This window comes from Chenopodium quinoa, unplaced genomic scaffold (genome assembly GCF_001683475.1).
Source record: "Chenopodium quinoa cultivar QQ74 unplaced genomic scaffold, ASM168347v1, whole genome shotgun sequence".
In the NCBI taxonomy this organism is placed as follows: Eukaryota; Viridiplantae; Streptophyta; class Magnoliopsida; order Caryophyllales; family Amaranthaceae; genus Chenopodium; species Chenopodium quinoa.
Genome location: NW_018745063.1, coordinates 2,626,823 through 2,687,770, shown reverse-complemented (window position 1 = coordinate 2,687,770; position 60,948 = coordinate 2,626,823). Strand labels below are relative to the sequence as shown.

General features: G+C 36.1%; 1 protein-coding gene and 3 long non-coding RNA genes across 4 annotated transcripts; 3 read left to right on the top strand and 1 right to left on the bottom strand.

The window, feature by feature from the left end:
• Positions 1 to 798: 798 nt before the first annotated feature.
• LOC110709283 (probable glycosyltransferase At5g03795) lies at positions 799 to 5,653 on the top strand. Its single transcript, XM_021887499.1, has 4 exons — positions 799 to 1,360; positions 2,746 to 3,008; positions 4,337 to 4,685; positions 4,800 to 5,653. The coding sequence occupies exons 1-4, from the start codon at positions 1,046 to 1,048 to the stop codon at positions 5,475 to 5,477; spliced, it is 1,605 nt and encodes a 534-aa protein (XP_021743191.1). The 5' UTR covers positions 799 to 1,045; the 3' UTR covers positions 5,478 to 5,653.
• Positions 5,654 to 17,166: 11,513 nt separating this feature from the next.
• On the top strand, positions 17,167 to 18,038 carry LOC110709266. The gene is made up of 2 exons (XR_002508895.1): positions 17,167 to 17,485; positions 17,855 to 18,038. It is a non-coding gene; the product is annotated as an uncharacterized LOC110709266 (long non-coding RNA).
• A 132-nt stretch (positions 18,039 to 18,170) lies between these two features.
• On the top strand, positions 18,171 to 19,600 carry LOC110709282. Its single transcript, XR_002508898.1, has 2 exons — positions 18,171 to 18,673; positions 18,749 to 19,600. It is a non-coding gene; the product is annotated as an uncharacterized LOC110709282 (long non-coding RNA).
• A 3,366-nt stretch (positions 19,601 to 22,966) lies between these two features.
• Positions 22,967 to 24,360, bottom strand: LOC110709265. Its single transcript, XR_002508894.1, has 2 exons — positions 24,047 to 24,360; positions 22,967 to 23,151 (listed from the first exon to the last, which is right to left on the bottom strand). It is a non-coding gene; the product is annotated as an uncharacterized LOC110709265 (long non-coding RNA).
• Between the last annotated feature and the right edge of the window lie 36,588 nt (positions 24,361 to 60,948).

Genomic DNA, 60,948 nt, shown 5'->3' with positions numbered 1-60,948 from the left:
TGGGCACGAGAAATTGTGTCAAGGCCCGACCCGACCCGATTTTTTATCACCTCTAGATTAGATGTGGGCTAGACACGATATGCAACACCAGATATCCGATCACCTCTAATTGTAAGTATAAAGCTTATTTAAAGAACTTATAAAAATTGAAATTTATTGACCCTTATTGTAAGTAGAATTGATGAAACTGGGTATAGCACAATTTTGGGCGGGCTATGGGCATAACTTATCGTCCCAGAGTCGAACCCGATCATGGACAAGTACTTTTTAACATGTTTAATTAGGTATTTAAAGATCCGTCGAATATGGCCCAAAAAGCCCGATTATCATTATAATTGCATGACATCGACACATTATATTAAAAACACTACCATACCTAACAACAAAGTCTACCAAAAACTAGAGATGTCAAACCGAACGTCATAGTGGCTCAAGTTATATATATATATATTGCATCGAATGGAAAAAAATGCTGCAATTAATTTGAAATGAAGGGAATACTCCACATAGTTCTCCTTCAATCACTTCCAATTTGATCAGGGTATTCTCAGCTCGAATCAATTTGAACTCTATCAATAACTCCAAAAAACAGATTTGTCACGTAGCAAGGAATAACAGTCAAACAAAAAGGTTCACACTCACATTGACCCCCACCCTTACATTTGGCTTTAAACTTGTTTTTGGTTTCATTCTCCTTTATATTGCATGTACTTGATTCCAAAACAAGGTCTGTTCAATTAGACGCCTGGCTGGTTGAATTGAAGGTGCAACTATTTATCACCAGATGTTCACTTTCTCTTGATTTCTGACCCACTTTTTTTAATTATAAAACCATTAAACTTTTCACTTCTTTTGTCTTCCTACTACCAAATACTAAACCACCTTCTTTTTACAATAACCCCTTTTTTCAGTGTAAAGATATAACAACTAAACATGTTGCACCATACCAAAAAAAACTTTGAGGTTGATATAATCATATAATTTTAAGTGATCAAATTTAGAACAATTACAAGAGATTAAATTAGAAGAAAATAACAAAAATAAAATGGGGTATTTGTATTTATCATCACCATTAGTGAAAGTAATAGTTTGCTTTACTTTACCATTGATTTTGTTATTTGGGTTTGTTTCGTTCAATGGTGGTCTAAATCCAAACCCTTTGTTTTCGTCATCGAAAACTTCATCAGGTGTAAATTCAAGGGAGAAACACCAAGTTTCAGCTGAAGATTTGAGGTTGAAAATTGAAGAAGGAATAATAGCAGAGAAAGCTAGTGTTGTAACAGAGGAATCTGTTTTATCAACACCTTCTGATCATGTTGCAACAATTCAAGCTGCTAATAACTCATCTGTTTTTGCACTTGTGAGAATTTTTATCACTTTTTCTCTCTTTTTTTCCGTTTATTTTTTGTACTCATTCTTAGTCTTTCGTTTTTCGTGACATGTTTTTGCATTAGTGACATGGTGTTGTATACGAAAACTTTCACTTTGATGCTCGGAGATTTGACATAATTTCACTTTGGTGTCCTATCCTTTTTTATCTCATGAAAACAAAATTTAGTAAGAGTTTTGTTTTAATTACGGGTCACACACATTTATATTGTTCAATGATTACTAAGAAGTGTGTTAAAGAAAGTTTTCATCCTTCCCAAATGTCCAGAAGACACTTACAAAAACAAGAAAATCATTTACTTTCCCTTGTATTTCTCTCCCGTGTTTTTGTCCTAAAAAATCTAGAAAAGTAGTTTTTTTTTTTTTTTTTTTTTTTTTTTTTGGGGGGGTTGGAACTAATGAATGTGTTGAGTGTAGTATTGACGAGTGCATGTATTTTACTTCGGGTTGGAACGAAATTAATACGTCAATTAAGAACAAAGGAGAATGGATTACTTGAAACAAATTTTTTATTCGTAGGGCATAATTGAATAATGCACATATTCAAGTTCTTCATAATTATACTTTCAATCTATTTATACTCCTTACTTCCGTAGAATTAATCAATTGATAGTTTGATACTATGTTTTCTTTGTAGTTAGGTCTATGCACTAAAATTATTTTGCACTAAAATTATTTTGCACTATATATAGCTTGAAACCTTATCTATGTAGGTACAATAAGATGGACCAAAATTTGGGTTAATCACTAATGGTAATTTGAGAGTATATATCTTTCACAACTTAAAATAATGTAGTACTTATATTTAAAACTATTGTTCTTAATAGAGATTTCTTCTCAATAGATTAATCGTTTACCACAATATTTAATGTAGCATCGTAATACGGAGTATAATGTAAATGTATTTACTACTGTACCTCCGTTGTTCTTTTTAAGGATTATATAGTGTGAACATCTTTTAAGAAGGGAAGTAGTACTACTGTACTAGAACACGTTACAAAATCAAAGCGATTACTATCTTTGTTACATATTATTTGCAACAATTTGATATAAAGTAGAGAGGAAAAATGTTTATTCGTTGTAAAAAATATGTAATGGAGGTAATATTAGTATTGAGTGGATACGTTTTTTATTTTATTTTATTTTATTTTTTTTCAAATGTGAAAATTTAGTAGAGAAGTGTGAATTGATTTTTTTTTAGAATTTTTTATTTTATTTATTTGACTACCGGAATAACTTTACTAAATGTGGTTAAGTGATTTCTTCACCAAAAAAAAAAAAAAAAAAAAAAAAAAAAAAAAAAAAAGGTTAAGTGATGTTGTTACACAAAAAGACTAATTTAGCTGAGTTCAACAGGCGACGAATGGGAGTTCAATGACATTAAAGGACATGACTCCAAATTCAACCGATATCATCGTCACTACCTTAAATGAAACACATACCCCTCCCATGAGGAAAGTTGAACTAGAGAAGGTGGTTACTGATTTGGATAAGCTTGAAATCGGCCTTCAAAAGGCTCGGGCCGGAATCAAGGAAGCTAAGTTTACAAATCGTACGTATGATGACCCCGATTTTAAGCCCGTCGGTCCAATGTATTGGAACTCCAATGCTTTCCACAGGTATGTAAGATTAATAAAGCATTATAGGATATTCGGAAAATATTGTTACGACTTGATTAACTAAAATACCAGGCTATTAGTTATGTTATACTCAAATTATCTATATAGACGTATTGGATATAATTATTTTAATTATAAAAACGCGTCACATGATTCATGTGACAGGCTTAGTATTTAGAGTTACAATTTCTGAAAATGATACTTTAGAAAAGTGTATGTCCTAGACTCCTAGTACTAGTGCCGATTTTAGTGCATGTTCAATTTGGCTTGAAGATTGAGACGTAAATGCTACTCTTGCTGAGTTGTTGGTTATATTTCATTAAATACATTTGGCAGGATATGTATGATTAGTGTTAATTTAAGGTACATGCATAATAAGCAAACTTTAATAATACATACTACTTTTACTTAAAAAGTTACTCCATTTGGAAATTGAGGGACAAAAAGTTATTATGAGTTTCTTCTTTTGGAAAGTCTAAGTGTTTGTTTTACCTAGCTAATTTGTTTTAGTGGTCACTGATTCTTTCAAGATTTGAACTTTATTAACATGTATGGAAATCAAAGGTCTTTTTTTCTTGCTTAATCAGATTTCTATATTTTGCACTAAATGAGTGTGTTAACATTTACCTTATATGAGATGCAATGCTAATTAAGATGAACTCGAGTACTTGAAAAAAGAGGGCGAAAAGGATTAGTTTATTTGATAATTAACACAATTGAACTTGTTATTTACGTGCCAAAGTTTTTTTTGGCACGCACGATCATTGGTTATTCGTGATTCTTTATAGAAAATGATTTAATTACATGATTTGGCCTGTTAATTTAGAATTGATTGTATTTTAAGTTGCATAATTCCTTTGATCAACATATTCATTCACAATTTCCCCTTTTAAGCATATAATGAAATGGTCAAATTGCACATAGGCCCCGTTCACTTCACCTTATTTTTAATGAAATGAAATTATTTTTACTAAAATAAAATTATTTTTGTGGAACTTAAATTATTTTTACTAAACTTAAATTAATTTTACTGAATTGAAATTATTTTTGTTGAACTGAAATTATTTTTATTGATTTTCTATTATAATTCTTTTTTAAGAAGACTGAATTTTATAACTGAACTTATTTTTACTGAAGTGAACTTATTTAGTAGTAATATTATTTTTTTAAGGTGAAGTGAATAGGGTCTTACATAGAAAACAACATTTGTTCATAGCGGAAAGAGAGATGTATTAAAATAATAGCGGAGTAGTATGTAGTATGTACGTGAAAAGTTATGTGATAGGAAGTGTTAAAGCTTGGTGCTTGCATATGATCGATAATTGCAGGAGCTACTTGGAAATGGAGAAACGATTCAAGGTTTTTGTTTACGAGGAAGGTGAAACCCCATTGTTCCACAACGGCCCTTGTAAAAGTATATACTCAACCGAAGGGAACTTCATACACCTAATGGAGATCAATAACCAATTCCGAACTAAGAACCAAGATAAGGCTCATGTGTTCTTCCTTCCCTTTAGTGTCACTATGATGGTTCATTATGTTTATCTACGTGACTCTCGTGACTTTGGTCCCATTAAACACACCGTGAGAGATTACATTAGTGTCGTTTCTAGCAAGTATCCTTATTGGAATCGTAGCCTTGGAGCTGATCATTTTATGCTCTCTTGCCATGACTGGGTACGTATCAAATTGATGATCTACATAATGTTACAACATAGCAGTGTTAATCAATTTTTGATGCCTTTTTATGAAGTTAGCTAAAAATGCCGCCTTTTTTTGTTCTTCATAAAGGGGCCAGAAGCATCACATTCAGTTCCTTACCTAAGCAAGAACTCAATTCGAGTCCTATGCAATGCTAATACCTCCGAAGGGTTCAAGCCTCGGAAAGATATATCCCTTCCTGAGATCAATCTTCGAACAGGGGATATCCAAGGGTTCGTTGGAGGACCATCCCCTTCACGGCGCTCCATCTTAGGATTTTTCGCGGGTGGACTTCATGGACCAATTAGGCCTATCCTCCTAGAGCATTGGGGAAACAACAACGACGAAGACTTAAAAATATACAACTACCTACCAAAAGGAATTTCCTACTATGACATGCTAAAAAATAGCAAGTTTTGTATTTGTCCTAGTGGTTATGAGGTCGCGAGCCCTAGGATCGTGGAGGCAATATACACCGGGTGTGTGCCTGTTCTTATATCGGATCACTACGTACCACCATTTAGTGATGTGTTGAATTGGAAGTCCTTCTCAATTGAAGTCTCGGTGAAGGACATTCCGAACTTGAAGATAATCTTATCAAGCATTTCTACAAAGAAATATTTGAAGATGTACCGAAGAGTGCTTCAAGTAAGGAGGCATTTTGAAGTTCATTCTCCTCCTAAACGCTATGATTTCTTTCATATGATACTTCATTCGGTTTGGCTTCGGAGATTGAACGTGCATGTTCATGATCATCAAGAGTTATAGACCCTGTAAATCTTTCCAAAAAAAAAAATACATATAATTTGAAAATGAGTTCATTTGTGGTAGTGGTGAGTAGGGGAAACCAAAACTACTTACTAGTACGTCATGATTTGATATCATTGTTCATAAAGTATATTGTACAATGGTATAAGTTTAGAATAAATGATTAAATTTGTATGAAATTTTTTGCAAATTGCAGTCATTTAAAATTACTATTTTGCAAATTGCAATCATTTATAAAAAATTGCAAATTACAGGCCAAAAGTTCGTATAAATTATAAATTGCAGTCCGATTCAACTTTTTCATCGGTTTACATGTCGAAAATCTTCGGTTAAGGTTTTAGGGGTCATTATAGACCTTAAGGATCCGAATTGAGCTAAGAATTAGAAAAAAAAAAAAAATAATGTAAGTGCCTCGATTTAGATGTCGAAAAATCTTCGGTCTATCAACACAACCGCGAATCTATACAACGATAATTGTATGTTCTTTGCTAATGTCGACTAATTTTTGTTAATTGGAAGTTTGGAACAGTTTATTGAGTGATTTTTATTTTTTTTTATTTTGTGTAACTCTATAAAAAAAAATTGAGAATTGTTGCAAAAATTATTATGTTGAATGTTATTTTCCAAATTAACGGATTTTTAAAGTATGGCATTAAAACTTTCCAAATAAAAAAGGCAAAATAATAAATAAAAACAAACAAAAAATAAGAAAAAAACATAATTAAAAACCATCCAAAACATAAGGAATGTGGGCAGACCGGAATACTATGTACAATATTACTGGCCTTTAAATTTTCCAACTTAAAAAAAAAAGTAAAAATTGAAATAAACCCAAAAACAAAAACACCCAAAAAAGTGAATCTTTCAGGAACAAAAGAAAATAAGAAATAAATCATTTCCTTTCAAGTCAATTAGTTAGCTAGTTTTGAAATTATAATTAGCTGTTTTGAAAAAATCTTTTGATAAATTAGCCATTTTGGTAAAAGATTTTTCAATCCTCTATGGATGTTTTTTCCATTTTTATTTGAATATGTAAATTGAGAATTTTTATTTTAAAGAAAATTTTTTGTTTAAAGTATAAAACATAAGTAAAATTTTGTATTTGAATTTATAGACATAAAATCATTGACTACACTATATAAAATTTTAGGTGCCAGAGTCTCATATCCTTAAAAAAAAAAAAAAAAAAAGGTACAAGCTTAAGAGTCTCATTGGTACTCAGTACCATTAATCTAATACTCCCTTCATTTTGGAATAATCACAACAATAAAGAGTGCTTATAGTTTAAGAAATATATAGGGTAGGCTTTAATAATAATAATAATAATAATAATAATAATAATAATAATAATAATAATAATAATAATAATAATAATAATAATAATAATAATAAAAGTAGTGTATTGTAAGTGGGGTTGATAAGAGAGAAAAATACTTGTAAAAATAGGGTTATTAGGAGAGATAATTAATAAAATAATAGAGAGTTTTTACCAAATAAAGAAGTGTTGCATTTAGAGGTGTTACAAAATTAATTCGGTCCAAAAAAATGGACGGTACCTAACCGGACCGGACCGATTAAAGTATAAAGCATACGTAAAATTTTGAATTTGAATTTATAGAATACATAAAATCATTGACTACACTATATACAATTTTCGGTGCCAGAGTCTCATTTCAACCAAAAAAAAAGGTACAAGCTTAAGAGTCTCATCGATACTCAATACTCCCTCCGTCCCTTAATACAAAGTCTCACTTCTTTTTTGGGTAAACCAAAATATAATGCCTGTTTCTATTTCAAGGTTGTATATTTTTGACATTATTACCCTCTTTTTATGAGTTGTCATCTTTTTTTCCTTTATTTTTTTGTACTTTTAACATCAATTCCCAACACTTTTCCACTCTATCTCTTTAATTATTTACAACTACTTTTTCTTTATGTTGAAACCCATTGTACCCCACTTGTGAGTAGGGGTGTTCAAAAATACCCGACCCGCTTGACCCGACCCCAAAACCCGATACTCTGCAAATTACCCGACGGGTAATTTTTGAATTTTTCATCTTTTTGCGGGTCGGGTACCCGACCCGTTAAAAAGTTTGAGTTTTGGGTCGGGTAATGGGCTGCACTTTGACTTCCACGGGTACCCGATAAATACCTGTTTGATTTTTTTTTTCGAGATTTTTCACTTTTGCTGGGAATAGTTTGGACTTTAGGAGTTTAGGGTTGCTCATTCACTCTACTAAGTTCTATCTAGCCGCATACACACTGATTTCCCCCCCCCCCCCCCCTCTCTCTCTCTCTCCTATCCACTCCTCTAGATCTAAGGATATTCACTCCACCGCAAAGGTTCAAACCACTACTCGATCTCAGACCACACCACAGCCCACCCATGTGCTGCTGCTCTGTGCGACCACACCGGAGCCTACCTTTGTCGATGCTGCTCCGCGTGACCACATATCGTACTCATCTGCTGCGCATCGTACCCATCAATTTTTTCATAACAAGTTGCAAATTCAATTCGTATGTTATTTTAGCTGTCTGCATTTTGCAATTGTAACTAAATGTGATAATATAAATCCTAAAAGTTTGCTCAATAGATGTGGGGCTTCATTAAATTGCCAAATTGAATTTCTTTGGTGTTAGTGTCGATGAATTTGACAGATTTTTTTTTGGAATTTTGTTGATATATGAGCATGTTCTAACTTCTAAGCTTATTAGTATTATGGCAGATTTATATTGATTATAGATTAAATTTGAGTTGGTATTAGTTAGATTATTTTTTTTTAAAAAAAAAAAACCAACATAATTACCGGGTCACCCGACCCGTTAAAATCGGGTACCCACTAACCGGGTACCCGGTCTTACCGGGTCGGGTAATGGGCCGAGTGCCAGGTACCCGAAAATCCGGGTATCTGGTTATGAGCACCCCTACTTGTGAGTGTCCCACGTTGGAGAAAGAGGAGAGGTGGTTTCACCCTATAAGGTAGAGGAGTTACTCCTACTATTGCCAATTGGTTTTAGTGTGGAATCTCTAAAGCCTAGTTTGTGGACTAAATTCTCTTCCTCCTCTTTGTTGAAGTTGCCTAGACATATTTTATATTGTTTTAAAATTTAACATGGTATCAGAGCCTATGTTTTTTGGGTCGTTCAAAAAATGGGTATTTGTCAAGCCCCTGATTAAAGGGTCTTTATTGGATGTTCATTCCCAATGAGGATTATATTGTACTTCTGGTGTGCTCTAAGTTCTAAGGACACTCACAAGTGAGGGAGAGTGTTGAAACCCATTGTAGCCCATTTGTGAGTGTTCCACATTGGAGAAAGAGCAGAGCTGGTTCCATTTTATAAGGTAGATGATTTACTCCTACTATTGTCAATTGGTTTCAGTGTGGAAGCTCCAAAGCCTAGTTTGTGGACCAAATTCTCCTCATCCTTTTTCTGGTTGCCCAGACCCATTTCATATTGTTTCGAAATTTAATATATTTCAATAAGATATTATGGGATATTATTTGATTTACTAGAATATTATCTCATGTTTATTTTAGTTAACTTTATATTTTCGTAGAATTATCTTTTATTCTAGAGTTAGTGGTTGTAACTCTATATATTTTCATGAACGATGAATGAGAAGGCAAGCCACATTTATCTCTCTTTCTCTCTAATTTAGCATGGTATCAAAAGTAGGTTAATTTTTTTTTTTTTACTTAGCCATGAACACCACCGGGGCATGATATTTCACGATATTAGTTTCGATCTTTGTACCCTTTGTGCAACAAGCAGGGGCACGTTTTTCCTATGTCTGGTCAAGGCTGAGGAGGGGAGCGAGTGAACGTAGCCACGAAAGGGGGGGTTCAGTCCCTTGTGGCGCAACTCCTATCATAGGTTCGGTTTCCACCACCGAACAATGGAAGGTGTTTCCGGGTTTTGTGGGTAATGATAGGTTTGATGATTCTTGTTGGATTATTGATACCTGAGTAGCCCATCATGTTACCGGTAATAATTCTTGGTTGTTAGACACTCACATTATTGAATGTTCGGTTGGTTTACCAAATGTGAACGTGTACTTGCTACTCTGGAAGGTTCCGTTCGTTGGTCCGATAAAATCACAATCATTGGAGTTCTCTTTGTGCCTCATCTTCATTGCAATTTAATATCTATTACTCAACTTAGTGATCAATTAAATATTTTTATTCAATTTAACTTATATATGTGTGCTATATAGGACCGACTAAAGCAGCTGATTGGAACGGGACTTAGGCGAGACGCACTATATTATAATAGCAAACTGGATGAGGTGCAACGTGTGTCTATGGTTGAAGCTACATTAGAATTGGAGCTCTGGCACAGAAGAATGGGGCATCCTACAAAGAAAGTAGTTTAGGTGCTTCCTCATATTAGCAATAATAAAAGTGGTTTATCTAAGGGGTGTGAAGTATGTTTTCGTGATCAACAACCTAGAGAAAAATTTTCTCTTAGTGAAAATAAATTCCACTAGTTTTTTTTTGAAAAAATTTGTGGGGTCCATATCGACATGTTTCATCATGTGATGCTCGTTATTTTTTTACTATAGTTGATGATTATTCCTGAGCTGTTTGGATTTATTTGATGCTTAATAAAATAGAAGTTTTCGAATGTTTATGGCTTTTGTTGCTATGGTTGAACGACAATTTCATCAAACAATTAAAATTATGCAAAGTGATAATGAAACCTAATTTAATTGGAGTAATTAAAATTGTTGCCATGATTACTTTGTTGCCACTGGAATTCTTTTTCAAACCTCCTGTGTTGGATTCCTCAACAAAATGGGAGAGTGGAGAGAAAACACAAACACATTCTTAATGTTGGAAGAGATTTGAAATTTCAAGCACAACTACTAATTTATTTTTTAGGGGAGTGTGTTTTAGCTACATCTCTTTTGATTAACCGAACTCCTACTCCTCTTCTTCAAAATAAAACACAGTTTGAAATTCTCTTCAATAAGCCTCCCTCTTTTGGTGCTATACGTATTTTGGTTGTTTGTGTTTTGCACACAATCAAAAGACGAGAGGAGATAAGTTTGCTAGTCGGAGTCGTAATTGTGTTTTTATGGGATATCCCTTTGCTAGAAAGGGGTGGGAGCTATTTGATCTTGAAACAAAGGAATTTTTTATCTCTCGTGATGTGAAATTTATGGAAGATTTGTTCCCTTTTGGTAGCCCGAAAGCCGTTAATATTGATATAAATTTGTGTGATACGAGTGATGACATTCATGTTGATTTTGCTGCATTTGATTGGAGTAATGATGGGGACGGTGACCTGGGAAACAGAGGGGAAACAGTCCACTCCGCACCCACCTTGCGGCATGATGATGCTGGCCAAAGGGGGGCTGCGGAGTTCCCTGCCCAGCAGTATACAGAGCATCAGCAAGTTGCCACTACCCAACACACAGAGCAGCAGCACGCTGCCACTGTCCAGCAGCACATAGAGGAGCAGGTCGAGGCTGAGGCTGCCAATGCTGGGCAGTCCGAGCAGCTTTCCCCCATGGTACATAAAGTTTTACAGGGCATCGGTCGTGGTTTCAGAGTGAAATTTCCCTAAGTTTTACTTCGAGATTATGTAACTCACACTGTGTTTGCTAAAAGTCCGTCTCTATCATCCAATCAGTCTTCAGGTATGTACTCCGTATCCCCTAGTACACTATATACATTGTTATAATTTTTCTGTGAATTATCGGAAATTTATTTCAGCAGTTGTTCAAAGTAAAGATCCAAAAATTTTCAGAGAGGCGATGAAATGTGATGGATGGGGCAAGTTTATGTAGGAAGAAATTCGGGCTTTGGAAGACAATGGTACTTGGACATTGGAACATCTTCCGCCTGGAAAAAGAGCTCTAGGCAGTCAATGGGTCTACAAGACCAAGTTTTTTTCACAAATGGAGATGTAGAGCGTCTCAAATCTCATTTGGTAGTGTTTGTAAATCATCAGAAAGCAGGGGTAGATTATGAAGACACCTTTTCTCCGGTTGCAAAAATGACGTCGGTGCGCACTGTCATAGCTATTGCGGCTGCAATAAATTGGGAGCTACATCAAATGGATGTGCACAATGTAAAACCCTAGGAATTCCTTCCTTTTAAAATACCTGTGTTTGCCCTGGTTTTATAGGAATATCTAAGACATTACCGCCACCGTGATAATGGTTAAGGCAACTATCAAAGACACACAGCGGAAGACTAATTTCAAAACATTTCAAGCCAAGTCAACATTGAAAATCAAATAACGAAAGTAAAGTCAAACGAAGTAAAATAAAGTCAACCTACAACTTGAAACCATTGTAGGCCCTGATTAAAACAAAATTGAAATTCAAAACCCCTTTTCGTTAGTCACATATGATAAATAAAGTCATAAATAAATAAAGCAATAACACAGTTGTATACTTATAGAAATTAGCATGATTCGCTCTTCACTCATGCCCATTCATGAATATGCTTCATCACCTGAAAAGCTTATCTATACTTGTTTCCACTACTCTTCATTAAAAATGGGTCATCATAGGGCCAAGATAAAGACAAGGCCAACAAATACACAAAACACACAATCAGCAAAGCTAAGTACATAAGCGTAATTAACACACTAACATACGATTTCCTATCAACACAAAACTTTCCTCATTGCACCTGTTTTTCAAGCATACAACATTCAATAAAAGTTCTTACTAGACACTACATAATTTATTTAATGTTGACTACTCATTGAATGGGTTTCCCACTCAACCTCCCCCAAATAAATTTGAGGTTACTGACACGGGAGCTAACCGTGCCAGCATCAATAACCACTCGTAAGTGGCGGAATTCCTGCGCATAATAATAATAAAAGGAATGTACAACGTCCGGTACTCCAGTAGAAGTTATGATCAAATATAAAGTCATATAACTCCCCCCATATGTTCATACTCAAGGTGTATACGTTCCAAGAGTTTTGGTGCGTAATCTCTTTCACTTTATGTTATTTACAAATTATTAAACTTGGTGATAACTCTCAAACCATAGTCATTCAATCAACAATAATTATTCAAACAATCAAATATACCAATTTAATTCTTGAATAATTAGCGACCACATAAAATTTAATGTTGAATCCTTTTTAATTCTATCTTGGTTCCAATGACACCTTAAACGCATAAAGCGCCACAAATCTTATCCCTCGGTGTTAAAAACACCTTAAGTGCACTAAGACACCAACATCCAATTTATTCCTCGTGTACATAGACACTTATATAGCTCTTTCCTCATGCTTATAGCATCAATAAAAATTATATGAATCATAATAAAATTCCTTTTCAATATTCCAAACCAAATTAAACATTTAGTTTAATTAAACATGCTCTCTAACATGCCATAAATAAATATGTGGTTCATAAATAATATTCCAAGCTATCAATTTCCAATCAATAATCCATCACAAATCAATCATGCTTCATAATCCAATCACCAATAACCACTAACACAAAATGTGGAATAAGCAACACACAATACATAACTGTTAAGTTTCACAGGCGATCTCTAGCATTATACAAAGCGTCTATGTAAGATAAGCGTTATGTAGGTTGAATATAGAGCGCCTGTCTAAATTAACAGCTCTATATGATATATCCAAATATAACACTATATGATATAGATCATCCCTTATAGATAACGGTTTTGCAAGTATAATATATTGAGAAAAAAAAGAAAAAAGAAAAAAAATCTTCGTATTCCACAATTCCACTCTAACCCTACTTCATACTTTCCTAAGCCGCCACTCCACTTCCCACTTCCCTCTCCTCATTCCCTCCTCTAACCTTGACCCCTCTCTCCTCTAACTTCAACCCTTAATTATCAGTCACTTCTCTCCCCACCACGCACACACACAACAACAACCCTTTATACCACCATCACTCCTTGCTTTCCAACTCTAACTCCGATGTGGCGCGGTGCTCAAAGGTTCGATCATGGTGGTTTTTTTTTTTTTTTTTTTTTTTTTTTTTTTTTTTTTTTGCGAAATTCAAATCGTGATGATTTTTGGGTGGTTTGTTTTGCGAAAGTAAGATCGTGATGATTTTTAGGTTCTTTGGTCGCAAAAGTCCAATTGTGGTATTTCTGGGCTGTGTGAATGACGCCCTTGGTTCTATTGAACCATTGAATATATATATCTCTCTATTTTTGAGCGCAAGTATTTGCGGGTTAATTGGTGTTAGGCGTTGCCGAGTTGGCTGGGGGCTGCAAACGGTGGTGTTCCTTCTCTTTCCTCTCAAGCTAGCCATCGTCATTCATCAATTCGTGTTTTAGGTGGTGTTCATCTGACGATTTTTATCTATAATTTAGATCCAAGTTTTTTTTTTTATTTTAATTCAAACTTTTGACTTTATTCTAATTAAAATTTCTGATTTTAATTTTAAAATTTGGTTTTAATTTTCAATTAGTAATTTTAGATCTTAATTGTCTGATTTTCACTTTAGAAATGGTTTTGAATTTCAATTATATAAAATTTAAAATTCTGATTTTCATTTAGATTAAGTCAGATGTTTGATCATTTTTGTGGGTTTTAACATTTCATATATGAAATACGAACACTTGTATTTTAGAGGTGATTTTACACTTTTATTACTTTTTGTTTGTGGATCTATTCTTGTTGCTTATGTATGGGTTTTTGTTACATGTTCAAGTTGATTATTCAGTTATTGAGCGTCATTTGGCTGGTTAATATGCATGTTACATTGTTACATACTATTTGGATTTAAATTATTCTATGATTTGTTCTTGTTGTTAATATGCAAATAGGTCTTATCACTTCTTGTTTTTCATGTTTTACAGATATTAGAGTGAAATTTTACTGAACAACCGCAGGCATTGACACAATCTACATTTATTTCTTCTCTAAACCCACAAGGCCGCAATTTTTGTTAGCGGTATAAATAATTAGTCAATAGCATTAGTGAACTTGTAATGTATTTTTTTTCCTCAACGAATTTAGTTATTGTAATTGAAATACATGTATTTTAATTTTTTTGTTAAATAAAATGTTATTGTTGTGGTATTTTATTTATTTATTTATTATTATTATTATTATTATTATTATTATTATTTATAATTAAATAATAATAATATTTTTTTAAAAAAAGGTAAGGAAAAGAGAGCGCCTATCTGTGGTAGGCGTTCTCTATTTATACAGCACAGAGCGCATATCCTAAGATGACTGTTCTCTTTTCCTTGTTTTTTATTTACTTTATACCTAGAATATGACGCGCCTATCTCAGATAGGCGATCTGTATTATGTTTGGTTATAGGGCACCCTCTCAGAATAACGCCTCAGAGGCGTTCTATATGGCTTGTTTCAGGCGTTCTATATTCATGTGTTTTGTAGTAGTGAACATCCAAATCACAATTTTCCAATCCAAACCTAGCATGATACTACGTGTAATCAATCAAACACATTTAGCATGCTATTATGTTAACATAATTATGCTAAGTACGCGAACATACCTTGTATACGATCTTAGAATCGCCATGACTTCACTCACTTCAAAGTCTCCTACAATTTAAAATATAGAAGAATATTAAAATCCACTTTACAACAAAATTTCAGCAATATATACTATTATAAATCCCCTCATAATTTAATTAAAATAAGCTGAAATTATATTTAAAACATCATACTTTAATTCCAATTAATGGGTAATTAAAATTCCTTAAAGAAACTTGATTTTAAATGCTCTAATAAAAATTCTAGCACTATATTTTAATAAAAACTTGCTGCAATTAAGCCTTAAAACACTTTAATCAAAGGTCTAAACCATTATACATCTTAACCCTTCAATAATTTACAAATCAAGATCCCAGGGTTTCAAAAATTGGGGCTTTTTAATTTAAAACATATTCTGACAATTAATTAACATAATACTTATAATCAAACATCAAAATCAAATCCCAAAACTCATAATTATATTTAAGCATAGATTAGTTTTCAACATTAAAGATTTAATTTTTTTATTTATATACATATATGTTCGAAAAAGGGGGAGAGAGAAAGCAGCGGCAGCCACCAAGCCAGTTGCCAACGCCGGTGGCTTCCTGCTGCCGGCGACCACCTGTTGCCGGTGGTCGGCGGTGGTGGTGAAGGGGACAGCCAAAAAATAGAAAAGGGAAGGGGAAAAAGGAGAAATAAAAAGAAAGAAAATAAGGAGAAAGGAGAGAGAAGTTTACCTTGGGTTTTCTCCACTCTAGGAAAAGTGGCAAAGTTGATTTGCCTCATAAGTGGAATATTTATACCCCTTCTCTACAAACCCTTTTCCCCTAACTTTCCTCTTTTAATTTTCCTAATCCCATCCCTAATTAAAACTTTACTAAATTAAAACTTTCCTTAAATTAAACCCCAACTTAATTAAATTAAATAATTAAAAAAAAATTCCTTTTTTAATCAGGAAAAATTGATTCTAATAATCCCACCTTTGATTGGTTCGCTGTTAATAATCCCACCTTTTGATTGTTATTTAATAATCCCACCGTTAGGGGGCATTCTCTTCCAATGGTCTCTTATGACCGGTAACCTGTTCTTTGGGTAATTTTTTGTTTTTTTGTTTTTGTTTTATTTATTTATTAATATTTTGGCCATTCACCAAGCCTTCTTTCCCTAACCACCAGCCCCACTTCATTTCCAACCACCAGGCACCAACAACAACAATAACAACTACTATGCAACCCCTTTGCCCTCGATGTTCCCTGCTCACTACTAAGCAGTCACACCACCAGCACCTTCTCACTAGCGAGCTATCATCACCCAACAACGCAGCACCTGACACCTGTGTAAGAGAAATTTAGCCTTCTTGCAGTCCTTGCACTCTAATCGATCTGCCACCGATCGATAGCAAATCGACCTCCAAATTCAACCACCTGCAATTAGCAATTCGTCCACCTAAAAGCATAATTATGGCCTCCAATCCCACAATTTGACACCAACTACTTCAATTGATGCTCCAATTTGAAGACCCAAGATGCGCATTTATTGTGGTGGTCGGTGGGCGTTTCAAGGTGAGAAGGACTGGGCTGGCATTTTTCATGGATTAGGGAAGGTTTGGGTTGGGAGTTTTGGGAGTGTGGGATGGCTAAAATGAATCGTTTTGGGGTGGGGATATGTTGGGGTACGGTGTTTCGGGGGTGGGGGTGGCTGGGGTAGGCTGTTTTAGGAATGGGTGTGGCTGGGTTAGTGTTTCGGGGGTGGGGGTGGTTGGTTGTAGTGGGAGTGGTGGGCTGCCTAGCCGGAAAATATGGAGGAAGGAGGGAAAAGGATAAGGAAGAAGAGAAGGGGAAAATTTTAAGTTTTAATTTTTGTAAAAAAAATAAATGAAAAAAAAATATATTTTGGCAAATCACAAATTGACATGTGGCATGTTAACCCATTATACCGGTTACTTATAAGTCAGAGATCAATGGAAGAGAATGCCCCCTAAAGGTGGGATTATTAGATAATAATCAAAAGGTGGGATTATTAACGGCGTACAGGTCAAAGGTGGAATTACTAGAATCAATTTTTCCTTTTAATTATTTTCAAACTTATTTAAAATAAATACTTTAAATAAAACAATTCAATTTAATTAAATACTTCTTAAAATACTTATTTTTATTAAAACACGTATAAAAATACGAGGTATTACACACAATGCCTTCTTACATGGTGATCTCGGTGAGGTCTACATGAAATTGCCTCCGGGTTTTAAAAGTTCGGATTCTTCTTTGGTTTGCAGACTTAAATTAGCTTCCTTTGTTCCTCTAGAGTCTTGAATATTACTGTCCTCCTCCCTTCTTCACTCTCCTCTTTCCCTTAATCTTTTATCAATTCTCTCTTCCACGAGCACACATCGACATGAGCTATTATAATCAACAATCAAGCTTCACCATCGACCCATACCTACCGTCAACCCATACCCGCCGGCAACAACTGTTCACACACCGCTTAACAACCGAGCATCCACTATCAATGCAAGCCTCGTTGTCAACCCCAAGGTTTTTGAATTTTAGATCTTATTTTAATTTATATTAGACATTAGATCTAGTAATAATCGCCCTTTGAAGATTTTTAAACTTTGTTATTTTATTTTTTCTTCTTATGATTTCCATCTAATTTTTATAAATTTATGCATTTAATTAATTTTATGTATTTAATATTTTTAATGGTTGGGTATTGTAGTCTTGTAGCTGTTTAATTATATTCTGCTAATTTGAGTTACATTTCATTATAGAGCATATGATTCTGTCCCTTTAAATTGTGATTGTGATTTATCTAGAGAAAATATTTTGGGTATCAAAAACTTCATTTTGATAGTGTTGCTTGTAATTGCATTTAATCTTTTTTTTTTTGATGTGTTTGCACAGAGAAAGGAGCTTAACAGCGTTTCTGAAGGAGTGAAGGTTATACTAAGCCCAACCTGACGAACTGTGGTGGGAGCTATACCGACACTTTTTAGGCCATTTTTTTACCATAATTTGTTGTATTGAAATTATATAATGGGATAGAATATAATTTAGTTTGTATCAATTAATTGAAAGGATTATTTTTCCCCAAAATATTCACCCTATTTTATTTTATCTTCTTGTTGGTTGTTGAATTGTTTTCCTTTAATAATAATAATAATAATAATAATAATAATAATAATAATAATAATAATAATAATAAATAATGATTAAAGTTACGTATTTTTTTTAATATCAAAAATGAACATTTGTAACCAACAATTGACATGTTCATTACAAATAGGTACCTATTTGTAACTAACATATCAATTGTCGGTTACAAATATTCACCTGTTTGTAACCAACATATTAAATGTCTGTTACAAATACATAACTATTTGTAACTAACAACTGAAATGTTAGTTACGAATAGGTACCTATTTGTAACGGACAATGTCCGTTACAAATAACAGGACTATTTGTAACCCCAGTACTTGTAACGGCCAATGTTGGTTACAAAAAGCCCGTTTTTGTTAGTTACGAATAACGTTTTTTCTACTAGTGAATCTTACTCTGATTACTCTTTATTCACATATGCTACAGGCAAAGTTCAGATTACTGTCATAGTTTATGTTGAGGATTTAATTATTTCTGGGAATGATTCCGCTGGCTTATCTTAGCTTCAAGATGAAGGACCTTGGTCCTTTGAAATGTCCTTCGAAATATTTTTTGGGTATTGAGGTATAGTAGCCCGTAGCTCTGTAATTTTGTTTTTGTGCCAACGAACGTATACATTAGATATTATTTCTAAAGCAGGTCTTTTGGGAGAAAAGCCTAGTGGCTTTCCTATGGAGCAAAACCACAAGTTGAGTCTTGCTACTGGTGATCTTCTCTCTGATCCGGAGGCATATCGACGACTAGTTGGCCGTTTGATTTATCTTGCTGTTACTCGTCCTGATTTAGCATACTCGATTCATGTTTTATCTTATTTTATGCAAGAATCTCATAGTGAGCATTGGGATGCTGCATTAAGGGTGGTCTGTTATTTGAAAGGCACTCCGGTATAGGAAATTTTATTGAGCTCTGAGTGTGACTTGAATCCGTAGGGTTGGTGTGACTCAGATTGGGCTGCATGTCCTCTAACACATCATTCTTTGTTTGGTTGGCTAGTGTTTCTTGGTACGTCTCCCATTTCATGGAAAACCAAGAAGCAACCCATAGTGTCAACGTCTTCTACACAAGCTGAATGCCGTTCCATGTAGGCAATTACATGTGATCTAAAGTGGATCAAAGCTTTGTTGTTAAGTCTCAGTGTGCAACATCCGAAAGCAATCAAATTATTTTGTGACAATGAGTCGGCTCTTCATCTTGCTAAATTTCCCGTGTTTCATGAACGAACAAAGCATATTGAGGTTGATTTCCACTTTGTTCGTGATGCAATTACCGAAGGGTTGATTTCTCCTTCTCATATTTCGACTTCGTCTCAGCTTGCGGATATATTCACAAAGGCTCTTGGCAAATCAGAGTTCAATTATCTTCGTTCTAAGTTGGGCATTTATGACCCGCATGCTCAACTTGAGGGGGGGGGGGGTATTGAGATATTATGGGATATTAATTGATTTACTAGAATATTATCTCATGTATATTTTAGTTAACTTTATATTTTCCTATAATTATCTTTATTCTAGGGTTAAAGGTTGTAACTCTATATATTTCATGAATGATGAATGAGAAATCAAGGCCACATATTTCTCTCTTTCTCTCTAATTTAGCACTTTCTCTCTATCTCTCTCACCCCACATGAATATATGTACTTTTAATCATTAGTTTTACAAAATTTACAAATTTCTCAATTCCTACGCTAAAACGAAAATAGGCTTTGTATTAAGGGACGGAGGGAGTACCATTAATCTAATACTCCCTTCATTTCGGAATAATCACAACGATAAGGAGTGCACATAGTTTAAGAAATACTTCCTACGTTTCTTTAGTCACAATTGTCAATGCACTAATTCAACCATTAATATCTTTAATTACTGAGAAACAAAAATTATAAAAAGTTGATATACATATCGTGAGCAATCTAACAAGATCCCACATGAATATATTTTTCATTATACATAACGCACAAAATACGGTCAAAGTGGAGTGTGTGAATAGTGCGAAAGTCAAAATGTGTCAACTAAAATAACGGAGGTAGTATATAGGGTAGAATTGTAGGCTTTAATAAGATAATAGAGTTAATATGAGATAATAATAATAATAATAATAATAATAATAATAATAATAATAATAATAATAATAATAATAATAATAATAAAATTAATTTAGTGTAAGTGAGGTTGGTAAGAGAGAAAAATACTTGTAAAAGTAGGGTTAGTAAGAGAGATAATTAATAAAATATTAGAGGGGAGTTCATTAATCGGTCCTGATCGAAAAAATGGACTGAACCTAACCGGACTGGACCGATTCTCTAGGTTGAGAATTTTTTTTTTTTCCGGTCTTTGATCCAATCTGGTCCAAAACCCTATAAAAACTGGTCTTGGACTGAACCAATTTTTTACTTTATATTATGCATAAAATCTTAATTAATGATTAAAATTATCCTTAATATGCTTAGAGAAATTTAATTGTATGAGGTTTTTTGTGCTAATCATACATTAAAAGACTTTATAATATTGTTTTTCATTTTTTATTTGTTTGCGTTTTCCATAAATAGAGGGAGTAGAATAAATTAAACAATGAGTTCAGCAGAAGTTGTAGTTAAAACAAAATAATAAAGAAATATTGTATATTTTATACTTATTAAAAATGTGAATACTTTGTTGTAGGGAATATTTCAAGCGTTATCCCTAGCTTGAACCCCACTGTGATCATACAGTTAAGTACGGAGGCGTCCAAAGGGAAAGAAGATAGAGCAAAAGAGTTGCCAACAAGTTTTATGAACTTGTAAACCGTTGACGAGGTGAAGGTTACAGCCCTTAACGATCCAGGAGATCGTTAACTCCAATAGGTATGGAACCGTGACTGGTAGTTCGGGGATGAAGGTACAAATCCAACCTAAAAGAGATTGAACCTGCCTTAATAATAGGCCTCTACTTTATTCTGATCGTATTCATGTGCGCTTTCTGACTAACATGCAATCAATAGGATTAACCCTAAACCTGTTTATCTATGTTGGTTGAATATTAATGCACAAACAAATCTATTATTGGGGATGAATTATAATCAAATTAACCCTAAATAAGATTATTAATTATCTTATTAAGCGTGATTACAAGTAAAAATTCCCTTTAAACATGCATATAAGGCGTGATCAAGCAATAACAATAAAAATATCAAGCAACATAATAATAAACAATAATAATAATCATAATAATTAAAAATAATCATGTTAAAGCATAATATTAATAGCAAGATCTTAGCCATGATACTAACAAGATTAATAACAAACCCTAGTATGTTACTAAACAATAAAGATCAAAGCTAACCCTAACATGATACTAACATGAATATTAGGAAAGAATATAGGAAGCATCACAGAAATCATAATTGATATAAGCAAATCACCCTAAATATCATACTAAAGAAAGCATCCTAACATGATACTAGGAACATCCTAAACATGATACTAGGAATCAAAATAACAATCTAAGCATGATTTCTATATCATAATATCAATAAATCAATTAAAGCGCTTACTTGGATGCCTCGTACCTCTTTCTAATAACAAAATACACACGTTAGTAACTTCAAGGAAAAAATAAAAAATCAAACAATTAAATTAAATAATTGGAATAGAGATTTGGGACCAAACCTTCAGAAATATTAAAACCTTTCACGTCTAGGGCGGAGGCAACTTCGAACTTGGCTAGGTGTGTCTAGATCTTGTGAATGCGGAATTGTGTATAAAGGTTGGTTTAGAAAATAGAAAGAGAATAAGCTTTAGCTTCGAGAGAGAAGAGAATTAGAGAATTGATGATTGTAGATGATTGAAAACAGAGTTTTTAGGAGACTATTTATAGAGAAAATCAGCCAAAAAGATAGAAAAACAAATCAGAGTTTCGACGAGAAAAAACAAAGTTAGCGCCTAACGCTGAACATTAGCGCCAGACGCTAATGACTGGCGTTAGGCGCTAATTAATTTTTTTTTTACACGTTTTCTAAATTAAGATAAAATTTGTCCGTATAGAGGGCAAAATCGTATTTTCCTTAAAAACACTCTTTTATTCTGATTAAAACTCTAAAAAGTCAACAAAAGTTAATTTATCAATGCTAATTGAATTAGGATGAAAAGAACTTTCTAGAAGAATCTAGACTAAAACCTTTCCTAATTGCATTAGGAATGATAAATCCATATTAGACCCCCCTCTAGATCATTGGGCCGCATATAAGGCTCAAATCGGGCCCAGTTTAGTAATTTGGCCATAACTTACTCATTATTCATCGGAATTGGGCTTATAATATATCGTTGGAAAGATTTTTTCAAGCCCCATCCAACTACACCATTATTGGACTCTTATTATAGACCAACCAAACTGGATTGGCTTTTTTCTCAAAATAGGTTTTAAAAATAAAACAGAGAGAAAAGAAAAGAAATTAAAACTATCCGCAACACTAGACTTTCCACACTTTCACTTCATTCAATTATGCACTACTACAAAAACATGAATATAGAACGCCTAAAACTTGCTATATAGACGTTCTTCTGAGGGGGTGCCCTATAAAGTCTACAAAACGCCTCTTTGAGGCGTTCTATATCTAACACAATACAGAACGCCTATCTAAGATAGACGCTTCATATTTAAGGTACAAAGTGAATAAATAACAAGGAAAAGAGAGCTGTCATGTTAGGAAAGGCGCTCTATAACTATATGAAAAGAGAGCGCCTATCACAGATAGGCGCTTTCTTTTCTTAATTTTTCTATTAAAAAAAAAAATTATTATTATTATTATTATTATTATTATAATAATAATAATAATAACAATAATAATAATAATAATAATAATAAAAATAATATGGAGTACACAATAAATAAAACACCGTACCAATAGGGCAATACATAGTATTAATTAAAATAGCAAATATTTGAGTTGCAATAACTAAATTACATTACAAATTCTTACAAGAACTTTACATGACAAATTCTCTAATACAACTAACACAAGTACGTTAAGCCGACTGTGTCAAGCTTGCTATTGTCAAGCAAATTTCATATCTGTAAAAACATGTAACAACAAATGATAAGACTATAATTGCAATGTAATTTAAAGTAAATTTTATACAACTTCAAATAAATATAGATCTTTATACAATTTTAATTAAGACATTTCCCACAAGAAATCAAAGTAAACCCAATTCATAATGTCACTCATATATGTTTAAACAAAACAATTAAAGAAACTAAATATAAAAAATGAAGAAATAGAAATTAACCAACCTGCCAAACAAAACAATCAAGACAGGGGAACGATTTGAAACAATTAAACCAGACAAATTGCTACTCCCCTCTTCACAGATCAAACAATCCAAGGATTAGAAGGTAAAATTATATAGCTAGACTGATTACAACAATTTCCCTGATGTAGTTCATCATGTGCTCGCTTCGACCTGAATATAACCCTTGAGGCCTTGATCTTTCTATGTTAGAAAAGATCCAGGAATATAATGCATAAACAGAAATCTACTTTACCTCAGATGCTTCTTTATTCTTTCATTTTTTCAATTATATTTTACAAAATTAGAATATTCAATCATTTCATTGAATCTAAATATTATGCCAACATTCTAAATTGAATTTTACCCACAATTCGACCAATAACAAGCATGCAAACAATCATGAATCATCATATCATAAATTCACAATTATCTGAAAATTCAAATCAAGGATCTCTGAACCAAAAGCATAAATCAAACTGAATTTTCAAATTCAACCCCTACCATACACTTAACATATAATTAAAAACTATCAAAGTCAAATTCAGCACGAAGTATCACAAAAATATAGTACCTAGAAACTTAAATCAACTTGAACAATCATCATCTACAACATTCAAACAGAAAAATCTTCCAAAATGATATTCGATGATAACAAAGAGAAACATCGATCTTACCTACCATCACATCATTACTGGCTAAGGAGGAGGATGCGAGGCTCCTTGTTCATCACTTCGCCATTGGCTAATTTGGAGTGCACGATTCGGTTCATCGGTTTGAAATTTCTAGAAGAGGTTGAGAGGATCTAAAGAGGAAGAGAGGAGAAGGAGGCGAAAGAAAAAAAAAATTTGAAGGGAATGAGATAGCAGCGGCGAGACTGATTCATCAAGGGGACTTAAGTTCTAGGGTTTTTAATCTTGTCGGTTTCTTTTAATTGTTATTTTTTTAAAATTTTTATTATTATTTTAAAATAAATAGAGCGCCTAACTAAGATAGGCGCTCTATATTACAAAGTCACTTTTTATTAAAATAATAAGAAATCATATAGAACGGTTAAGTGGGGAAGGCGCTCTATAACTTTTAACTTACAAAACGCCCATCTTACTTAGGCGACCTATAAAATACTAGAGATCGCCTATCCAACTTGACTGTTGTGTATTGTGTGATTCTTTTTCCCATTTTTATGGTAGTGATGATTCGACGTGAAAAGTACTCATTACCGGGTTTTGTTTTGGGGAGACACAAATGGGTGTCTACATTTATTTTATTTGACTTTTTTTTTCTTTCAATTTATCTTATTCAAACTTACTAGGTTAACTTACACGGTTAGATATAAATTTTTTATTTATTTTTTAATTTATTTTCTATTGTATTACATCTAATATAAATATTAGAATTAGGTATGTATAAAAATGATTTACATTTATGGAAATTAAAAAAAAATGAAATGCAGGACCAAACATCAAACAAATTAGCAAGGTTCCTCCAAAAAAAATTGTTTAAAGTCAAAGTTTAATTTCAAATTATTTATTAGAGTCAAAGTTTGGTCAATTCAGACAATCAGATTAGATCAGATCAAATCAAATTAGATAAGTTCAGATAAAAAAAATATAAGGTAAACTAAACAGGGCCTTAATAGATTTTTGCTTGGTTAAAAAAATAAAAATAAAAATAAAAATGAAACCCTTTAATTATTTATTTATGTATCCCCATCACTATACATATCATTTTTATTTTTTTTATTTTTTTTACACAATCACTATCGTATATTCTACAAATGTATAGCCAAGTGTCTCTCTTCTCGGCTTCGACATGTCTTACCTCTTATTTCCAATTGCAAGAATGCTATTGTTCCAGGTCGGCTTATGTCGGATAATAGCCTTCTGGCTCATGAAGTCCTTTCATTCATCAATCAATCTCGGGGTCATTCTATGTCGGCTGCTGTAGGGAATATTTCAAGTATCCCACACTTGAGCCCCACTGTGATCATACGCTTAAACATGGTGGCGTCTAAAGGGAAGGAAGCTAGAGTAAAAGAGTCGCCAAAAAGTTTTAGGAACTTGTAAACCGTTCACAGGGTGAAGGTTACACCCCTTCACGATCCATGAGATCGCTAACTCCATAGTGGTCTGGAACCATGACTAGATATTCAGGGATGAAGGTACAAATCCAACCTAAAAGAGATTGAAGTTGCCCTAAAAATATGCCTCTACTTTATTCTTCTCATATTCATGTGTGCTTTCGGACAAACATACAATCAATAGGTTAACCCTAAACATGTTTAATCTATAATGGTTGAATAATAATGCACAAAAAAATCTATTATTGGCGATAACTTGAATTATAACCATATTAACCTAAACAAGATTATTAATTATCTTATTAAGCATGATTACAAGCAAGTACAAATTCCCTTCAAACATGCATAAAAGGCGTGATCAAGCAATAACAATAAATAATCAAGCAACATAATATAACAACAAATAAATCATCAAAGTATTCTCAATAAAGCATAATAATATTAGCAAGATACTTGGTATGATATTAACAAGATTAATAACAAACCCTAGCATGAAGGGATGGCAATTTAATCCGAGTTCGATTTGAATCCGATTCGATTCGAATCCGTTTAAAATTAGTCTGAATCCGATAAAATAGATCCGAATCCGATAAAATAGATCCGAATCCGAAAAGAAGGTGGATCGGACTTGGACCCTTGACGGAGTCCGAATTCGAGAATACAAACATATGCTCTATAACTTGGGACAATTATTTGCTTGTTTTGTAGCAAAATTTTGTTATATAACTTAGTTTATAATTTAAATATGTTATGTTTATACTTTAATTGGTATGACAATACAAGCAATTATAGATGTGACATTACAAAAAAAAAAAAAAAAAAATTCGGATCATTTCGAAGGTCCGTATAAACAGACCGGATTCGGATCCGAAAATTACGAGTCGGATCGGATTCGGACTCGGTTTTTCGGATTCGGACTCGGATTCGGATCAGAGTCCAGGGTCCGTTTACTCAACGGATCGGATTTGGATTTAGCCACATCCGACCCGAATCCGATCCGTTGCCATAAAGATCAAAACTTTAGCCCTAACATGATACTAACATGATATTTAAAAGAATAGGAAGCATCCCATAGAAACATACAAAATATTAGAAATTTTAGTTCTTACCCTAAACATGATACTAGGAATCAAAAGACATCCTAACATGATACTAGGAAATAAAATAATTAAAGCATGATTTCTATATCCAAATAATAATAATTTACTTACTTGGAAGCCTCGTATCTCTTTCTAATAACAAAATACACATGTTAGTAACTTCAAGGAAAATACTAAACCAAAAAATTAAAATCGAAATAGAGATTTGGGACCAAACCCTCAGAAATTATCAACCTTTCACGTCTAGGGCTGTAGGCGACGCTCGAAGTGCGCCTACGTTAAAGCATGTGTGAATATGCTTGGCAGTCATAGGAAGTGGGAATTGACATAACACGATTAGGGACAAGGAAAGTAGGGAGTCGCCAACAAGTTTTTAAGGAACTTGTAAACCGTTCACAGATAATAAAAGGCAACCATGAATAAAGGGACAACGACAGGCAACAACGATTGACCCGTGAAGGTTATACCCCATTCATAATCCATGAGATTACTAACTCCATATGGTTCGGAACCACTAAAGGGGGATCGCGGATGATGGTACGAAGTGAGTCATGGAGTCACATTCGCCCGTATTGGCCTCTACTCGATTCTTATAGTGAAAAGTGATTCCCGCGATCTCAAAGACATGGAAACAAAATATTCAATTTTCTCCAAACTATTATTAAGCTAAAATGGTTGAATATTGATGTAACATATATTTCTAAAATATTTTGATCACTTGATTAAATAACAAGATTAAAAAGGAACCTAAACCGGTTGTCCAAATTATCTTATTACGCGTGATTTTCAATTACATATTCCCTTTAAACATGCAATATGGTGATCATAAAAAAAAAAAATAGAATCAACATTAATATTGGAAGCAATTCAACAATAAATTGTTAGTCAAATCAAATATAAATAATAAACCTAATCATGATACTAGCAACAAGAATAAAAATAAAAGTAATTAAATGATTAACTACTCACTTTCCGCATTTCCTTGAATTGCTACATCATGAATAAACTGTTAGTAACTTTAATAAAAATATAAATCAAATTGAAAAAGTTAAATTGAATAAAAAGTAGAGTTGATTTGGTCCAAACCCTCAATTAATTCTACCTTTCGCGCCTTGGTTTAAGTATAGAACTTAGAGTTAAGTATGAACTCCTTGGAGTGCTTAAGGGAAGTATTTTTAGAGAATAGGATGACTAGTATTTAGGCTAAAGAGGGAGAAGAGGATTATTTGATGATCAAGATTGTTGATCCTTGAAAAAGGGGAGATATGACCTCTATTTATAGAGAAAAAAAGGTCGAAGAATTAGGATAAGATCCGAATTAAATCGGAATAAAACTCGATAGACAACAGTTTTTGCAGTTTTTGTTTTTATCATATCTTTTGATCCAGAAATCGGAATAAGATAAATAAGATATCGTTGAAAAGCTCTTGTAGTATACTATCTAACCTAATTAAAATAAGATTAAAATATTTTGTAGTATAAAAGATATGACCGAAATAGTGAGACGGTGTCAGTTTTGGGTAGAGTTTGATATTTTATTCATATCTTTTCCGTTATAGTTCGGAATTGATATTATAATATATCATTGGAAAGATAATTTCAAGGGCTATCCAACCATTTAAAATTTGAATAAAAAATATGAGGCACGAAAATTATATCTATCTATCTTTGAACGTCTTTCAATTCGGATAGAAATAGGATTTTCAAAAAGAAAAGTTTTATTCAATTTCAAACTCTTTAATATTATCTTTTCAAAAAGGATAATTAAGATCATTTAGAAACTTATAGAAGCTTACAATTAATCCTAATTGATTTAGGAATATTATTGATTAATTTGGACCCTCCACATGATCATTGGGTTGTAGGTAAGGTGGGCTTAGGTTCGGTTTGGGCTCAGTTTAATATTTTGGTCATAACTTATTCGTTATAACTCGGATTTGGGCTTATAATATATTATTGGAAATATGTTTTCAAGCCCCATCTAACTATTTAATTATTGGACCCAAATTATGGACCAAAATAAACTTAACTAAACGTTTTTATAAAAAGGACATGAAATGAATGATTTTAAAGGACATGAAATGAATTATTTTGGGTTTAAAGGCACGAAAAGAGTGTTTAATTGTGACTCGAAATCTAGTAGGGCTGACTTTTAATGCTTATATCTCTCAAACTACAACTGATTTTGAGGTGATTCAAGTTGGAGGTGATAGCTTGGTTCAAGAGCTTTCCAACGATAGGTCATATGCCCAATTCTGATTAGAAACGAGAAAGTTATGTCCGTTTTACAAAAACCTGATGAAGTTGGAAATTTGCAACGAGGCTGCGAGCTATAGCTCTATGCAAGTGAGCTATAGCTCGGCCCTATGAGGACTTGCGGCAGGCATGAACTAGCTACCGAGCTATAGCTCGATAGTTAGTTTATTATAGGATAATTTATGGAATATTTCCTAAAATTATATCTTTTCTATGACGGCTATTTGAGTAATACTTAGGGAACAATCTTAAGGTTTTATTAGGGTTTCCTTGTGTTATAAAAGGACCCTTTAGTTGATCAATTAGATCATACCTTTTGAGCCATTAGATTTAAGACTCCTTGTATTATTCTCTTGTTTCTTTCTCCATTATAGTGAAGAAGTTCTCGAATCCCCCACCCGTGGATGTAGGTCTATTTTGACCGAACCACGTAAATCCTTGATTCATTGTCTTGTTCCGCATTAATCAAACACAATTACACTCTTATTTCCTAACAAGTGGTATCTAGAGCCAAGGTTTTAAGGTCTTAAGGTTTAGGTGTATATAGCTTAGTTTGATTAAATTATGCCAATGAAATTTGATATTAAGAAATTCTATTGGCAAGTGAACTTTGGCCTATGGCAATTGAAGATGAAAGCCATCTTGGTTCAAAGTGGCTGTCACAAGGCTCTTGAAGGTGTATCCAACAAGCCTTTGGACATGACGGTGGATACGTGGGAGGAGATCGATTTGAAGGCTCTTTCGCCAATTCAATTATGTCTCACTGATGATGTTTTGAGAGAGGTTGCCAAGGAGACGACTTCTGCGGGATTGTGGTTGAAGTTAGAGTCACTTTATATGACAAAGAGCGTGACCAACTGTCTACTACTCAAATCTAGACTTCATGATCTTCGTCTAGAAGAAGGTAAACCGCTTAAGTCTTATTGAGATAAATTCTTCTCTATTATTATGGATTTGCAAAACATCGGTGTTGAGATCGATGATGACGATATGGCTATTAGGTTGTTGTGTTCTTTACCGCCTACGTATAAGCATTTTCGAGATACTTTATTGTATGGTAGAGATGATTTGAGTTTGGAGGATGTTAAGGATGCCGTAACTCAAAGAGATTTAATTGACAATAAATTGGTTAATAAATCTAATAATCCGACTCAAAATAATGCTTTAGTTGCTCGTGGTGGTAATAAGAATTTTGGTAAAGGAAAAGTTTGTAACTATTGTCATGTGAAGGGTCATATTAAAGCCGAGTGTTGGAAATTAAAGAAGAAGAATGAGGAGAAGTCTAATGAGGAAAAATCCGCAAATATGGCCAACACCAACGATGATGATGATTATGAACTTTAGGGTTACGAGCTTTGGGGTTGCGGATTCTACGATATCTTCATGATAAGTTCCCCTTTGAGATCTCTTGGTAAAACGAGAAACCGTGTGGGTTTTTGGTATGGAGTCTATAATAGATTGCTTTTGATTTTCGTTTGTAATAAAGTAGCAATCTTTGTTATGCATTAGATTTTGTTCTAGTTATTCTATTTCTTATCTCAATTTTGGTTCTTTTGTGATTTACTAAGTACAATTGCAATTTAGAAATTCTTGATGTAATTTTTATTTTTCTAGAATTGCTAAAGTTATTTTAGTTTGATTTTTTTGAGATGAAGAAGTGTTTGAAGAGAGTTTGGTCAATTTTGATAAGCATGCTTGGCGTCGGGACATTAAACTCTCAATCTAGGCCATGTGACGGTTTTGTGTACGGAATTTTGTGTTCGGAGACGCACCGATTCACAAGTTATGGAAGATGTCTGTTTAGTGTTAGCCTACTATGAGTATGCTTATGGAGTTTTGTTTAAGGTGGAGGTTTTATGTTTTATTATGAGCATTACTTCTTGGTTTTTGGTTCAAGGTGGAGTTACCTTGTTTTTTGGTTGATTTCAAGTCAAGGTGGAGATTGTTAAATTGTGACTTGAAATCTAGTAGGTCTGACTTTGAACGCTTATATCTCTCAAAGTACAACTTATTTTGAGGTGATTCAAGTTGGAGGTGATATCTTGGTTCAATATCTTTCCAACGATAGGTCATATGCCCAATTTTGATAAGAAACGAAAAATTTATGACCGTTTTACAAAAACCTGACGAAACTGAAAATTTGTAACGAGGCTGCGAGCTATAGCTCTATGCGAGTGAGCTATAGCTCGGCCCTATGAGGACTTGCGGCAGGCATGAACTAGCTACCGAGCTATAGCTCGATAGTTAGGTTTATTCTAGGATAATTTATGGAATATTTCCTAAAATTATATCTTTTCTATGACGGCTATTTGAGTAATACTTGGGGAACAATCTTAGGGTTTTATTAGGGTTTCCTTGTGTTATAAAAGGACCCTTTAGTTGATCAATTAGATTATACCTTTTGAGCCATTAGATTTAAGACTCCTTATATTATTCTCTTATTTCTTTCTCCATTATAGTGAAGAAGTTCTCGAATCCCCCACCCATGGATGTAAGTCTATTTTGACCGAACCTCGTAAATCCTTATGTTCTTTGTATATCTTCTTTATTGTTTTTCTCGTCCTTAATTTCATTGAATTGTTTCGCATTAATTAAACACAATTACACCCTTATTTCCTAACAAAGAAGAAAATAAGTGAAGGTTTGGGGAAATAGGCTAGGAATTGGGTTGGTTTATGAAATGAAAATATGGATTTGAATATGGATTTAAGCACTCCAAAGATTAAATACTAAACCCGACCAATAATGGCAGTGAAAGGTTGTTCATCATCGATTTTGGTTTTGGGGATACATTTTTAGGTGTCTCAGTCAAAGTATTTGATAGGGACGGAGAATGATTTAAGACGTTCTGCAATCCTAAATCACTCTATATACGTCGATACGAGCAAAAATGTTAGTTCTACAGATAAAGGAGTAAAGGGATAGAATGCTTATCTGACACCAGTGTATCGGTGACAAATGAGTTTGGTAGCTTCTTACGCTTGAAGGAATCCACCTGATGACGTTTGTTGAAATACTTTCCATGCCTGAGGAAAGTCGACAGATGAACTTGGTAGCTTTCTATACTTAAAGAAACCCACCGGATGACACTTTCCATGCTTGAGGAAAGTTGACAGATGATTTTGGCGGCTTTCTATGCTTAAAGAAATCCACCGGATGATAATTTCCATGCTTGAGGAAAGTCGGCAGATGAGTTTGGTAGCTTTCTATGCTTGAAGAAATCTACCGAATGATACTTTCCATGCTTGAGGAAAGTCGACATATGATGTAATCGCTGACTTCTTCGCTTTGAGAGATGACAACGACCGACAATTTTCCATGCTTAAGGAAAAACTTGTCTAATAAGATTGCAAGTCTCTGTGTATCGAGAACCTTGCGCCATGAAATGATAGTAGTTCGATTGTCCCCGAATGTGGGCTGTAGATGGTCCGCTTATCCCCGGACGTGGGATGTAAATGGCCTGCTTGTCCCCGGACGTGGGCTATAGATGGCCCGCTTATCCCCGGACGTGGGCTGTAATTGATTCCTGCAAAATAAAATTTGCCAAGGGACTCGTGACTATGATTGACTTAACCAACTGACTTGACCAATTTTGACTTGACACGACATGACATGACATGTGTATAACTTGTGGTTGTGTGTATATGGTGTGTGCGTGTGCAAACAAAAGCAACAGAAAATGAAAAAGCAAAAATTTTCCGTCATTTTTGTCATGACACGAGTGGAAGGTACTGACTTTCTCTTGAAAAAGAAAGACGTGAAAAATGAAATTTTGTTTTTGAACTTCCCTCGATAAAAGTTTTGAAAAAGTTTTTGAACTTCCCCAAAAGAAAATAATGGAAAAGGGAAGAAGTTTTGAACTTCCTCCTAGAGCAAGATAAAATGAATCGTATGGATTGAATTGCTTGTCTTGAAAATATTGTATGCATGATGCATGTTGTTAGGCCAGGAGGCCAAGGACAATTACATCAAGTGACACGATAGATGAATGAACTTAGGTCATGGAGCTAAGCATCATATATGGTGTAAGGAAACGATCTTGAACGTCACTTAGGTCTGGAAGCTAAGCACGTATATAGATAAAGTGATTATTGAGTATTACATAATGAATGTTGCTTAGGTCAAGGAGCTAAGCACGATATGCGATGCATGTAACAATAAATTTTGCTCAGATCAGGAAGCTAAGCAAGTATACAATGTTTCTTCTAATGAATGTTGTCTTGAAAGATGATGAAGCATGCACAGTGTTGAAACAAGATTTCATGAAAAAAGGTTTTTAAAGGGAAAGATCATATGGATATGGATATGGATGTGTGAGTGAAGTGTGTGAATGTGATACTAAGGCTGGCTGCAAAGGCTGTGGTGATGGAAATTTATGTGAGAAGAGTCAAAATGGTGACTTTTTAGGCTGGGTAGGCTAAATGATGTGGGATCAAGCCCTCAAGTCTAGCTCTAGATGGATAGGGTCATAGGATTAAGCATTGGATATTATTGACGCAATCATGCATAAGAATGTGGCCGCACCTCAATGTGAGGTTGCCTACGTATCCGGTAGGAATCAGGCTGAACGTAGCTCTAACCGAACTTTGCACAAGTGTGTGTACACCTCAAAGAGGTCTTTCAAGGGTTGTAAGGTGGTTAATCTGAAGGTTTAAGGAAGAAAGGGGTAAAAGGCTCAAGACCCGAGAGAAGCCCCCAAGATATGCAATTGTGTATTAGACTTTGCAAGTTTTATTTTTCATATTTTTTTTTTGTTTTGAATTTTGCAAGTTTATTTTCTTTTTTTTTTTTTTTGCCTTTTTTTTCATTCTTTTGAATCAATGTGGAAATCTCAGATCATGCGGTCCATCACTGACTTAGCATTCATGTTTCTCAGGCACGGTACCAAGCACTCGATGAGAGATGCAGTTTGAGACATGTTCATATCAAAGACATTGGAACACTTGCCCTTAGACATTGTTTTATTGTTGCTTTGCTGTTTTTTTTACTTGCTTTTTGAATGTTATACAATTACACATCTTCCAATCCAAGGATTAAGTAAATGTGGGTTGAAGAAATTAAGGTCAAACGTTAGAGGAGGCTCAAAGTGGTTGATGAAGAAATAGAAAGTGATTGAACGGTTAACAGGGAATGACAGGGTTGCAGAGGTGCCTCAAGTCATTGGTGTGCCTTGTGTTTAGTTCGGTAATTGATTTTTTTTTTTTATTTTTTTTAGAATGAGTGAATGAAAAATTCTATGATCGAGATGTAAAGGATATTTTCTCATTTTATTAATGGAAAAGGTGAACGAAACACATTAAACATATAAAAATTTGAAATGAAAAACCTATGCTAGACATGAATGGGGAATGGAGATGAATGATAAAAAAAAAGAAAACATGAAATCTTGCACAAAAGATCTGTTGTGCGCCTTGTGTTCATTACTTCTTGCCGCCTGGAGGCACAGGAAGTTTGTTTGCATCCACCAAGTCCTGAATGACGTCCTTCAAATTCCAACATTGCTCCGTAGTGTGCCCCCTTCCTTGATGGTACTTTCAATGGGCATTGGGATTCCATTTGGCGCTCCTTTCTTCAGGTTTTGGCTCTGGAAATGGCCCAATAGGTGTGATCAAGCCTTGACCGTAAAGGCGATCAAAGGCCGCATCATAAGTCATTCCTAAAGGAGTGTAAGTTCTTTTCTTCTTGGGCAATGGAGCATCAAGAGCTAACACTTCATTGAGATCAACTTGGCTTATATTGTTGGTAGTATTTTCGTTCTTAGAAGACAAAGAAGAAGGATGGTCGTTCTTCTTGTTTTTCCAAGTGTTATTATTGTTACTACCAGCAGTCTTTATTAGCTCATCCTCGATATTGATGCCGATGCCTTATACAGCTTCGAAAGTGTTCAGAGGAAGAAATTTGAGATGTTGCTTATACTTGTGAGTCAAATTTTGGATGAAGAGGCGAATCATCTCTTTTTCTTTGGGAGGATCTACCAAGAGTGCAGCTGTTTCCCTCCACCTGTTCAGATAAGCAGTGAAGCCTTCATTCTCTTTCTGTTTGAGAATGGAGAGTTCACATTCAGAAGTTTTACTTTCAATGTTACACTTGTAACGGTTCATGAAACTGTCGATGACATCTTGCCAAGTTGCAGTACGCTTGGCATCTAGGGAATAAAACCATTGTTGGGAAGCATGTTCTAAGGAGAGAGGGAACACCGTAGGGAAGAGTGTTACGTCCAATCCCTTAAGAGCCATGGTTATAGAGAATGCCTTCAAATGGAATATTGGATTGTCAGTATGCTTGAACTTTGGAATATCAGCAGTGGAGAATTTTTCAGGGAGTCTGTCCTTCACATCCAAAGGAGTGGGAGGCCGTTCCATATAGGTGAAATCCTCATAAATCTCGCTCATTTTCTCTTTAATCTTGTCTATTGCAGCCGCAGTAACATTGTTTTGCTTTACTGTGTTGACTCTAGTAGTGAGTGCTTGTAACATGTTAGACATTGTCTCAATGGACTTGTTAATGTTCTCAATATCTTCATTAGTGGCCATTGGGACAAACTGAAAGTAATTTGAAGGTGATGAGTGACGTGGAGATGGAAAAGTTCTCTTTAAACGCTTCTTAGGTCTAAGAGGTTGATGTAGTAATGACTCGAATCGTACCAATCTACCCCTGCTCCTTGACCAAGTGCTGTGAAATAAAACAACCGCACTTAATTGTTTGACACATTGCTCAAGATAGGAAAAAAAGTCATTTGAAAATAGGTGAGAATAACTCCAATCCACTCATCTTTTATTATGACGGACATGGGGGTGCATGAACCTAGTATACGATCATAAACGACATGGTGTATGACTTGAGTAAAATAAATAAAGAAAGTGTGTGGACTATACTTGACTCATGAGTGATTAAGTGATGTTATAAGACTCGTGGTATGATCGTATGGCTAGACATGTGAACATTAACAAAAATGACTGATGCGAGGATCAAATTAACACGGAAGACTAAAAAAAAGCTGACTGGACTTATTTCCTAGGTACCGTGACACGGCAAACTGTACCATGTCACGGTACAAGCTACCGTGACGTGGTGATCTTTTTCTTTTTGCTGGAATTCCACCGTGACACGGTGGAAACTGCCGTGACACGTGGACTTTCCCGTGGCACGGTGGATGATGACGTGGCACGATATATATTTGCTGGAATTCTGCCGTGCCACGGTGAAACTGCCGTGACACGGTGGACTTTCCCGTGGCACGGTGGATGCTGACGTGGCACGATATTTTTTTTTAGTTTGCGCTAATTACTAAGTGAGTACGGTCCATTGGCAATCGTTAGTTATAAAATAATCCACCATTAACAAAGAAAGATCGTTAAGGTTAGGATCAAAACGACCAAACATAAAACACATAGGCACAATGATGCAAAGAATAGTTCGCAACCTAAGGTAAATTTCTATGTTCGACTATGGCCAGGTTTATTTGGTGTCAATAGGGTACCATGGTTAAGAGTTTGGATGCGTTAGCAAGGCAGCCTCCCTTGAGAGTGTATGCCAACGGGCGGCTCCGCGAGTTCGTGATGAAATCGAACTCAAATCCATGGTATGGGTGGATTTAATAACTCGGATGAACCCTTATCGCCATGAGCGTTTTTGGGTTGATAGAGCTTAAATCCCCCGGGGCTAAGACGCATGTAGAACAAACACGTTTTTTCAGAAAAATCGAGAAGTTGACTGTGAGAAGAAAAAACAAGCCACCGGACTGATTTTAGGACTGTCGTGACACGGTAGAGAGCACTGTGACACGGCAGTCAGAAAATCTGACTGGTGTCCTGTTTTCCTTCGTACGCAATCAAGTTATTCAATTTTTCCTACGGTACAGACCTAAATACGACGTATAAACGTCTATGCTTATGCAAAAATGCCAAATTAATCACAGGAATATTTTTCATGAATCTCTCAAGTCTCAACCACTCATCTTAATTAAATATCGATCATTCAAATCGATAAATAACCAAGAATCCTCCCCAACGGAGTCGCCAAATTGTAGGCGTCGCTCAAAGTGTGCCTACGTTAAAACATGTGGTGAATATGCTTGGCACTCATAGGAAGTGGGAATTGACTTAAAACGATTAGGGACAAGGAAAGTAGGGAGCCGCCAACAAGTTTTTAAGGAACTTGTAAATCGTTCACGGATCATAAAAGGCAACCACGAATAAAGGGACAACGAAAGGCAACAACGATTGACCCGTGAAGGTTACACCCCATTCATAATCCATGGGATTACTATATCCATATGGTCCGGAACCACGAAAGGAGGATCGGGGATGATGATACGAAGTGAGTCATGGAGTCACATTCGCCCGTATTGGCCTCTACTTGATTGTTATAGTGAAAAGTGATTCCTGCGATCTCAAAGGCATGCAAACAAAATATTCAATTTGCTCCAAACTATTATTAAGCTAAATTTGTTGAATATTAATGCAACATATAATTCTAAAATATAGTGATCACTTGATTAAATAACATGATTAAAAAGGAACCTAAACTGGTTGTCCAAATTATCTTATTAGGCGTGATTTTCAATTACATATTCCCTTTAAACATGCAATATGGTGATCGTAAAAAAAATAAAATAATAGAATCAACATTAATATTGGAAGCAATTCAACAATTATTGGTTAGTCAAATCAAATATAAATAATAAACCTAATCATGATACTAGCAAAAAGAATAAAAATAAGAGTAATTAAATGATTAACTACTCACTTTCCGCATTTCCTTGAATTGCTACATCATGAATAAACTGTTAGTTACTTCAATAAAAATATAAATCAAATTGAAACAATTAAATTAAATAAAAATTAGAGTTGATTTGGTCCAAACCCGTAGTTAATTCTACCTTTCACGCCTTGGTTTAAGTATAGAACTTAGGGTTAAGTATGAACTCCTTGGAGTGCTTAAGGGAAGTATTTTTAGAGAATAGGATGTCTAGTATTTAGGCTAAAGAGGGAGAAGAGGATTATTTGATGATCAAGCTTGTTGATCCTTGAAAAAGGGAAGATATGACCTCTATTTATAGAGAAGAAAGAAGGGTCGAAGAATTAGGATAAGATCTGAATTAAATCGGAATAAAACTCGATAGACAACAATTTTTGCGGTTTTTGTTTTTATCATATCTTTTGATCCAGTAATTGGAATAAGATAAATAAGATATTGTTGGAAAGATCTTGAAGTTTACTTTCTAATAAAATTATAATAGGATTAAAATATTTTGTAGAATAAAAGATATGGCCGAAATAGTGAGACAGTGTCAGTTTTGGATAGATTTTGATATTTTATTCATATCTTTTCCGTTATAGCTCGGAATTGATATTATAATATATCATTGGAAAGATAATTTCAAGGGATATCCAACCATATAAAATTTGGATAAAAATATGAGGCACTAAAATCATATTTGTCTATCTTTGAACGTCTTTCAATTCGGATAGAAATAGGAATTTCAAAAAGAAAAGTTTTATTCAATTCCAAACTCTTTAATCTTATCTTTTCAAAAGAATAATTAAGATCTTTTAGAAAATTATAAAAGCTTCCAATTAATCCTAATTAGTTTAGGAATAAGATTGATTAATTTGGACCTTCCACATGATCATTGGGTCGTAGGTAAGGTGGGCTTAGGTTCGGTTTGGGCTCAGTTTAATATTTTGGTCATAACTTATTCGTTATAACTCGGATTTGGGCTTATAATATATCGTTGGAAAGAAATTTACAATCCCCGTGCAACTATTTAATTATTGGGCCCAGATTATAGACCAAAATAAACTGAACTAAACGTTTTTTTAAAAAGGACACGAAATGAATGATTTTAAAGGACACAAAATGAGTTATTTTGGGTTTAAAGGCACAAAAAGAGGAAAATAAGTGAAGATTTGGGGAAATGGGCTAGGAATTGGGTTGGATTATGAAATGAAAATATGGATTTGAATATGAAAGATTGTATATTAAACCCGACCAATAATGGCAGTGAAAGGTTGTTCATCATCGAGTTTGGTTTTGGAGAGACATTTTTAGGTGTCTACAAGGGCGAAGGCAACTTCGAACTTGGCTTGGTGTGTCTAGAACTTGTGAATTTGGAATTTTTTAAGAGGGGAAGATAAAAAGAATAGAGAGAGAGAGAGTAAGTTTCTAGCTTTAAAGAGTGAGAATTAGAGATTGTTGATGATTATGAATGAATAAAAACGAGGGCCAAGGACCCTATTTATAGAAAAATAGTCCGGAAACCGATCGAAAAGAAATCAAGTTCCATTCGGAATAAAAAACCTCCTGTCGCGAACGATAGGAGCCAGCGCTAGGCGACAAGTATTAGCGCCAGCGCCAGGCGACAGGCTTATCGCCTTGCGCTAAGTCAGAAATAAAACGCGCTTTGTACACGAAATCCTCTTCTTAATATGTTTAAGCAGCAAATTCCACGTTTATCAATTAAACTGGGTTTATCATAAAACACTTATTTTATTCCAAATAAAACTCTTTAAAATATAATTATCAATCCTTATTCTATTAGAATTTAAAAGAACCTTAGAGATATTCTAGATGATTAAAATCAATCCTAATAAATTTAGGAATAATAATTAATAGGCCCTCCTCTAAATCATTGGGCCGTATATAAAATTTATTTCGGGCCTAATTTAGTATTTTGACCATAACTTCCTCATTATTCATCGGAATTGGGCCTATAATATATCTTTGGAAAGCTCTTTTTGAGCCCAATCCAACTACACTATTATTGTAGCCTTATCATGCACCAAACTAATTTGGACAGGCTATTTTCATAAATAGAGCACATTTTCAAAAACAAATTGAAAGATATTTTAATAAAAACAACCACATCAATAGACTTTTCACACTTTCACTTTGTTCGATAATCAAATGACGTTAAAGGTATTCATCATTGGGTTTGGTTTTGGGGAAACACTTTTGAGGGTCTACAGAAGCCCCAACTTTGACTGTGTTTGGAGAAATGCAAGTTTCAAAAATAAAAGTCAAAGTAGCGATAGGGACGGAGAATGATTTAAAGCATTCTGCAACCTTAAATCATTCTTGTAATGCCTTTACCTAAAAAGCAGCGTTAGTTAAACAGATAAAGAGTTAAGAAACACGTATCTTGCACCGTCGAGCACACGTCCCTTAAGTAACCGATTTCGTTGCTGCTTTTTGTTGTGACGACCTCCACAGTGCCTCGTGAAAGCCATCGTCAAAGACCCCTGCTTGTAGTTATCCTCGATTGTTTGTGACAATCCTCCACAGTACCTCGAGAACATCGTCGAAGGTGACTGCTTGTAGCCATCTTCAGGGTTGTGGCAGTACCTCGCCACGGCTGTGCCTCGCCGCTATAGAAAATCTCCTCTTTGCTTCGGGACATCATCGAAGACCGCTGCTTGTAGCTATCTTCAGAGTTGTGGCAGTACCTCGCCATGGTTGTGCCTCGCCGCTATACACAATCTCCTCTTTACCTTGGGACATCGTCGAAGACTGCTGCTTGTAGCTATCTTCAATTTCATAGTGATAATCTTTCAAGGAAAATTATCGAAGACCATCGCTTGTTGATCCTCAGTGCTTTGCTTGAATGTTTTCTGTGCAGATGCTTCGCTGAAATTGTTGTTGTGCCAGTACCTCGACGCTTTTTGTGAATGAGCCGGTAACTTGGCGCTTGTACTTCTTTGCGAACCATTACTTCGGTGCTTGTGACGAGCCAATACTTAGGCGCTTTAAGCTAAGTGATACGATCATTTGTCAGGTCGATCACTTATTGCAATTGTAATCAAGCCGACTACTTAATCATGTCAAATTTCTTATAGGGGCTAACTGGCGTACCAAGGAACCCGAAATTGCTGTATGAGGTCCGCATAATCATTTATAGGGGCCATGCATCTTGTCGCCGCATCGGCGCGCGCTGCTATGTGTTGTTGCCGCAATTTGCTTCTGTCGCCAAGCGACAACTTCGTCGTTTGACGCTGGAGTCGGGATTTTTGAATAAATCCCCTTTCCTTCTTCATTTTCGCTGCTGTTACGGTTTGTGTTCCGCTTTGAATTTTGGACTTGGTCGTTTCCTTTCAACCAAATCCGCTCAAATCTTTTTGCAAATCATAGCTCTTCATCTCTAGTTTGACAATATATGTAAGTTTTGTTTCTTAGAAGTGATAGCTTCCTTGGCCTTGAAATCTTATCCTTCAAGATCTTACCGAATCCAAGTTAATTTCCATAGAGATCTTTTATCTTGGGAAATTCGTGTTCATGACCAATTACTACTCCAAATGAGGTGCTTGATAAAAACCCGAATGTACTCAATCAATAAACATGATTATCATCAGGCCGATTGTTAATTCAAATGCAATCAGGCCGACTCTAGTTGATTTGTTAAGCTATTTGCGTCCTTTTGCATCAAATCCTTTGTAAAGGTTTCTCGTCCGTCGGGGACTTAGTTTACCTACATTTATATTTTGGACTATAGGACTTTGCTCATGTAATTAGGGTTCACCTAAGGCTTAGTGTTCCATGACTCATTGTATAAAAATTAATGTGCTTTTAACACATATGACTTGTCATCATGACTCGACTCAAAGCATTTGACACATATGACTTGACATGACTCAAGGTGTAAACTTGACTTAATGATGACTCACTGTGTGTGACTCGTGTGTGCAAAGTATTGACTCGTGACTCAATGTGCGACTCGTAAACAAAAATTTCTGTCATTTTTGGGGAGTACCAACTTTATCCCTTTATAAAGAAAGAAACGAAAAGACAGGAGTAAAGCGTTACAATGCATGTCGAATGAGCTTAAACAAATGTATGTGTTCGATGTCGTATCTAGGGTGTGTAACATTGTAGACACCCAAATGTGACTCCCCAAAACCAAACCCAGTGATGAATACCTTTCAGGTCATTTGATTATCGAACAAAGTAAAAGTGTGAAAAGTCTAGTGATGTGGATGTTTTTATTAAAATATCTCTCTTATTGTTTTCAAAAATATCTCTTTCACACACTCTATTTATGAAAATATCCATTACAATTTGGTTTGGTCCATGATAAGGGTCCAATAATAGTGTAGTTGGATTGCGCTCGAAAAGAGCTTTCCAACGATATATCATAAGCCCAATTTCGATGAGTAATGAGGAAGTTATGGATTAAATTAAATTTGGCCCAAAATGATTTTATGTGTGCCCAATGATCTAGAGGAGGGCCTGTTAATTATTATTCCTAAAGTTATTAGGATTGACTTTTAATCTTCTAAAATTATCTAGAAGCACTACGTGAAAAAACGAAATTGGCACCGGTTCAAAACCCTCAATGCCATCGGTTATTGGCACCGGTTAACCGGTGCCTAAAATGCCCAAAATATTAAATTTTTTTTTTGGTCTTTTTTCACTTAACAATTAAATCAACTAAAATAAATAAGAACATCACAATATAAATCGACGAATTTCAATCAATATAAATCAAAATTTACAATATATAATAAAAAAAATTACAATCAATTACAACATATAAATAAATTAAAAAAATTACAATATAAATAAAAAAATTACAACATTCTCGTAAATTAAAAAAAATTACAATATAAATTAAAAAAAAAACCCGTACACATCTAAATCAATATTCTTGCATCTTAATTCTTCAATTTAAGATCTAAATCAATGTACCTGCACCAATTAAAATAAACAAAAAAATAACGATTAATATAAATAAGCTTCGAAAAAAAAACAGAAATTCAATCCAAAAATTCAAACCCAGAAAAAAAAGCAGAAATTCAAACTCAGAAAAAAAAAACCAGAAAATCAAATTTATTAAAATCGAATTGAAACCTAGAAAAAAATACCAGAAATCGGAAAAAAAAATATTGAAATCGAAAAAAAAAACCCATAATAAAAATAAACCGAGAAATCAAAATCGAAAAAAAAACTAAACCCAGAAAAAAAAATCAACCCAGAAATTGAATTTGAAAAAAAAATTAACCCAGGAAAAAAATAAACCTAGAAATAAAAAAAATGAAAATAAAAAAAAACCAGAAAAAATAAACCCAGAAATCGAAATCGAAAAAAAAAAACCCAGAAAAAAAAGATCCAAAAAAAAAATAAACCTAGAAATCGAAAAAAAAATGAAAATCGAAAAAAAAACTATTAAAATCGATTTGAATAGAGCAGAGGCTTATTTTTAAGGCAGGTTCAATCTCTTTTAGGTTGGATTTGTACCTTCATCCCCGAACTTCCAGTCATGGTTCCAGACCTATTGGAGTTAACGATCTTATGGATCGTTAAGGGGTGTAACCTTCACCCTTTGAACGGTTTACAAGTTCCTAAAACTTGTTGGCTACTCTTTTACTCTAGCGTCCTTCCCTTTGAACACCACCATGCCTAAGTGTATGATCACAGTGGGGATCAAGTGTGGGATTCTTGAAATATAATCATAGTGTAAGTCTGTGAATATGAATATGAATATGAATGCATTTTTATTACGGCCGCACCCTAATATGAGGTTGCCTACGTATCCGTTAGGAATCAGGCCGAACGTAGCTCTAGCCGAACCTCGCACAAGTGAGTGTGTACCTCAAAGAGGTCTTTTGAGGGTTGTAACTGGTTAAGCTAAAGGTTTGAAAAAAGGGATAAAGGCTCAAGACCCTAGATAAGCCCCCAAGGTGTGCAATCTTGGTTTTAAATCTTTTATTTTTGTATGCTCGAGGTTTCTTACTTCTGAACTCTCTTTTGTTTATATATATTTTTTTCTCTCTCTCTTTTTTGCATGTGCATTTTTCATATTTGAATCTTTTTCAATAAGTGTAGGCAATCCCTATCATGCGGTCTATCAATCACTTGGTATTCATGTTTCTCAGGAACTGTACCGAGCACTCAATAAGAGACGCAATCTGAGACGTGTTCATATCAAAGACATGTTTATATCAAAGACATTGGAACACTTGCTCTTTTGCACACTTTTATATTGTTATTGCTTTTTTCTAGTTTAATTTTTTGAAATCACTCAAGCTTTTAAAATTGCATAAGTTACACACCATCCCTTCCCAAGTTTAGGTAGATGTGGGTTGAAAAAATAAAGGTCTACCGTTAGGAAAGGATCAAAATAGTTTATCAAAAAAGGATTGTATATTTGAAGGGTCAAAGTGATATGATATAGCTACAAAGGGTGCCTCAAATCATTAGTATACCTAGTGCTTAACTTAATTTTTTTCTTTCTTTTTTTTTTTTTTTTTTTTTGCAATGCAATGATCATATGCGAGAAAAAGAAATGCTCGTTTTATTAAAAGTAAAAAGGAAAAATCCTACAAAATAAAGTCTATTAGAAGGAAAAAAAATAAAATCTAAGGAAAAAAAAGAGATACCTATGCTAGGCTTATTGTGGAAAGGCAGAAAAGAAGAAAATAGAAAAAGAGGTCACGAAATCTTGTTGCCGAAGCTCGCCTCGTGTCTTTTATTTTATCATCACTTAGTCTTCTTGCCATTTAAAGGTATGGAAAGCTTGTTATTATCAATTAGATATTGGATGACCTCTTTTAGCTTGCAACATCCCTTAGTAGTATAACTGTACCCCTACCTTAATGGTACTTGCTGTGTACATTTGGATCCCAACTAGGCAACCTCTTCTTAGGTGAGGGATCTTGAATAGATCCAATGGAATAATGAGTCCATTGGAATGGAGTCGATCGAAAGCGATACCATAGCTAATCCCAATAGGAGTGAATTCCTTTCTTAGTTGCTTTCTAGGTCCTTGACTATCCATGGCTAAGACTTCATTAAGGTCGAAGGCACCAACATTGTTACTAGAGTAGGTGTTTTCGGAAGAAGAAGGGTAGTCGTTCCTCTTTCCTTTCCATCCACTGTTGTTATTGCTACTATTCTTGGCCTTCTTGTTGCTCAAAGGAACATAAAGGAGATTTGAATCAATTAGGTATTGAACACGATCCTTGAGGGCGAAGCATTCTTCGGTGGTGTGACCATGGCCTCTATGATATTGGTAGTAGGATTTTGGGTCCCAATTAGAACACCGTCTCTAAGGTACTAGATATAGGATTGGACCAATAGGGTGAATGAGACCTTGGCCTTGGAGGTAGCTGAAAGCTTCGCTATAAGTCATTCCTATTGGTGTGTATTCATTAATGATCCGTTTTGCCCGCGGCTTAGGAGCATTGAGTTTTTCATTAAATCCTTGACGGGCGGAAGAGGAAAAATAGTGATCCCCCTTTTTGTCCTTTCAGTGTTGACAATGAGAACTTTATTCGATAACCATCATCCTGTTTGCTAGTCCTTCTATTGCACCCATAAGCATGGCAACAATATTTCGTAGTTCATGAACATCCTCTCCCAGACTTGATGAGTTTTCCCCGGTATTACTTAAGAAAACTTCTTCTTCACTAGCCATTATTATGACCCCTTTTCTTCTATCAAAGAGTGCTACTTTAACAAAAGTGTTGTCTTGGTTAAACACTCTTCTCTCCTCGATCAAGTGCTGCAGAAAGGGAAGTCATGGATGTTTATTATTAATTATTTAACTCAAACTCGGTTAAACATGCATAGATGGAGAAAGATCATGGAATAATGAGGGGAGTGATATGTATAGAGAAAGCATGTGGAGAGTGGAAAGACGATGTAGATGGAGAGATGTGGAAGAATTTAGGAATAAAGTGGACTCCAACTCAAATGACGGAAAGGACGACTCATGCATGAACCTGAAACATGGTCATGGTGACATATACACAAAGTATGTGCTAAAACTAGTGAGTGACATATTTGACTCATTTCATGACCATGTGACTATGTGCTCTGACTCAATTAAGGACTAAACATGACTACTATCATTAATAAACTAGTTAAACTGATTAAGTAAACTGATTAATTAGACTCGTCGTTAAGACTCGAGCAGAAAACTGGATCGTCGCTGGAGCAACAAGACTGTCGCCATACGCTAATTTCCAGTGCCATATGACAACATTGTCGCTAGATGCTAAACACCAGCGTGTTGCGCCACAGTCCTGACCTTTGCGCCATTGCTGGGACATTGGCCTGGGACTGTTTCCAGTATTTTACTCTATAAGGACAACCCTAAAGTCGTACTAAGTCAGGTTTGATCAATTTATTTAGACTTTAATCGTTTATATTTATTAATTAATTAATTAAGAAAATTCATTTAGTCATTAATTATTTAGACTCATTCACAAGCCAAACAAACGGTTAGTGGAAACACATATAGGTTATGCACAAGCAAGGAATGCACAAGTAGTTAAGTAAGTGTTGGGTTCGTGTTACCAAGCAACCCAATAAACCTAGGGTGCAGCCAAACATCCAAAAATACACCAAGAAGCAAGCAGCGGCCTGATTGATATAGAAAAGAAGATCTAGAAAATCAATTAAGAAGATACTTGCCAAGAATACACCTGCTAAACAAGTAAAAGAGAATAAAATCAAGAAGATCTTCCACTTTGAATATATTCTGTTATATTTGTAACCCTAGCTATTCCTAGGTATAAATAGCATAATTAGACATTATAATAATCATGTACGTACACTCATACATCAATATAAACGGAATACTCTACTAATTCTCTCGGGACCGTATCCTTGCTGAACAAGGAAGCCTGTCCTTTCTTAGTATTGTATCTCTAAACTTAATCTTCTTTAATACGATCATTTATTTATTGCCTTATTATTGATCTCGGTTATTGTATTTAATATTTATGGTTTTATTGTTATTACCCCTAAATCCCAAAGCAAATTCCTAGACGCCTTTCCTAAGATTTTCCTAAACAGTAAGCACAATATGATGCAATGAGTTTGCAACCTAACCATGGATCTAGTTCTCTAAAGTTCAAGGATATGGGTTAGTAAAAAAGGGTCCATGTTTATGAGTCCGGATGCACCGCGCGGAAGCCTTACCTTTGGAAGGGTTGGCGCGAGTGGATGGGACCCCACGAGTTAAACTCGCATCCACAGTTTGGTGAATTCACAAACTCGGATGTACCCTTCGTTGCCAGGAGCGTTCGATTGGGTAGATGGAGCGTGAATCCCCAGAGGGCTATGACCATATGTAGAACATATATGTGTTCAGAAAAAAGGGAAAAACTCAATTAGGAAGTAAAACCGAGCAAACAATACTAGAACTGGTCGAAACAAGAAGGTAGATTTCTGGCTCGGTATTGGAAGAACTCGGGGCGAGACTACAATGCCCTTTGCCTGACTATCACTCTGTCGCTAGACGAAAATTACTATCGCTAGGCGACAAAGCCATCACATGGCGATGGCACTGTTTTCTCAGCGCTAGTTCCTACATGCCTCAGCAGCTTTCTGTTCTTGAATTTTCCAGTTTTTCGCAGCGTTATTTCGATTCTAGTTCTGAAAGATATTTCCCTAATTTCCTACGTGTAAAAATCCTATGTTTTTTACGCATTACGGATGGTCTTTCCGATGCGGACCTTTTTTAATTCTTATGCTAATAATGTTAATCAAAATTACGCACATGAAATAATTGGAATTTTTCGAGTTTCATCCACTCATTCTAAATTATTGCCAAAATAAATTTCAAGAATCAAAATAGAAATCCTTCCCTAGTGGAGTCGCCAAAAAACTGTAGGGAATAATTCAAGCATCCCACACTTGAGCCCCACTGTGATCATACACTTAAGCATGGTGGCGTCCAAAGGAAGGAAGCTAGAGTAAAAGAGTCGCCAACAAGTTTTAGGAACTTGTAAACCGTTCACAAGGTGAAGGTTACACCCCTTCACGATCCATGAGATCACTAACTCCATAGTGGTCTGGAACCATGACTGGATATTCGGGGATAAAGGTACAATACAACCTAAAAGAGATTGAACTTGCCCTAAAAAATAGGTCTCTACTTTATTCTTCTCATATTCATGTGCGCTTTCTGACTAACATACAAACAAAAGGTTAACCCTAAACTTGTTTAATATATGTTGGTTGAATATTAATGCACAAACAAATCTATTATTGGCGATCACTTAAATTATAACCATATTAACCTAAACAAGATTTTTAATTATCTTATTAGCGTGATTACAAGTACAAATTCCCTTTAAGCATGCATAAAAGGCGTGATCAAGCAATAACAATAAATAATCAAGCAACATAATATAACAACAAATAAATCATCATAAAGTTCTCAATAAAGCATAATAATATTAGCAAGATCCTAGCATGATACTAAAAAGATTAATAACAAACCCTAGCATGTCACTAAGCAATAAAGATCAAAACTTTAGCCCTAACATGATACTAACATGATATCAAAAAGAATAGGAAGCATCCCATAGAAACATACATGATATTAGAAATTTTAGTTATTACCCTAAACATGATGCTAGGAATCAAAAGACATCCTAACATGATATTAGGAAATAAAATAATTAAAGCATGATTTCTATATCAAAATAATAATAATTTATTTACTTGGATGCCTCGTATCTCTTTCTAATAAAAAAATACACATGTTAGTAACTTTAAGGAAAATATTAAATCAAACAATTAAATTAAATAATTGAAATAGAGATTTGGGACCAAACCCTCAGAAATTATCAACCTTTCACGTCTAGGGCGAAGGCAACTTCGAACTTGGCTAGGTGTGTCTAGAACTTTTGAATGTCCAATTTCGTAAGAGGGGAAGTGCAGGCGTCGCTCGAAGTGCGCCTACGTTAAAGCATGTTGTGAATATGCTTGGCACTCTTAGGAAGTGGGAATTGACATAATACGATTAGGGACAAGGAAAGTAGGGAGCCGCCAACAAGTTTTTAAGGAGCTTGTAAACCGTTCACGGATCATAAAAGGCAACCACGAATAAGGGACAACGATAGGCAACAACGATTGACCCGTGAAGGTTACACCCCATTCATAATCCATGAGATTACTAACTCCATATGGTTCGGAACCACGAAAGGAGGATCGGGGATGATGGTACGAAGTGAGTCATGGAGTCACATTCGCTCGTATTAACCTCTACTCGATTCTTATAGTGAAAATTGATTCCTGCGATCTCAAAGGCATACAAACAAAATATTCAATTTGATCCAAACTATTATTTAACTAAATTGGTTGAATATTAATGCACACATATAATTCTAAAATATTTGTGATCACTTGAATTAATTAACAAGATTAAAAAGGATCCTAAACCGGTTCTCCAAATTATCTTATTAGGCTTGATTTTCAATTACATATTCACTTTAACATGTAATATGGTGATCAATAAATATAATATAACAAACATTAATATTGGAAACAATTTAATCACAATTCCAACAACATAAAATCGTTAGAAAAATAATAGAAATAAAAGGAACATGATTCTTACTTTGATTCTATTTGTTTGCAACTACAAAATAATAAACGAGTAAGTAACTTCAAGGAAATAATAATAGTACAACAATTAAATTAAATTAAACAAAGTAGAGTTGATTTGGGGCCAAACCCTCAAACAGTTCTACCTTTCACGCCTTGGCTTAAGGACAAAACCACGAGTAAAGTATGGACTCCTTCGAGCACTTGAAGAAGGAATTTTGAAATGATAAGGGTAGGATAGTGTTTAGGCTAAAGCACAGAAGAGAGAAAAATAAACCAGAGAGTTAATTGATGCCTCGTACTTCAGAAATGAGGGGGTATTTATAGGGAAAATGTGCTGAGGGAGCACACGGAACCCTAAAATGATAAAAACCCTAAAAAAGTATCCCGTGACACGGCAAACTGTACCGTGACACGGGAAGTCCCACCGTCAGACGACAAACTTTCCCGTGACACGCTACATTTTTAGTGTGACGCAGGAAATTTTCAGAAAATGGGAAAGAAAACACGTTAAGGGTTTACGCGGAAAAGACACGGAATGTCCCGTGTCATGGTAGACTTCCCGTGTCACGGGAAATACCACCGTCAGACGGGAAGGATTCCCACGGCTGTCTACCGTGGCGCGGGAATTTCCTGCCGACTTTTCCGTCTAAATACATTTTTAACCCTAATTTCATTCGGCATTTTAAGTGCCGATTGATAATTTTGGGCCTTTTCTGACTTATTATTATTTGGGCTAAAATAAGAAAATAATTAAATAAAAATAAACAAAAGGTTTGGGCCAAAAATAAAATAAAAAGGGTTTGGGCTAAAATTAAATAATAAGTTTGGGCTGAAATAAAAAACTATGCTTTTACCAAACATCAAGACTAATCCATGGACCGTTCAAAAATATGAATTTAATAAAATACGATTTTTTAAGCACTCTCGGGATTAAATACTGAACCCGACCAATAGTGGCGGTGAAAGGTTGTTCATCATCGGGTTTGGTTTTGGGGAGACATTTTTAGGTGTCTACAGAAGCCCCCACTTTGACTGAGTTTGTAGAAACGTCAGTTTCGAAAACGATAGTCAAAGTAGCGATAGGGACGGAGAATGATTTAAGACGTTCTGCGATCCTAAATCATTTTGTATACGCCGATACCTGCAGAAAAATGTTAGTTCTACAGATAAAAGAGTAAAAGGATAGAATACGTATCTGGCACCAGTGTTTCGGTGACAAACGAATTTGGCAGCTTCCTATGCTTGAAGGAATCCACCGAGTGACATTTGTTGAAACGCTTTCCATGCTTGAGGAAAGCCGACTGAAGAGTTTGGTAGTTTTCTAAGCCTGAAGAAACCTACCGGATGACACTTTCCATGCTTGAGGAAAGTCGGCATATCAATTTGGTGTCATTCTATGCTTGAAGAATTCCACCGATTATGCCTTCCATGCTTGAGGAAAGCCGACAAAGGAATTTGGTGGTTTTCTATACTTGAAGAAAAATCCACCAATAACGCTTTCCATGCTTGAGGAAAGCCGACTTGGCGGTTTTCTATACTTGAAGAAAAATCCACCGATAACGCTTTCCAAGCCTGAGGAAAGCCGACTTGGCGGTTTTCTATACTTGAAGAAAAATCCACCAATAACGCTTTCCAAGCCTGAGGAAAGCCGATTTGGCGGTTTTCTATACTTGAAGAAAAATCCACCGATAACGCTTTCCAAGCCTGAGGAAGGCCGACTTAGCGGTTTTCTATACTTGAAGAAAAATCCACCGATAACGCTTTCCATGCTCGAGGAAAGCCGAGGATTGCTGAAATTTGCAAGTGTATGATGGTTCGATTATCCCCGAACGTGGGCCGCAGATGATTCACACCTTTGAGTCGATTATCCGACCATATTAGGTGCTTAAAATGCCGAAAAATAGACTTTGATGCTTGCTAGGGGTAAAATGGTAATTTTAGTCCCCTTTAAGTATCAGTTAGAATTTTCCGCGTAATTCCAGCGAAAAACAACTGTCCAATTTACGCAAAAATCGTGCAACCTTAGTCAAAATGTCAGGAATATTCGCAAATAACTGTACAAAGCCACCGTGTCGCAAAAAATATTTTCGTGACACGGCACGGGTCCCCGTCACGCGGAGCTGTTTCCCGTGACGCGGCAAGGGAGTCCCGTGGCGCGGGAATTTGCTGGCTGAAAAATTGGTCAACTGGCATCTTTGACCAGTCAAAGCTTGTGCACCACACAATATATGACCGTTACGTGGGAACGGGGTCCGTTGCACGGGATTTTTTGGTTTTAAATATCAAACATTTTTCTCATTTTGCTCATCCACCATTCCTCTTTCTTCATTTTCTTTTTTCCTTCAGCTCAAACCACCGAGCCACGCCGAGCTTCACCGTCGCCCGGAACAGCTTTCCCGTCGGACGGTGATTTCCTCCCGTGTCACGGCGAAATCTCTCTCTTTTCCTTCCTTTTTTTTTTATTTTTTTGCTTTCGCTGAAAACTTATCGTTGCTCGTTGCTGCTTACTGCTGTTGCGTCGTCTGAAGTTGTCGCCGGTGTCGCCGGAGCTCCGTCTCTTCTCAGGCTCACCGTGACACGGGACACACTCACCATGTCACGGCATTGAGTGACCGTGTCGCGGCGGTCTGCTGGGTTGCCGGAGTTTTTTCGAGCTTTTGTTGCTCGATTTTTCACCAAATTTACTCCAATTTTTTTTGCCATACTCCTCATATTCGAACCTCTACAAGTATCTATGTAAGTTCCTCTTAATTTTTGTCTCAAATTTGCTTCAAATGAATAATTTCATGAAAAACCCTTAAAAATCAATTTGGGGATTTTTTGATTTTGAGGTTTTATGTTGAAATTCTTGCCATGAATTTACTTGTATATATATGTATGTGTGTTTGTGTGAAATTTGAGACAAATATTGCATGATTTGATGGAGAATTGAGCAAATCACCATTTTTTGGGTACTACTTTTGTGAAATGATGTTCTTATTGTTCATGTTACTTCTTTACCCTTGAAATGGTGAAACATTGGTGGTAAAAACATATTTCGTGTATGTACTATATTTTCATGGAGAACATAGTATCATGCGACTAGGAGAACTGTAGTACTAGTTTGTCATGGAGAAACTAAATACTATAAATACTTCCATAATTTTGCCAATTTTTAGCCTTGAGGTAAAAATTTAGCGTATAATGCAATAAACAACTAAATAACTTAGGAAATGATGGTAAGCATTTAGATCTTTATTTTTATAATAGCATGCCTAGGCGACGGGACCGCAATCTTTCCACCCACGGCCGGCGTCAGGCTTTTCGGGAGGACACTCCCACTATTCCTGAGGGTATGGACGACGATGCTTTAGAGTCCGAGCCTTGGGCTTCTACGAGTAAAGGTAGGTGGGTTCCTCCTCTGTGGACTCCAGACCAATTGGTTTTCTGCCGTGAAAACCATGTTTCTCATCGCCCACTTTCTGGCATAGTCGACGGCACGCTTCGACACCACGGTTCTGGAGCCGGTGATTTGATTCCTCGACTTCACCAGATCATTACAAGGGATCCTGCTACGAACGCCCTATGGGAATCGGTTGGTTTAGTAGATTTCTATACGGCAGTTGTAGGGTTTCGCAGCCCCCGGGGTTGCGGTGCGACGATCGTTCGCGCGTTGTTGGAGTATTTTTGGGATACTACCAACACTTTTCATTTTGCTTGGGGGGAGATGACAGTGACCCCTCTAGACTTCAGTATGATTAGCGGGCTGCGCTTCACTGACCGGGCCGTAGCTCAGATGTCTGATCTGTCTTGGGGATCGGCTGAGGCAGCTGATTTGTTAGGTCCGATCGTTCAGCATATCAGGACCCGACCAGTGTCTCGAGGTGGTCCTAGGAGCGGGCGATCGGAGCTGGCTTCAGTTTTAGCTCGTGGCTTCGACATGGAGGATACGTCGGTTGAGCAGCGAGTGCGGATCTTCATTCTGATTCTGATCTCTATGACCCTTTCTCCTGATAAGAGTTCACGCGTACTCCTTTGCTACCTCCCCTCTCTGGTCAGGATCCATGAGATAGGATCCTATAGCTGGGCCAGCCTCGGATACGCCGACCTTCTCTTATCGCTACGTCATGGCTGTCGGCAGCTAAACGACGAGTCTCCCATCACTGTTTATGGTTTGTGGAGAGTCGTAGAGGTGATGATCTTTTCCTCTTCTTGTTTCACTTTAACTTGTTCGATTCATGTGCTCAAATATTACTTTTCATTGCAGCTATGGTTATACGAGTACTTCTCAGGCTTGGCTCCTCGCTGGCGTCGTGGAGCGGTTCATGATTTCCCTGTCGGGGCCAGCTGGCGTGATCGAGGAGAGTCACGGGTGGAGTCTGTCCCTGCGCTGCGTGGACTGCTACGCCAAGGCACCACTTTTGTTGGTGTAAGAATTAGTTTTTGTTGCCTGTTATTTTCCCTCTGACGTCGTTTTCGGTGTTTTATGCCAACTTTTTATGGTTTTCAGGTTGCCATTGATGTCCAATATCGTCCTTGGGCCGGGATGACTGATCTTCCTGAGGCCTTGCGTCTTTCAGTGCACCGCACCATTTTGGTTAGTACCGGACGCTTTGTCTGGTATTTGGGGGAGCGTGTCGTTCGTCAGCATAGCGGCGATCGCTTTGCGGTGCCCTCATCTCCACCAGAGTCGATGCTGGACTCACGCTTGATTAGGGAGTTGATAAACAGGGGAGAGCGCTATACTTTTCCATAGCAGGAGCTTGTGCACATGGAGAGTGATTATGCGCAGGACTTGCTTCCCTCTCTGGCTCCTCCACCCCGTCTTCCTGAGGTATGATTTCTTTTGAGGATCTTGGTTACTAGTCTCTGTTTTAAATAGTCGAATAACTTGATTATTCGATTATTTTTTCAGACGACTATTCGCCCTGTGGGGAGGATCGAGATTCCGCCTCAGTCTGTCCGTTATCCAGGGCCGATTGGTATCACCGAGGACCATATTGCTGACGCACCAGAGGGTTATAGACAGGCGCAGGAGTCTCTGCCCGAGGTCTTTGAGCCGGTAAGTTTTTTGATGCATTATTCATCCTTTTAACACCACTTGTTACTGACTTTTCTTTGTTTTATCCTCAGCCTAACCGCCCGAAGATGATGGGATTCGTGAAGCTGGTTGACGCCCTGAAGTACTGCATCATCAAGCTTCGGCGTGGTGCGAGTTGTCGGAGCTCTATTGACGTTCTTGAGGTATCATTCATTTTTTTCACTTCTACCATTTGTTTTATTTTGCATTGTTGACACCTTTTGATTTTGTATCTTTCAGGAGCAACGGAGGTCCCGCTCGCGCTTGAGGCATAGAGGCTCGGACGAGGAGGAGCTTGGTCGTGGTAGACGATCTCTTGAGATTCACCGGCGTTCTCATTCTCAGCGAGAGCCTAAGATTACTCAGCTGTTTCAGGAGGCTTAGTGGTAGAAGCCTCAGTCTTCCCAGCGCTTTCCGGGCCAGAGTCAGGGGCAGCGACAGTCGTTTTCACAGCCTCCACAGCCTGAGATTGGGTCTGTTTTGACTCCCGTGGATCCTAGTTCATTCTCAGCTCCATTGTCTGGGATTCCTCCACCGGTGTCGGGCTTGTTCTCAGTGCCGATGTATGGGACGATGCCTCCACCGACGATTCCCGCGTCTTTGAGCCAGTCTACACCGTTTTCCGGCTAGACGGGTCCTGCCTTAAGTTTGACTACTGCTGGGGTCGCAGGGACTAGTAGGGACACTACTCCCCGTACTCGGATGATGGAGGGACTCTTTGGCTCACCGTTCCCGTATTCACAGGGTGGAGATGATACTGATTCTGGCTCTAGAGACTTCTGACCGAGGGTTTTTATTTCTACATACTATGATGACACTTGACATGTTTATTTATTATGACTCTTTTGTACATTATTCACAGTTTATGTGTTTATTATTGTATGTTAGTGTGTGCTTGAGACTCATTGTGTGTGATCGTGTATTTATTAATGACGCGACAAAACGTAAGTGGAGTAATGGAGGGTACCGACCTTCCCCAAAAGAAAAAGAAATAAAAAGACAAGTAAAACTAAATAGAATAAGTAAACAAAATGATAAAGAGAAAAATAAAAAAAAATAAAAAAAAATATTAAAGTGATGAATAAATAAATAAGATAATATTAAAAAATAATAAAAAAAATTTGAGAATTTTATTAGAAATAAAACTCTCAGAAAATTGAAAAATAAACGGTGAAGATAAAATACTAAAAAAAATCCGGATAGATACGGGAAAAGATGAAAAAAGAAAACGCGTGAGGTGCTGTGACACAGCACTGTACACCATGTCACGGCAAAAATTGTCGTGTCGCGTTAAAAGTTCCCGTGACACGGTGGGATTTCCCGTGTCACGGTACGCGTATTCCGCAGCGGTGTGTTTTACGCGTATGAAAAGATAATTTCTGAGCAGTTTCGAGCGCTTTTGCTATAAAATAGGACCAGTATATTCATGATATGCATAATTACGAAACACAAAATAATTTCATGTCAGGGGTTTGCTAGCCCTGCGACATGTAGCTATTGAACATGATTTTCTTAGGGCAGCGTTAGATTATTAGAGTTCATAAACACATTGTTTTAAATTTGATTATGATGAAATCTGTCCCCTGCCGGAGGAATTCGGTGCAATCTTTGGATTTCCTGCTAGAAATCTTATTTCCATGCCTACCCTACGTGAAAATTATTACCAAGATTTTGAACGCCATCTGAATCTAACAGATCCAGATTTAAATAGAATTGTGTGTGGTAATGAGGTAGACTTAGAAAAACTTGCAAATTTATATTTTAATCGCCCTATCTCTGAGTCTTATCATGTATATTGTAGAAGGGCATATATTTTTTGCATGTTTAGCAAGCTTTTATTTGCAAACGGTAGGGTAGGACATGCTTGTTTAGCGTCTGTGCTTGAACATGTCGAATCTGGAAGATCTCCTATGCCGACGTGCCTTGGAGAAACATTTCGTGGCCTTGACGAAGCAAAAACTGACCGAAAGCCATCAGGAAGGGCTCTCTGGTACTGATGCAGGTGAAAATACGCTCCGAGTAGCCCCCGCGATACAAAATAGGCACCGTGTCACGGTGGGTGTCTGTCGTGACGCGGTGAAATCTGCCGTGTCACGGGAATCTGATTTTTTTTTTATCAACGACTGTTTTTTTTTTTTTTTTTTTTTTTTGCAGATTTGGTTGATGGAGCGATTAGAACTATTTGAAGCCCCCGACGATGTTGAAAAATATGGCCCTAACGACCTAGTCCGCAGGAAAAAGAATTACTCTACGAACATGTCGTATGAAGATTGGAAAAATTTCTTTGCAAAGAGGGAATTTTCCATTCGTTGGGTGGTGCCTTGGTGGAGGCTTACTAGGATGGTTGGCACGAATGATACTCCATATTGCCGTGTTCCTAGTATCTCAAAACTAACTTTTTATTGTCCTTCTCGACTGATGCGGCAGTATGGACTTGAACAAGTAGTTCCACGCTATAACGATAGTCCTCGTGAAGTATCGTTGCATGAAAGTAACGTTCACAAGTACGAGACTTATTGGATTGGAAGACCTTTGTGGACCGTTTCTGCAAGTGACCAAGCTCCTCCTCCTTTATCTAGTGCATACAAGGCATGGTTGAACCCTAGAAGTAGGAGGGAATTATTCGGATCACGCAAGTCTGATGTGAAGAGTCGTCTTGGAAATAAGAAAGCCCCTCCTAAAGATCGTCTAGGTTCGAGAACACAAGGGATTGAGTTTAAGACTCCTATAATGTCGAAAAAGAAGAATTATGTGAAAGGGAAGGGTAAAGAAAAGATGGTCTATAGAGAGAAACAACCGAAGAATTTCAAGAAAGGTGAAAGGGGTGAAAGTTCGACTAGGGGTGTGACGGTTCGGGCTACAAAAGACACATTAATGGTGAGGGCCGACCTAATTGACCAAGAGAAGGATGTTCCTAAAGTGAAGAGAGATTAGATCAATATTGCTTTAATTTTTATTTAAAATAAGGCATATGATGCCAATAATTGTATTCACATTTATTTCAATAATAATAGCATATTTATTTCAGCCTTAAATAAAAAATTACAATGACTTTTATTTATTATTTATTTATCCGAGTCAAGGAGTCGGACGCAATGGAAGAACGAAAATAAAACCCTCAAACAAACAATAAATTCGCAACGGATGCGCCACAAAAAAAAATCGGAAAACCTGAAATTCCACCGTGTCACGGTGAAAAATTCCGTGACACGTTACAAATTCCCGCGTCACGACAATTCCTTTTTTTTTTTTTGCACTCAGGTCCACCGTGCCACGGTGGACTGTACCGTGACACGGTGGAATGTCCCGTGTCGCGGCAGAAACTTTTTTTTTTGTCGTGACGCAATGCTGAACTAACGCGTATATTTGATCTACAGAGGGAGGATTTTTATTTTTTTTAAAGTGGCCGGGCCCCCTTGAGGGGTTGCCTACGTATCCTAAAAAGGAATTAGGCCAAACATAGCTCTATTGGGTCATGAACCCATGCGACTAGGCATAGAATTTCTTAAGTTGATCCAAGTTGGTTAAATTGTGGAAGCCGTTACCGTCCATGTCTACCAATTGTGCCGCTCCGCCAGACAGGATGGCTTTAACAATGTACGGGCCTGACCAATTCGGTCTGAATTTTCCTCTTGGATCTAACACGTTTTTACGAAGTTCCTTAAGCACCAGGTCACCCTCTTTGATGTTCCTAGTCTTGACTTTTTTATTAAAATGTCGCGCCATACGCTGTTGGTAGATCTGGACATGATGCAAAGCTGCCAAGCGTTTTTCATCAAGTAAGACTAGATCATCATATCTTGCTCTAATCCAGTCGACTTCATCTAATTGGCTTTCCAATGCGATTCAAAGAGAAGGGATTTCGAGTTCTATTGGTTGTACAGCTTCAACCCCGTAGACCAAAGAGAAAGGAGTAGCCCCCGTTGATGTACGAACAGAGGTTCGATATCCCCAAAGGGCGAAATGTAGCTTACTTGGCCAATCCTTGTAATTTTTTGTCATCTTTTTGATGATAGTTTTCACATTTTTGTTGGCCGATTCGACTGCACCATTTGTTTGTGGTCTGTAAGGTGATGATCTGTGATGCTTGATATGATATTTCTGTAATAATTCCGTGCATTCGGCTTGGAAATGTGTTCCATTATCACTAATCATCTCATGTGGTACCCCATAGCGGCATATGATATTTTTCTCAATGAATTGAGCTACATGTTTCGCCCTCAACTTAGCATATGAGGCAGCTTCGACCCATTTGGTGAAATAGTCGATTTCTACGAGAATGAATTCATGCCCCCCTTGTCCTGGTGGTGTTATTTTTCCAATGATGTCGATGCCCCAAGTGGAGAAAGGCCATGGAGAAGTATATGTGTAGAGAAGCGAAGGTGGAACATGCTGTAAATTTACGTAGACTTGACACTTCATACATTTCTTGACGTATTCGTGACAATCTCTCTCCATAGTAGTCTAATAGTAACCTTGTCGTTGAATCTTTTGGACTAACATCTTTGCATTCATGTGTGTTCCACATATATCGGCATGAAGGTTTTCCATGGTTTTATGTGCTTCTTTCTTGGCTATGCATAAGAGATTTCTTCCCATTGCAGTTCTCTTGTGGAGTTCTCTCCTGATGAGCACATACTGTGAGGCCAGGAGCCTCAAAGCACGGCGTTCCCTTTTATCAGTATTAGGAGGGTATTCTCCTCTTGTCACATAATTAAGGATATCTGTATACCATGGCTCTTCATCTTCTTCTTGTGGTTCTTGTTCATCATCAAGTGCGTGAACATAAGCTGGCTCATATCTTCTTTCTATGGTCAATGGCATTCTGATTGTATCAGTTGGAATTCTCACCATTGATGCTAATTTAGCTAGTGCGTCGGCGAATTGGTTTTCTTCTCTTGGAAAATAGGTATATTCCACTTCATCTAGTTGCTCCGTGAGAGTTTCTTAATGAGCTTGATACGTAGCCAGACTTTCACTTCTCACTTTCCATCTCTTGGAGATTTGGTTAATGATTAGTGAAGAATCACCATAGATTCTGAGTTTCTTAATTCCCAAGGCGACAACTGTTTCTAACCCCAAAATGCATGCTTCATATTCTGCGGCATTGTTGGTGACATCAAAGTCGAGCTTCATGGAAATTGGGATGTGCTCTTCATTGGGTGATACAAGCAAGACTCCTACACCACATCCTTTTTGGTTTGAAGCTCCATCGAAATAGAGTGTCCAGCTATCATCTTCAGTCATGAGTAAATCTTCGTCAGGGAAATCGTACTCATCTTTTTCTTTTTCAACTTTGATGGCTTTTTGTGGCACAAATCTCAAGTCAAATTGAGCAAGATTGACTATCCACCTTGATAATCTGCCATTAAGTGTTGCTTTTTCGAACAAATATTTGAGAGGATCCATCTTGGACACGACATGCACTGTATGAGTGAGCATGTAATGTCTTAGTTTCTGTGCGGCCCACACAAGTGCGAGACACAACTTTTCAAGTGGTGTGTATCGCGTCTCATATCCTTGGAGCTTCTTACTCAAGTAGTAGATTGTATTCTCCTTGTTTTCGATCTCTTGTGCTAGAATTGCCCCCATCATTTATCTTGTGACCGTAAGGTAGAGTCGAAGAGGAAAGTCAGGTATTGCTGGCGCTAGCACGGGTGGGTTTGCCAAGTACTCTTTGATTTTGTCGAAAGCCTTTTGGCAATCGTCATCCCATGTGACTTGGACATTTTTCTTGAGCTTCTTGAATATAGGTTCACATATCGCTGTGAGCTTTGCTATGAACCTACTTATATACTGCAACCTTCCAATGAAACCTCGAATCTCCTTCTCATTTTTGGGCGGTGGCATGGCCATGATCGCCTTTACTTTTGTAGGATCTATTTAATCCCTCGAGAACTGATCACGTATCCAAGTAATTTGCCTGACGTGACTCCGAATGCACACTTTGCTGGATTTAATGTCATGTTGTGCTTGCGGAGTCTTTCAAAGAACTTGCGAAGTGCAATGATATGGCCTGGGCGATATTTAGATTTAACGATCATATCATCGACATAGACCTCCACCTCTTTGTGCATCATGTCATGTAACAACGCTGTAGCTGCTCTTTGGTAGGTGGCACTCGCGTTTTTCAACCCGAATAGAATTACCGTATAGCAATATGTACCCCATTGCGTGATGAATGTGGTTTTCTCCATGTCTTCTTCTTCCATCAATACCTGATTATATCCGGCGTAACCGTCCATGAATGATAGGAGTGCATGGTTTGCTGTGTTATCGACCAGAATGTCAATGTGAGGTAGAGGGAACCCATCTTTTGGGCTTGCTTTATTGAGATACCTGTAATTAACACACATTCTGACTCTTCCATCCTTCTTTGGAACTGGAACCACATTTGTTATCCATTCTGGATATTTGGATACTCTGATGAAACCTGCGGCCAACTGCTTCCTGATTTCTTCCTTGATTTTGAGAGCCACATCCGGTTTCATACGGCGCAACTTTTGTTTGACAGGCTTCATACCTGGAATGAGTGGTATCGTATGCTGAGCTATATCCCTGTCAATTCCTAGCATATCTTGGTATGACCAAGCAAATACATCTACAAATTCACTAAGCAAGTTAATTATCTCTTTGCGTTCATCTTGACTTAGTGTTAATCCAATTTTTACTTCTTTAATAGTCGTATCATTAGAAATGTTAACTGTTTCTGTATCTTTGATAACTGTTGTTTTATTTTCGTGT

Excerpts from the sequence above, each read along its gene's own strand:
- LOC110709283 (XM_021887499.1), top strand. The coding sequence starts at position 1,046 with ATGGGGTATTTGTATTTATCATCACCATTAGTGAAAGTAATAGTTTGC. Across the intron at positions 3,009-4,336 it reads AACTCCAATGCTTTCCACAG|GAGCTACTTGGAAATGGAGA; the intron begins GTATGTAAGATT and ends CGATAATTGCAG. Across the intron at positions 4,686-4,799 it reads TGCTCTCTTGCCATGACTGG|GGGCCAGAAGCATCACATTC; the intron begins GTACGTATCAAA and ends TTCTTCATAAAG.